This window comes from Pseudorca crassidens, chromosome X (assembly GCF_039906515.1).
Source record: "Pseudorca crassidens isolate mPseCra1 chromosome X, mPseCra1.hap1, whole genome shotgun sequence".
In the NCBI taxonomy this organism is placed as follows: Eukaryota; Metazoa; Chordata; class Mammalia; order Artiodactyla; family Delphinidae; genus Pseudorca; species Pseudorca crassidens.
The window spans coordinates 17234301-17293522 of NC_090317.1; the positions used below are offsets into that span (position 1 = coordinate 17234301).

General features: G+C 39.6%; 1 protein-coding gene across 3 annotated transcripts; it reads right to left on the reverse strand.

Moving 5' to 3' along the window:
* Positions 1–12985: 12985 nt before the first annotated feature.
* On the reverse strand, positions 12986–45098 carry HPRT1 (hypoxanthine phosphoribosyltransferase 1). 3 transcript variants are annotated; one of them, XR_010939715.1, is made up of 10 exons: positions 44899–45098; positions 35505–35611; positions 33904–34087; positions 23514–23579; positions 20183–20200; positions 18025–18107; positions 17411–17516; positions 14437–14483; positions 14214–14290; positions 13637–13697 (listed from the first exon to the last, which is right to left on the reverse strand). XR_010939715.1 is itself a non-coding variant. In XM_067722302.1 (9 exons), exons 1-9 carry the CDS (start codon positions 44923–44925, stop codon positions 13650–13652), a joined length of 657 nt encoding a protein of 218 aa, XP_067578403.1. In that variant the 5' UTR covers positions 44926–45097; the 3' UTR covers positions 12986–13649. The 3 variants fall into 3 exon arrangements, 1 of the variants encoding a protein (XP_067578403.1); XR_010939716.1 differs by having other exon boundaries at positions 12986–13697; positions 14214–14483; XM_067722302.1 differs by lacking the exon at positions 17411–17516 and having other exon boundaries at positions 12986–13697; positions 44899–45097.
* Between the last annotated feature and the right edge of the window lie 14124 nt (positions 45099–59222).

The following is a 59222-nucleotide window of genomic DNA, read 5'->3' on the forward strand; positions in this document are numbered from 1 at the left end:
TAATAATAATAGAAATAAAGTGCACAATAAATGTAATGTGCTTGCAGGGAGATCAGCTCGGTGCTTTGTGACCACCTAGAGGGGTGGGATAGGGAAGGTGGGAGGGAGATGCAAGAGGGAGGGGATACAGGGATATATGTATATGTATAGCTGATTCACTTTGTTATAAAGCAGAAAGTAACACACCATTGTAAAGCAATTGTACTCCAATAAAGATGTTTAAAAAAATGTAATGTTCTTGAATCAGCCTGAAACCATTCCCCCCGCCCCCATCCCCCCCCCACCACCACCCCCGCCCCGGTCCATGGAAAAATTGTCTTCCACGAAACCGGTCCCTGGTGCCAAAAAGGTTGGGGACCACTGCTATACGGTATGTTCTCATTAGTTATCTATTTTATACATAGTATCAATAGTGTATATGTGTCAATCCCAATCTCCCAATTCCTCCCACCCCATCCCCCCTAATTTCCACATTTTAAAAAATCAGCATTAAAAACCATAGGAGCACAGATTGAGGTTTTCTTCTTGATGTAATCAGAATGATTGAAAAATAATTGAAAAGAGGAAAAAAGTCACAGAGCACTAGCTTCATTTAAAAATTATTTTCTTCTTCCTCTATTTTAGCTACAATAAAAAGTTTCATTTTTCCTGATTATATACATTTAGATATATACATAAAAGTTCAAAAACCAAACAAACAACCTGAGTTAAAAATGGGCAAAGGACTTGAATAGACATTTCTCCAAAGAAGATATACAAATAGCTAATAAGCAGATGAAAAGATGCTCAACATCACTAATCATTAGGGAAATGCAAATCAAAACCACAATGTGATGCTACTTCATACCCATGAGGATGGCCATTATCAAGAAAACAGACAATAATAAGTGTTGACAAGGATGTGGAAAGATTGGAACCCTTGTGCATTGTTGGTGGGAATGTAAAATGTTGGAGTCACTGTGTAAAGCAGTATGGCAGTTCTTCAAAAAAGTTAACAGAATATCCAGTAAACAGCAATTCCACTTCTGAATATATACCCAAAAGAATTGAAAGCAGACACAAACAGATATTTGTATACCCATGTTCATAGAAGCCTTATTCACAATAGCCAAAATGTAAAAGCAAACCCAAGTGTACTAATTTGCTAGGGCTGCCATAACAAAATACTACAGACTGGGTAACTTAAATAACAGAAATTAATTTTCTCCGTTTTGGAGGCTGGAAGTCTAAGATCAAGCTGCCAACAGGGTTGGTTTCTCCTGAGACCTCTCTCCTTGGCTTATAGATGGCCGCCTTCTTGCTGTGTCCTCACATAGCCTTTTTGCATTCTTGGTATCTTGGACTAGGGCCCCATCCTTATGACTTTATTAACTTCATTACCACTTCCAAGCCCTATCTCAAATACGGTCACATTAGGGGTTATGGATTTTGGGGGGACACAATTCAGTCCATGGCACCAAATGTCCATCAATGGATAAATGGATAAACAAAAGGTTATATATACATGCAATGGAATATTATTCAGCCTTAAAAAGGAAATACTGACACATGCTACATGGATGAACCTTGCAGACATTATGCTAACAGAAATAAGCGAATCTCAAAAGGACAAATACTGTACGATTCCACTTATATGAACTATCTAGAGGAGTCAAATTCATAGAGACAGAAAGTAAAATGCTGGCTGCCAGGGGCTGGGGGGAGGAGAGACTGGGGAATTATTGTTTCATGGGTACAGAGTTTCAGTTTTGGAAGATGAAAAAGTCCTGGAGATGGATGGTGATGGTTGCACGACAATGTGAATGTGCTTCATGCCACTGAATTCTACACTTAAACATGGTTATCATGGTACATTTTAGGTTGTGTATATACTACCACAATAAAAAAAAGTGCAAGAACTTCCCTGAGGTAATAATCATTAAAACTTGGGGAACTCATCTTTTCATGCATCTTTCTCTACACTTATGTATATACATATTATGTGTTTTTTGTCCTTGTAGAAATCCTATTAAGTTCAAAATATTATCGTAAGAGATTTCAGATGTATAGAGAATCATAATGCAGCTGCCCATGTACCCACCACTCAGTTTTAATAAATTTTAGTATTTTCCCATTCTTGCTTGAGACCTTTTATAAAATTCTTTTATCATGTAATATTCGGTACCTACAATATTATGTGTGTAATGTGCATATAAAATTAAAATGCACACTTGCGAACCCACTACAATACCCAATCTCAGAACTAGGTCCTGTGGATACCTTTGAATCCACCTGTGTCCATCCCCATGTCATCCCCCCATCCCCCTACCTCTTCCTACCTGCATCTCCCCCCCACCACCCACCCCCAAGAAACACTATCCTGACTTTTGTATTTGTTATTCCCTGCTTAAACAGCTTGTCACATATGTATACAGCTCTATTCTGGCCACCTCTTGCTGCCTGAAAAACTATCTCAGAATTCAGTGACTTAAAGCAGCAAGCATTTAATTGTGTCTCATGATTCTATGGGTCAGGAATTCAGGCAGGGTTCAGCTAGGAGATTCTTTATTTCACAGAGCAGATGGGCTGGGCTGGAAGGTCCACATGGGCTCCGCATAAGTTTGGAGCCTTGGTGGGGATGGATGGGTAGAAGGCTGGGTTCAGCTGGGACTGTTTACTGGAGTCTAGCCTCCTGAATGACTGACTCTGGGTAGTCAGACTTCTCCTAGGGTAGCTCAGGACTTTCAGTGTTCCAAGCAAGCCAAACAAAGCTATAAGACTTCTTATGACTTTGTGTAGAAGTCTGGAATGTCACTTCTGCTGTAGTCTACTGCTCAAGCAAGTCTCCAAGGCCAGCCCAGATTCAAGGGGAGGGGAATTTTCTCTGCCTCTTAATAGAAGGATTAGAAAAGAATTTTTGGCCATCTTTATCACAACAGCCCCTAAACAGTATGTTTTTAGTATTTTTAATGCCAGGTGGTGGCAGGGGCCCTGTACATGTGGAGCATTCCACAGCAAATGTCACCTTCTCAATTAGGCTTATCCTGATACCTTGTTTTACCTCCTTTCTTTTTTTTGCCTTGATTTATTTTATTTTTTATACAGCAGGTTCTTATTAGTTATCTATTTTGTACATATGAGTGTATATATGTCAATCCCAATCTCCCTTTTATTATGGAAATTTTCAAACGTATAAAAAGGTACAGTAGGATCATGAACTCCACACAGACCGATCATCCAGCTTCAGTGATTATGCGCTCATGGCCAATCTTGCTGCCACACCCCACCTATTTCCCCCGACTCCAATCAAGCCATTTCCATCCATGAATAACTGAATATGTATTTCTAAAAGACAGGACTCTTTAAAACACATAACCACAATATATTATTCCATATTTTAAAAACCACAACAATTCCTTGATATCAATGTATATTCAAGTCTGTTCCAATTTCCAATTGTCTCATAAGTGTCATAAAATGTGTGTGTATTTTAAAGTTTGTTTACTTGAATTGGGATCCAAATAAGGTCCATACATCACTATTGATTGATATATATATTTTTTTTTAACAGTCTTTTTCTTTTTTCTTGGCTGCGCTGCACAGCTTGCGGGATCTTAGTTCTCCGACCAGAGATTGAACCTAAGCCCTTGGCAGTGAAAGCGCCGAGTCCTAACCACTTGACCACCAGGGAATCCCTGGTTGATATTTTTTTTTATAAATTTATTTATTTTATTTATTTTTGGCTGAATTGGGTCTTCGTTGCTGCGCGTGTGCTTTCTCTAGTTGTGGCGAGTGGGGGCTACTCTTTGCTGCAGTGTGTGGGCTTCTCACTGCAGTGGCTTCTCTTGTTGCAGAGCACGGGCTCTAGGCTCTCTAGTTGTGGTGTGTGGGCTTCGTAGTTGTGGCACACGGGCTTAGTTGCTCCGCGGCATGTGGGATCTTCCTGGACCAAGGATCGAACCCGTGTCCCCTGCGCTGGCAGGCAGATTCTTAACCACTGCGCCACCAGGGAAGTCTCCCTGATTAATATTTCTTTAAGTCTCTTTATCTATAGATTTCTCCTTCATGTCTTTTTTCCTTGCAACGTATTTGTTAAAGAAACCAGGTTGTTTATCCTGTAGACAAACAACTGATAGCATCTTAGACTGAATGAAATACAGGAATATTTTTGGCTTGTCAAACCTAGAAACTTTTCCACGTTCTCCAATTTTTCACTTAACAAGCACAATACTCCACTTTCTTGGCACTTGAGACCACAGAGGTTTTGGTTGCCTCCCCAGCACCAATTTCAGACTTCTTCCTGTTTCATTGAATCTTGATCTTGTTCAACATATTCCAAGGGAAATGAACTATAATCTTAGCTCTAAAAGTGGGCTTGATTGGGCAAAAGGCAATCCCACCCCCAATTTCCAGTTACCGGTTAAGAAATGGGACATTTGAGCCCATTCTGGCTAGTGAGACTTGAGAGATTTTTCACAGCTTTTAAGAGAGTTGCACAGAAAGCCTTTCTTGAGGAAGCCTGCACTCAGATGACTGTTGGCAGCCCCTCTCCTGACCACAAGAAGGCCCGGACTTAGGATGAAGCTGGCACTACGGACAGCAGAGTAGACCAGTGGAAACCCCATGGGTTCTTGGCATCCTAGTGGAGCAGTGGATCAAACTGGTCAGGCCTGAGCTACCTCTGGACTTCCCAGTTATGTAGCCAATAAACCTTATTGTTTAAGCCAGTTTGATCTAGGCAATATGACTGGAAGCCTAGAACATGCTAACTGATACAAAAGCCATTAAGATGACTCCAGTCTGGCTTCCTCTCTGCTGCAACCAAAATAGACTACTCACCATTTCCCACACTCCCCTGCAATTTTTTTCCCTACGCCTCTACCCAAGTAGACCTTTTGTCTGAAACCTTTTCCCCCAGCCTTCTTTCCTCTATATCTACCTGTCCAAAGCTTTCTCATTCTCCCAAGCCCCATTTCAAATATCGCTTCTCCCTGAAGCTTCCCCCAGAATGCCCTCCTGCCTCCCCCTCCCCGTTCTGAGTTTCCTCTTTGAATTTCCTCACATCAGGTGTGCCCCCTCTTCTAGCACTGAACAAAGACTTGCCTTGCATTAGAATTGCTTGTATACTTGATCCCTCTCCCCTACTAGACTTTAAGCCCCTCAAGGCGGGGGGACAATTTGCATTCACCTCTATCCCCAAAGCACCTAGCACAGAGCCTGAGACACAGGAAGGCCCCATAATAATCTACACTAAGTCCCCTACATACGAACCTTCAAGTTGCAAACTTTCAAAGATGCGAACATGCATTCGCATGTCCAATCACGTAAGTTATTTCACGTGTCTGGTGTACACTGTCACGCGCATGCATCCTCTACAAGTGGTTGTGATTTTGCGTACTTTACTGTACACTACTGTATAGAGTACGGTAGTACAGTGTCTTTATTTCAAGCCCAGGATGTCTGGAAGCAAGGATAAAAGCAGCGGTGATGTAGCTGGTACTGCTAAGAGGCGCCAGCTGCTGTACTGAACTACTGTACTTTTCAAGGTACTGTAAGATTTAAAATGTTTTTTAAATTTTTTGTTTGTTTTTTATGTATTATTTGCATGAAAAGCATTATAAACCTATTACAGTACAGTACCATATAGCCGATTGTGTTAGTTGGGTACCTAGGCTAACTCTGTTGGACTTGGGAACAAATTGGACTTACGAACGTGCTCTTGGAACAGAACTTATTTGTATGTAGGGGACTTACTGTACTGAGTTGAACAGCAACAATGCGGAATGTGGTTGCTCCTTTAACCTACGTGACCCCAGACAGTTGTTATCTATGAAGGCTTAGTGACCTTTTAAAGAAATTGTTGTGTCTCCAAATTTACAAGTAACGTATGTAAACACATTTTGAAAAAGGGGAGGGCAGATTCAACTGAAGGCAGCATCTTCCCCTAAGTTCCAACCAAAGGCCAGGTGGCCCCTTGTGGACCTTGTTTAACCACACCTGACCAACTAGAGCAAGGGTTGCAATCATTAACGGAATGTCTTCAGAAAGGCGACTTCGGAAGTGATGAGCTTCAGGAAGACCCACACTGAGGAGGGACCAGACAATTTTAAGAAAGGGGTGGTTTGGAGACCTCCCTGGTGGTCCAGTGATTAAGACTCCACACTTCCAATGCAGGGGGTGCAGGTTCGATCCCTGGTCAGGGAGGTAAGATCCCACAAGCTGTGTGGCAGGGAGGGAGGGAGGGAGGAAGGAAGGGAGGGAGGGAAGGAGGGAGGGAGGGAGGGAGGGAGGGAGGGAGGGAGGGAGGAAGGAAGGAAGGAAGGAAGGAAGGAAGGGGTGGTCTGGACACCAGCCCTGGTGTCAGACAGATCCCTGTTTCATACTGGTTATGTTCCAGATAAGTCACCTTGGACAAGTTCCTTCCACTCTCTGGGGGCTCAGCTCCCTCATCTAAGAAAATGGGGGGAATAAGAGTACCTACTACCTCAGGGGGAATGAAGCAATGCGTGAAAAGTGCCTACACGTAGTAAGCGCTCGGTAAACATGCAACTGCCATTAACAACAAGGAGGATGACCCTCACAGGGTGGGAGGGAAAAGCAGTGGAAAGTAGGGGTAACGGGGACAGGACAGCAGGAATGAGGAGGGAACAATCTCTCTCTGAGCAGACTTTTTTGTATAGCTCTGACTCTCATTATGTTTCGCCATAATAAGTAATTACAACTAGGATATGGGAGCCAGGGGCCTACATGAAATATAAACACTAACAAATGAATCAAATTGCTTTACAGGTGAATAACACAAAGTAATTTTGGAAAACAGCATTTTGATTGGCTACTGTAAGGCTTACGACAAAGATCTGTCCACAAATACTGGACTCTAGTTAATAAATCTGTTACAGACATATGTAACTACTTTATGATACTAGGGTCAAACAAACTAGTGAATCAAGCCACATTCTCACTGTCAAAGAAAAAATGTTTAAGAATAAGGAAAAGGGGAAGGCTAGGGGATTCCTGTGGTGGGGATGAGAATGGAGACAATAGCCTTATGGAAATAAACATACGGATGTCTCCACTCTCATCCATACCACAGGATTCATTCTAGCCCAGATACAGAAGTAGATATAGATGTGTGTGTACACGGGTTAGTATGCATGCTTATATTTCCTAGCTCTGTCCACTGGGAGGACCTAGAAGCAAAGACACACCAACAGTCATAAGCACACCTAGCACTCAGATCTTTGTTTCTAACACCATTGTCCAATAAAGGAATCCTTGAAGTAATGGCTGATTCCAGAGCGGGGCAGGGCAAACCCAAGGTGAACCCGTAATGTCCTATGGTGCCAGGAAATAGGAAAGTGCTTGAAAAGGGGTGGGGCTAATGGGAAGATGCATGGCAAATGTTCTGGGGGAAACATGTGCAATATAAATGAACCTGAGATTTATGTTCAAAGCTCTCAAATACTGTCATAATGAAAGAAAAAAAAATGTTAGGAAAAGAAGTTCTACTGAAAAGCTACCAAGTTTGAAAGTCACTTCAGTCATGAATCATAACGGGGAAGCTCATTATGAAGCACACTCATGCTGTATAAAGAGAAAACTTGAAACTTAATTTGGCAGTTTTTATCGGTAATGCTTGAAGTTACAAATAATAATGAAAAAACAATTAAAAAATCATTACTCTTTCAAGTGAAGTATCTATAAAATTCACATTTAAAAATGGCAAAGAGCACACACAACCCTTCATGCCAGAAAGTTATTTTGTCTGAAGCTGCCCACAGGATCATAAAATAAGCCGGCAGAAAAACTTGAAGATCACATTAGAGGAACTCTGTAATCATCTTTGAAAATGCTTCCCAGTGCCAGAGGAAGTCAGTTTACATTCTTAAAGATCAGTTATGACCTCGAAAAAGCTCTTTAATGTACAAGTCATTTGGAATTATTACCTTCAATGAGCTTAATATTTTCCTCTATGCTACCGGTGTATTAGTTTCCACATAAGAGGTGGGCGCCAAGGTTAAGTGCCAAAGAACTAAGAGCCAGGTTCTGGAATAAGATTGCCTGGGTTCGAATTCCTCATCTGCCACTTCTAGCTGTGTGATCCTGGGCAAATTATGCAACCTCTCCAGGCTTGCATTTCTTCATATGTAAAATTCGGATGATTAAAAAAATCCACTTCACCTCATAGGGGTTATCATAAGGATTCAGAAGTGCTTAGTATGGTTCCATTGCATATGGTGATAATTCAATTAATGATTAATAATAAATAGGGTTTTGGGGTTTTTTGTTTGTTTTGTTCAACCTGAAAATAGGTCTTGCTTCTCATTCTAGGTAATTCAGATACAATTTTTAAATATTTTATTTGCTTTTTAACATTCTGTCATTTATTCAACAAATACTTATCGAGCACTGTAATTTGCCAGGCATTCTCGTAGGTGTCTGGGATATAGCAGTGAACGAGACTGTCCCAGTCCTGCCCTCATGGAGCTGATGGTCTACTAAGGGGAGACAGCTGATAAGTAGAGAAATAAAGGAAAAGCTCCATTTGGCAGGTGCTTGTCAGGGAACAGCTCTGCCATGGACGTCCCCACATAGGCCATGAGGACAAGGTCAACTGCAGTCTGCCCCAAGTCTCAGACGAATGCCCTGTGACCCTCCCAGGAACATGGTAAACAGCCACGTGAGGAGCTGTCGGGAGGCCATTGGTCATCCACCTCCCGATCTTGCAGCGGCTGCCATGAGGCAGTTTCTGGTCCGCCTCCTTGGTTTTCAAAAGGCGTGGGACTTCCAACCTTGCCGCCCCACTGAGGGTACAGCTGCAGGCTATACAGTCACTTAGTTGGAGTATGGAGCCGACTCCTCCACGACAGGGCAATCCACCACTTGTGTCATCTGTCCTCCCTGTTTTGGTATCATCCTGCGGGACTGGGGATGCAACAAGTGGACATAATGCTGATCTTGCCTACGCTGCTAAGTAATAAACTCTGCATCAGCCTTGGGCTTTGTTTCCTCTGCACCTGAATTGATGGCAGAGTTGCAAGTCCAACCTAGCAGCTGTGGCAGTAGTTGCCATTTAGGGACTGCCTGACCACCTGACAGAGCTAAGGACCACAAGGAAACTAAAACAGAGGTAATGTAATGGAGAGTGACTTTGAGGCTGTTAGGGAGAGCAGGGAAGTGTTCACCAAGGTGACACGTGAGCCAGACAGGCTGATCTGGGGGAACCGAGTGATAGGCGGAAGGAACACCATGTGTGAAATGAACTGAGACAGGAGGCAGAGGATAAATGAAGTTAGACCAGCGGGCAGAGGCTAGTTTACACATGGGCTTGCAGGCCTGAGGACAGCTTGAGTTTTCAAGTGTTAAGGAGGCAAGTGATATACAGTTGACCCTTGAACAACACGGGGGTCAGGGGAGTAGTCCAAAATCTGTGTAGAACTTGTTAGTTCCAAGTGCGCAGATTCAACCCACGGCAGAGCATGTAGGGCTGTGGGTATTTATTGTAATATTCAATACATCTGTGTATAAGTGGCCCGTGCAGGTCAACATCATGTTATTCAAGGGTCAACTGTAATCCGATTTATATTTTTTTAAAGATCATCATGCAAAGAAAGAAAGTAAAAACAAAACACACACACAAGAATGAAAAAAAGATGACCCAAACTGCAGTGCAGGGGCTGACCAAGAGGGGCGAGCGCGGAAGTAGGGGGCAGCGGTGTCCGAGCACTCTGGTGAAGGATGCTTGTGATGCAGCCAGGTGCTTGGAGCAGCGAGGTGGGGAAGAGTAGATTATCCACCCCTGTAGGAGTTTGGATTTTACTCGGAAACTGGGAGCCACAAGAAGGATTTGAGCCCAAGAGTGACTCAACCTAATATTTTAATTAGGATCACTTAGGCTGCTGCGTTGAGAGACTGTGTGTGTGTCGGTCAGGGGGAAGGGGGACAAGAATGGAAGCTGCTATTGCCATAATCCAAGGAAGAAATGATGACCAATTTGTCCACGGCAGCCTTCCCTCCACGAATTTGGCAACTGAACCTCTGAGATTGTCTCTTCTGTGAAATGTGCTTACAATAGATAAAAATAATGTATATAAAGCACTGTAGCACAGCATCGGACACATGTTAAACCTATTAAATAGTAGGTATTATACTGGCTTTGCCAGTTTTATTCCTGAATCCTCTGCACCCACTTTCAGAACAGGTCCTAGAGGTTCTTGTACCTTTAAAAATGCAAATAAAACCTTATCACTCTCTACTTAAAAACCCTGAAGTTCCTTCCGTCTGTGGAATGCAGAAAATCCACCCTCCTGGTCACCGCCTACCAGGTAGGTGGTCCAGGGTCTGGCCCAGGCCTTCCTCTCCAGTCTCAGGGCCTGCCCCTTTCCTTGCTGGCTGACACTCTGGCCTTCCTTCTCTCCCTTCAACATCTCAGATGGCTTGTCACCATCTCAGTGCCTTTTGCATTTGCTGTTCCTACCATGAGAACTTTCTACTCCAGTGCTTCATGCGGCTGGTTTCTCTCCCATTCAATCGCAGCTCAACCATGAGCTTCCCTGGCCGCCTTATCTAACATATGACACCTACCCCTCATCCTCCAGTCCCCAGCACATTGCTGTTTTAGGTCCTTTACAACCTGCCACTATTGGAAATTATTTTGTTTACTGTCCCTTTCCCCAACTAGAATGAAATCTTCACGAAATCAGGAACCTTGCCCATCTTCCCCAGCACCTAGCACAGAGCGGATGCTCAGTGTATTTCTAGGATCTCAAATGCAGGGAAGGACATTAATTGATTAACTTTCCAAGCTAAAGAATTAAGGCAGTAGCCCAGGTTATCTATAAATCTTTTATACATGGAATTAAAATGGGGACCTAACTATATTTACAGGTATAATACATACAATATTCTAAGCATTCACAAAATGGGAACATATGAAGGGTTTGACACATGAATGTTCCAGGTTGCTAAGGTGTGCTTCTTCTTTAAGCATCAACATTCCCCTGGGTGGTAATACTCCTAAAACAGGGTCCACGTTGTCCTAGCTCCTAAAATCAAGCAAATGAAATTTCATTTTCCTTTCTTATGAACATCCCTATTTTAAGGGGTTGTAATGAAAGAGCAGCCCTGAGGGATTACTGGAGTGTGACATTTATGACCATTTGCACCAATCCTCAATGACTACAGGGCCCCAGAAGGCTACAGCTTTTTTCTTTTGAATACTTTTCCTCCACCTTGACAGACTGCTACCCTACAAATTACTGCTATTCCTGTCAGTATCTCCCCTCCCCTACCTTATAAACGGACTATATCTGATCTGTTGAAAATTGGTTAAAGAAATAAAATTGTTAGAACTGTATGCCCCAAAAGCAGGTTAAGTCAAGTCTGTCTGCACAATATTCTTAAAAGTGTGTGAGCTTCAGCAGGCCTTTCCTTCCTGGCTGTTACCTGGGTTTCTTGCTGGGTTTGTCAACCAGCTAAAACAGAACCACAAACTAAAGAGTCTGCACAAGTCAGAAGGGGAAATAGTTCAGCTTCTTCATGATATTGTACCAACAATCAGACCGATCTTGGTTTAATCCCTGACACTTACTAGCCATGTACCTATCTTCTCGAAACATTCATTTTTCTCAGCAGCGACTTACGTTTATGGAGCACTTGCTAAGCCCCAGGCCGCTGTCGTGTTGCACCTGTACTCTCCCATATAATGAATCCTTACAGTAAGCCTGTGAAGGAGACAGCATTATCCCCATGAATCAGTTGAGAAAACAGGTTCCAAAGTTAAGTAACTCAGTGTCACATAGCTAATAAGCAATGGTCAGGACAGTCTAACCCAGAACTCTTAGCTATTCATTCATTCAACAACCATCATCTGAGCTGCTACCACCTTTGAGGCACTAGGTATACACCTCAGTGAACAAGACAGATAAAAATTCTTGCCCTCCTTTATTTTATACATAGTAGCTTGAACCTCTTAATCTCCTCCCCTTATCATGCCCCTCCTCCCTTCCCTCTATACTACAATGAAATGAAGCAAGTCTTGCCCTCCTTATATGGAGCGTACATTCTAGAGGACATGAAAAGAAAAGACAAACAGTGAGCAACAAATACAAATGTAAATTATACTGCATGTTATTAGATTATACCACTCAAAATTGCCAACTGCCAACTATTTTGACCTACAAAAATGGTAATTTCATACGGTTCGACCTAAGAGAAGGTGGTAAGTGCAACTGAGAAGAGGGTGAGGAGGGTCCGCAGTCAGAGGCGGGGTGCAGTGGTGAGTAGGGTGGCCCGGGAGAGCCCAGTGAGGTGGCGTGCTGAGGAGAGGAAGCGGAGTTACCCTGGATGCTACACTCACACGGGGTAACGCCCACCTCAGCCTCAGAGGGCACCAAGATCAAATGAGATAACAAAAGGGAAAACTTTTTGTAAACTAGGAAGTTCTAGGACTATAGCAAATTATTATTTAGTATCATTTAAAGTTCCCTGTTTTGCTGCTGGGAATTACAGCAGACTTTGTAAGGCATAAATATAGCTGGATGGCCTGCAAGGTTACTAGTTCATACCTTACCTGGAGCAGAGAAGCAATGAAGAGTTTTGGCTTAAAACTTTTCTGCCTGCTCCCAGAAAACAAAAGGTTTTGTTGTTGTTCTTTAGTCGATAGAGTATTCTCTACCCAAAGAAGGTAACAGTGTATGTCTGAAAAACTGTTGAACTGCAGGTGAGGTTGCAATGGAAGCAATTTAACAGAATTCCAAGAGAGAGCCATGTTATTTTAGCATCAGAAAATGTAATAAACTATATATCATGTGTCTAAAATCTGAGGTCTCTGAAGTAGGTAAGAATCTCACTAGCTCCACCAACCCATTCTACCAGATAATCATTATTTGCTCTGCTTGGTAAAGATTACAATTAAACTAGCTACTGAAATTTAACAGACAAGGAAAAGGCAACCAACAGAAAACTACACTAGGTTAATTTGTAGAGAAATAACAGGTATGCATAGTTTCTTTTAAAGAGACAGCCTTTATTTTAAGGATTTTTACATTGAAGACTTCAAAAAGTGGTAGGTTTTTAGAACGTATTGACCTGTATTTAAAAGGAACTGTTGACAAAGATTCTCCAGAAATAATCTGAACAAGCGGGAAAATACAGTTAATACTACTGAAACCTACTAAAATAACTCCAGGACATATGGTTTATCCGACATAACAATACCTCTAAATGCTGTCACTGATATGAAACTGACTGCTGCTTTTCTAAACACACAGTGGTATAATTAACAATATTCAATCACTTCTGTTCTTTCCTGAATATATAAAAATTAAAATACCAATTAAAAAACTAATATATTCTCCTCTTTCAATGTTTCTTACAGATACAATTTCAATATTTTCATTCATTAGTGGTGTGGTTTAAGAGATTTTTCATTCACAAATCAAACAACAATCCATCCAAAGGGAACTGATACTCTATAGGCTCATAGTGCAAATAAAGAGTTAGGGAATGCAGCAACTGACCTTTCTAAAATACAGAACGGATAAAATTCTTAGAAGATACATGCAATAAGCTCTACTAAGCAGCTGGCCACAGAACTAGAACATCTGATAATTTTCCTGGTGACTTCAAGGGGACTCCAGATGTTTCCAAACTCAACTTGAACTCTCATCTTAGGCTTTGTATTTTGCTTTTCCAGTTTCGCTAATGACACAAACATGCTATAAAATAAAAATCCAGAGATTCACATTAGAAAAGTATACTGTGAAGTGAAAGGCGAGAACAGTACTTGGCATGTCTTCTATGAACAGTATTCTGCTGCAGGGGTTTTTACAAAACAAACGGCCTTCCTCATCTTCCTCACCCGCGTTCACAAACGCGTTCTCGGCACTCCTGCTTCCAGAGGAGGTGGTGGGTATTTGAAGGAGAGTGAATTAAAAGACTTAAACTAGTTCATTTCTCGCTTACTTATGATCACATCTATCATCTGAAATAATAATGGGACAGTTACTGTATATTAAACCTGTTCAACTGTTTAGCCAGCAAGATGTGTTACCCTAGCCTGGCCAAGTTACAGCTTTAAGGACGTCTGTACTTGACTACAGCTTTATGTGACTAATGGGAACCATCAGTCTGTTCAAATTATGAGGTGCTGGAAAGAGAAAACAATTCTTCCCTCTTATAAATTTTTATATGGGTTCTGAAAAATGAGAATGAGGAAAAGAAGCATTACTTACATTCAAATCCCTGAAGTATTCATTATAGTCAAGGGCATATCCTACAACAAACTTGTCTGGAATTTCAAATCCAACAACTAAAAAGAATCACATCATTTAGATACAGAAAACATCACTTTCAAATCTAATACGTGCAAACATTCTCTAAAGTGACTCTAAACCATTTCATATAAAACTTGTTGGGTTAAAGCTGGTTAAATGATTGACAAAGTATTTCACTTACAGTCTGGTCTATATCCAACACTTCGCGGGGTCCTTTTCACCAGCAAGCTGTTAATTATAAAATGTGACATGTGACACACGGAGACACTGCAGGGCATTACAAAAGAGAATATTCATGGTTTGCAACACGGTTTCATCTGCAGTTTAGAATACTATGGTCAGTTTTAACAAACCCAAAGAAACACTCTGAAATGGAGAGAGCTAAATCACAGGGCTCCCTGGGCAGGGGCAGCAATGAGTTCACACTATAGATGAGGCCCTCGACTGATCTTCACCTGGAACACGATGGACTGTTCTGAGAGCTGCCCCCTGACTACCCACATGCCCATCAAAGGGCAGCTACTTGGGGAGGATGAACGGGTGGGGAATGCCAACGAGCAAAGATGACAAGTAAAGGCTTTCAGTCCAAAATCCCTGGAAAACAATCCCTAAGCCACAAATGGTGTGGGAGAGGTGAGCATCACCTTTCAAGACTTCTAGTAAATAGCTTACAAAGAGGAATGTTAGCTTAAAAAAGAAGTAGCATGCTAAAGGAGCTAGTATTTGTTTTTGAGAGCAGAAACTGCAGGTAGGATGTGTCAACTCTAACGAAAGCTAATTTCATAATCCAAGTGCTGCCTGCTGAAATTTTTCAGCCATTAAAAAACCTGTAATGGTGCTCTGAAAGCCTTTACATATGATAAGGGCAGTCCCAATAAAACAAGATTTCATAACTTCCTAGATAAGTATATTAAAAGGACTGGAAAGGACCTAAAGTGATTCTCAACCTTCGCTGCACATTGGAATCATGTGGGAACATTAAAAAACTATATAAAACTCAGATACCCAGGCCATACCCCTCACCAATTACATCAGAATCGCTGGGGGTGGGACACAGATGTAGGTTATGTTTTGTTTTTTAAACTCTCAGATGATACCAATGTGCAGCCAAAGTTGAGAAGCACTGGCCTAAGCCTTATCCTCCAAGGGATCGTAGTCCAGGCAAGTCCCTTGAGATTCTCCTTCCAGTAATTAGAGGACACACTTAGACTCGGGTTCCATTTAGAAAGAAAATAACAAACCAATCACAGCAAAACCCCTTCCATCTACCTGAACTCATTCAGGAACAATCCAAAAAAGGTATCATTAAACTCAGTGCAAGCTGTACTAAGAGTTCAGGGGAACTCGGCACCTCATATTCCTATAGATCTCAATGAATTATTTTGAAATAATTGCAGATTCATAGGAAGTAGCCAAGAAAAAAGCACAGGGAGCACCTGTGTGCCCTCTCTCCAGTTTCCTCCAGTGAACATGTCACATAACTGTAGTAGATTACCACAACCAGGACATGGACATTGGTGGACTGACCTTATCCAAATGTCATCAGCTTTCTGTGCTCATACTTATGTGTGTGTAATTCTACGCAATCGTATCACACGTGTGGATTCGTGTAACCACCACCACAATCAGGATACAGAACTTTCCATCACACATGGCTTTCTCTTGCTACCTCTTTATTTATAGTCACAGCCACCCACCACGCCCTAACCCCTGGCAACCACTAATCTGTTCTCCATTTCTATCATTCTGTCACTTTAAGAAGGTTGTATAGGGGCTTCCCTGGTGGCGCAGTGGTTGAGAGTCTGCCTGTCGATGCAGGGGACACGGGTTCGTGCCCTGGTCCGGGAAGATCCCACATGCCGCAGAGCGGCTGGGCCCGTGAGCCATGGCCGCTGAGCCTGCGCATCTGGAGCCTGTGCTCTGCAACGGGAGAGGCCACAGCGGTGAGAGGCCCGTGCACCGCAAAAAAAAAAAAAAAAAAAAGGTTGTATAAATGGGATCATACAGTATTTGCCCTTTTGAGATTGGCACAGTTCCGTTGAGTTCCTCCAGGTCGTGTGCATCAGCAGTTTGTTCCTTTTTAGTGCTGAGTAGGATTCCATGGTAGGGTGGACCACAGTTTGTTTAACCAGTCACCTACCAAAGGACATTTTGGCTCCTTCCAGTTTGGGGCTATTGCAAATGAAGCTGCCATGAACATTCACACACGGGTTTTTGAGCGGATGTAAGTTCTCATTTCTCTGGGAGAAATGCCCAGAGTGCAGCTGCTGGAGTTGTATGGCAGTTACAGGTTTAGTTTCTTAAGAAACTGCCAAACTGTTTTCCAAAGTGGCTGCAGCACTTGACATGCCTGTCAGTTAATGGTTTTTTAATTTTTAATTTAACTTTTAAGTTAAAAAGCTTTCTAGTCATTCTTAACCCTGCTTTGTACTTAATCTTTTTAGGTATAAAGCACAGATACACATACATTGCATAAATAGATACACAATATATCTGTGATATTAAATTTAATGGCAAGGAAGAGATTAGGAAAAGAAGGTTGAGAAACAACCCACTTGGGCCACAGCCCCATCACTAATGACCCTCACACCTCCAGCTACAGGAAGTATCTCTCTCATGAGGCAGTCTATCTCAGTTTCACAGCATACTCCAGGAAAGAGGCACACAAGAATACCTGGAGGAGTATATGCCACAGTAGGTTGACATTTAAAACCCTGAAAGCATGTAGAGAAATGAGCAAATGCACTGACTGGTCTGCAGGAAACTGCTTAGTGCCCTAGAATGCATCATTTCTACACTCTCATCATGCCTGTCCCAAATCCATTTAAAGTAAAAACTCACTGATGATACACTGGCACCAGCTATCAGAAAAGCCCCAAAGGACAAACTGCTGACACACGACTCAGTAGAAGGCTTACTCTGATTCAAAGATGTTCGACAAATACTTTGATCCTTTAAAAGGGGTTTATAAAAACCAGTTAATCGTTTAGGAAATAAAAGTTAGATCACTATCTGACCCCTACATAAAATTGCAGATTGGTCAAAAATTTAAAAAAAAAAAGGAAAAAAAACCCCAAAACATCCAGGGACGTCACCTGACAAAAAAAATAGTAAGGCATGAACTCTGAGCCAGGTTGCCTGGGTTCAAATTTTACCTCTATAGTGATCCAGCTCTGTGCCTCTGGATAATTCCCTATGCCTTGGTATCCCCATCTGTGAAGTGGGAATAATAGTCTACCTCTGAGTTGTTGGCGAGTGAAACTATAATTAGGGATAAACACAGGTAGAACTAATAAGCCAAACAGCACAGGTAGGACCAGGAAGTGAGGCTGGCTTAGAAGAAAGGAAGCAGATATTGTACATTTTCAACGTGGCTACAAAACAAGATGCATCACACAGGACCATTACATCACTCAATTCCAGGAGCTCAGGATCTCCAGGGCCCACTCCTTCCTACCACCTCCTAACCCGTCTTTGGGATCCTTGGTCTCAGTTTTGCAAAGAGGCCCCAAATCCTCTGCCATGCTACCCAGGACAACTTTGATATCATTATTAGATTGGGGAAAAACCAAAGAGTAATAACATTGGGCAATAAGGTGACTGCACTGAAAGGCTTTAACACACGACAAATTATTTACAAAGGACACTTACTGAGTCTTACTTGAGATTATATTACTTTTTGGAGATAAGAAAATTTACCCTTACAAAGAAGCAATTAATCTTTTTTCAAATGAAGAAAGTATCCTATGTCAAAATGTTATTTACATACCTTGCAACCTTGACCATCTTTGGATTATGCTGCTTGACCAAGGAAAGCAGGGTCTGCATTGTTTTGCCAGTGTCAATTATATCCTTTAAAAAAAGAAAAGACATTTAAATGGTAAATAAAACTATCGTACCTTTAAATTCAGTCATCATATAAACACAAAAAAACAAAATCCCACGTATAACTGGAATAATGCCATTTTTTTTTCGGTGCAGTGATTCTCACAATTCATACTGAGATATTCTGGAATCTGTAAGTCATCTGGCTCTCAGCAAGAAGTAGGAATGCCAGTCCTCAGGGCTGGATTTTATAGGCACCAAGAGATCAATGACAGCTAATTTAAGTATATATATGCAAGTATGTACACACATATTTTATTAGAGAGTTGTGGTGCTGCCCTTCATTATAAAAGATATTAGATTTTTTTTTATAAACTCAAGATCAGGATGCTCCAACTCTCGGATGCAGGTGGTTAAGAGACCACACCAAGAAACACTGCTTTATACCATCTTAAAAGTATCCAAAGTATTAAAGTTTTACCATATAGAATTACTTTACATGAAAGTGAATCTTAGCTATTTAGTCAAAAGTAAGACATTATTCAAAACAAACCTATCTCTAATTGGGAAAACATTTCTTAAACCATAACCCTAATGCTCTTCAATGAAAATATTCTCTACAGATGGTATAAAGCAGCGTTCACAAAGTGGGGCTGTAAGTCATCAGAAACATCAGGGCTGGGGATTTGTGAAAAATGCAGATTTCTGGGCTGTGGTAGACAGAATTCTGTTGGCCCCCAGGACTCCTGCCCCCTGGTGTACACACTCAGAATCATCCCCCACTCCCTGAGTGTGAGTGGGACTTGCGAAATGATGGGGTTGTCAGTAGGTTGTGTTACACAAGACAGCTGTAGCAGCCTGCAGAGAGATTCTGCTGGTTTTGAAGAAGTCAGCTGTCATATGAGAGGGCCATGTGCTAGGACATGAGGACAGCCTAGCAAGAAAATGGGGCCCTCAGTCCTGCAACCACAGGAACTCAGTTCTGCCAACAACCTGAATGAATTTGGAAGAGTACCATGAGTCACAGGTGAGATAGGAACCCCAGCCTTGATTCAGCCTGATGAGAGCTGGGGCAGAGGACCCGGTTACCCTGTATTCGAGTCCTGACACCTGAAAACTGAGATAATCAGTGTGTGTTGTTTTAAGCGGCTTAGTCTGTGGTAATTTGTTAGGCGGCATTACTGCAGACAAAATGAAGCAATCTGAAGTGGAATTAGTGAATCTGTATTTTAAAAAAAGCAACCAGTTCCCAGGGATACTCATGTACACAAACCCTGTGAAAAGAGTGTTATTTGTTTATTTTTTAATCTATGAGCTAAAGTTCCTAAAAACCTTGGTAACAACAAAAAATGAATCAGGGGTTACTGTTGCTCTTAAGCCTTACACCATTTTACATAAAAGAGTAAGAACTCATTCTACCTGTGGGAATATAAAGTACTTTGATGAGTAATTTGGCAACAATAGTAAAATTGAAAACGTACAAATTCGAAAACCCAGTCATTCCACTTCTAAGTGCCTGTATCCAGAGGGAACTCACACACATGCACACAGGACAACGCAAAAGGATGCTCTTAGCAGCCCTGTTGTAGTAAGAAAAATTGGAAGCAAACTCCCTATTTGTAGGGCAATAAATAGGTTGATTTGTACACTGAAATGCTATGAAGGATTTTAAGGTCAACTAACTCTATATGTTTCAACATGAATAACCTCAAAACCAATTTTAAGTGAGAATAACAAGCTGCAAGAGAGAATATATACAGTGTAGCACTATATAAATTATCAAAAAATATATTTTGTATATGGTTATATATATGCAATAGAAGCATAAAAAGCATGGATGGGAATGATATGTGTAACTTTAAAAGGAACAAAAAAATTTCAAGCCAAAAAGAGAGGGGTAAGAAATATGCCAAAATGTTTCCACTATCCGGTAAAAGTAAATTACTAAATATTTCTTAGAAAAAAAACAATCTCACTCCCTTATAACACAAGCCCACCATTAAAACTGATGAAAAGGAATTTCTTTCCCTGGGTTACCTTTAGGACTGTGCATACCAAGTTAGAAAATCATAAACACTATATTAAAAGTATGTAAAACTTACTTCAACAATCAAGACATTCTGGAAGAAAAAGAGAAATGAAAATCAGTACAATGAATCAGACAGTGTTTCCAATTATAATTCAAGTCACATCATAACAAACTCTAAGGATTTATCCAAATTCTTGCTTTAAGCTACTTTACTATATCGAACTCTGATTTAAACAAATGGGCCATCTGTTGGGATTTGGAACTCTTTAATATAAAATTTTCACTGCAATGGAATTTTTAAAAATAAAATTTGACCCATATGTTCATTTTTTAAGAGTTTTCATTACTTAAACGGAGGTCTAATCTTGGGAAAGTCACGAAATTTCTCTGGGCCTCAGTTTCCCATGTGGAAAATGAGGGACTTCAACTAATATGTGTATTCCAACTCTAACATTCAAAACTATAATTTGTACAATAACTCCAAAATCATGCATTTAACTTACCATATGGAATCCAATTCAAAATGCATTTTCTCAGTAGGTTGAAATTGATCTGCATTTTCTGGATGTGTTCATATTCTTGGACTAAACTAAAAGATACCAATGCTTCCTCCCACCATAAACCCTTACCCCAATTTCTACCTCTCAGAATTTTATAGCTGTTAGAACGCTTAGAGAAAATACCATCTAACAATTACCTCCGAGGTAGAGAAGAGTCCTATATCTATTCCTGGGAATGAGGCAGCATTTCACATACTGGTTATAATCATTGTCACAAGAAGATTCATGTTATATTCCTTATTTGTAGTTCTCATTTCTCTATCACATACCTACAAGCATCAGAATTTTAATGTTCTATATACTCTTCTAAGTCAGTGGTTATCAAGGTAGGGCACACAAGATCCACTGGGTTGAAAGAAAAGAACTTTTTTTAAACCTCACCTTATGTAATCTATAATTTTATAACTGCATGCATTTTATAATGTACATTATATTACTACCATAGTTCATATGCAATTTACTCCTTTCCTCATATCACAACTAATTTCTCTCTTTTCAAAAGATATTGTAACCTAAATCTTTAGGAAAATTGAATATACAGTTGATGCTTGAACAACAAGGGGACTAGGGATACTGACCCTCCACACAGTTGAAAATCCACATATAACTTTACAGTCAGCCCTCCATATCCACAGTTCCTCCGTATTCACAGATACAACCAGCCACAGATCGTGTAGTAAGGATTTATTGAAAAAAATTTGGATATAAGTGGACCCACATAGGTCAAACCCATGTTGTTCAAGGGCCAACTGTAATCAATTAATGGACCAAATAATTGTTTCACTACCTACCATGTGGTTCTTTCTCAGCATTTTCTCTAACCCAGCTAGCACATCTGAAGGACATTTTCCCATCAGTGACTTTGGCTCACTGATGCAGCAATTTGCACCATGGGATGGAATTATAGTTTGAAAAGAGCACTGAATTATGAGACAAAGAAACTGGATTCTAGTCTTGCCTATAATACTAAGTAGCTGCAAAACCTTGTCTAAATCATAATCAAAGACTTTTACTACTATGAGGCTGAGAGATTAAATATTTGCCACACAAAATTATAGTATCCAGAGTATGATGTCATTAATGTTTAAAAAATAAAAGAATGAGAATTGCTACCATTACCGAGAGCTTATTTTACATCAAATAGCTACATCCTTACTTAATAAATGAAAAATATGAGGTTCAGAGGTCAAATGACTTGCCTAAAGTCATAAAAATAGTCAAGTGGTAGAGAATAGATTTGAAGAGGGGTTTTCAGGGTCCAAAGCCCATATTCTCAACCATAACTGGAAAAAAGGGGAAAACTATTCATATATATATGTATCTGCACACACACAGTATCCGCCAGAGATAAACTGAAATAGAACGTCTAAATAATCCATAATCTCACCACCAAGAAACAACTTCACCCAACTTCTGCATCTTGTTTTTTTCCCACAATAAATGTGCTTACTGTGACTATCATGAAAAGAAAGTTATTTTAGAAGCAGAGACCTTTTAAGATCACAGAGCTATGTAGTGGGACAGAGCCATTAGGTGGGAAAGGCAAGGTCAAATGGAATCACAGAGAGCTTTGAAGGCTAGGTCCCTTCCAGCACTAAAAACTGATTATAGGAGTAAGGGCTTTAAATGACTTCTAAATATGGGCAAAGCACGCTGAAAGGGAAGGAGGATAGGTCTGGCAGGAAGGGAAAAGAGTCAACAGATTATAATTTCTCCTTTGAAGTTTTCAAAAGATGTTGAGGAAGACAACATTAGTTTGGCACGACCCTGATATGGGACCATAGAATTTGACACAAGTGTTGCATGTTAAAGTCGCCTTACAGATACTCAGTGAAGTAAGCTATAAACATTAAAATCTAAAAACCAGAGGAAGAAAAGAGCTTTGGAGCCAGATAGACCTGCATTTAAATTCAAGCTCTACCACTTAACTGGCAGTGTGACTTTGGACAAGTCTTTCAACCTTGCTGAGTCTTAGTCTCCTGATCTGTAAAATGGGGATGATAATATCTACCTCAAGAGGATTCTTGTGAAGCTTTTATGAGATTATGCCTTTATATCTGGCACTGTGTCTATAAGCAAAAAAGTAACTGGCAGCTGCAAAAAAAAAGCATTCCATCATTTATCATTGGTTACTCAAAAATCATTTCAGTGTATCTGAAGAATAATATTGTAAATATTCAGGTATTTTAATAGCTCTATTATCTCAGCGAAATGTCTATGCTGGAAGAATTTTGATGTATTTTAAACTCTTTTTTGGGATTCCTTAAAATAACAGTATGTTATAACATACTAAGTGTTCTAACTACCAGAAACTGTTTTAAGAGCTCTACATGCATTATATCACTCAATCCTCTTAACTCACTGAGATGACTGCCAGTAGCATCATATGGGAGACGAGAGGTTAAATAACCTGCCCAAGATCACATAGCTACGAGGTACTGAGCCAGGCTTTGAATCAAAGCTCTCCAGCTCTAGAACCCACACTTTCAGTCACTACACTATACTGTTTCTCTATCTTTTAAGAAACTATGTGCTGTCTATTTTTAAAAAGAAGACTGTCTTTTCCCCCATATATTCCTTTGAAGGATCCCAAATTAGATTCCCAGAGAAGCATACCAGCAGTACTTGGCAACATAGACTTGACGTTTAATGTTGGATTTTGCTGCCTCTTTGCTATATGACCTAGAGAAAGATATCTAACTTAGGTTGTTTCCAAGGGTTAAATAACCCTTGTTTGAGTGCATAAATAACTATCTAAACTGTCTCTTGGTGATGGATTGAAAGCACAGTGTTACTAATTGACTTGGTATGGAATGTTTTTTTCTTCCCCTTCAAGATACATACCTTTCCAGTTAAAGTTGAGAGATCATCTCCACCAATTACTTTTATGTCACCTGTTGACTGGTCATTCTAGTTAAAAAAAAAAAGATAAATATATATGTATATCTTTCCATGTATACACACACATTTCAAATTATCAAACGCGAACTAGAAGATTTAAGAAGTTAGCTATCTAATGTCATAGCATTATGATAGTCTAAATGATACAAACTGTAAGAATTATGTCTCTAGAAATGAATGACTAGGTAACTTTCAACTAGAGATTAGTAAAAATTAAGAAGTTCTAATTGGTCATTACTGATTTGATGCTTCAAAGAGTCCTAAAAATGGGGTACACCCATTTTTGAGTGGGCAGTATTACAGAGGCCACCCATCTTCAGTCTCAGTAATTTCTGAACCACGAAAGAAGTTATTAGCATGACAGGTGTCTGGTTCTGGCCCTGGACCATTCCCATGAGTCAATCAAGTTGTAGGGTCTCGTCTATATCACACTTGACTCCAAAGATATTTCCCTCAAAAGTCTAGCTCAGGCCCAGGTCATCTTCAGCACAGTCTGGGAAATCGGGTCTGATCAGTAGTCCTTTAAAGCATACCTCTTAGGCTCCCAGTTTTATGCTATCACAGAATCTAGTAGAAACCCTTAAAAGAGTTTCAAAAGGGAATGCTCCACACCCACTGTAGTTGGTGGTGATAATGATCATAATTTGCTGTGCTGGATTCAAGACAGAAAACTGGAGTGAAAGAGCAGGTGAATGAAACAGCTTAGACTTGCCCTACCAGAGAGCAAACCATACCAAAGCTGTGGCAATTACAATGGTGCTGTACCAGCACAGTAACAGACAAAGAGATCAAGGAACAGAATAGAGCCCAGAAACAGACCCAGAAATATATGAGGATTTAGTATATGATAAAGATGGTATTTCAGGTCAGTAGGAAAAAGATGAATTATTCAATAAATGGTGTTTCATCAACTAGTAATCCATTTGGGAAAAAAATAAAGTATGATCCCTACCTCACAGCATACACAAAAATAAATTCCAGATGGATTAAAATCTAAACGTAAAAAATAAAGCCATAAGCAAACCAGAAGAAAACGTACAATATTTTCACATTCTCAGAAAGGTAAAAACTTAGGCATGACATGAACCTAAACTGAAAGAAAAGATCTGTAACGAGTATTTCTAGTATACATTGGGCTCCAACAATAAGAATCCAATAGAGAAATGGAGAATGAACACGAGTAGGTAATTCACAGAAAAGAATGTCATAACATATAAAATGATATCTGAGAAACAAATAAAAAACATGATTCTACTGTTCACTCATTCACACTGGCAAAACTTAAGTCTGATGATATATATTTTGGCAAGAGTGACAGGAAACAAGCACCCTTGTTGGTGGTGAGAGTATAAATCAGTACACTGTCCTTTGAAAAATATATAGCCATACCTATTAAAATTGTAAACACGCATGCCATTTGCCCCAGCAATCCCACTTCCAGGAATCAAAGCTACAAAAACACAAGTGTGCAAAGGTACATACAAGGATGTTCACTGTATCAACTGTTATAAAAAACAAAAATTGGAGACAACCAGCATGTTTATTAACAGGGAGCTATTTAAATTAAGTTCATCCACACAATGTAATACTGTGGAGCTATTAAAAAGAATCTGATAGGGCTTCCCTGATGGCGCAGTGGTTGGGAGTCCGCCTGCCGATGCAGGGGACGTGGGTTTGTGCCCCACTCTGGGAGGATCCTGCGTGCGGTGGAGCGGCTGGGCCCGTGAGCCGTGGCCGCTAAGCCTGCGTGTCCGGAGCCTGTGCTCCGCGGCGGGAGGCGCCACGGCAATGAGAGGCCCGCGTATCGCAAAAAAAAAAAAAAAAAAAAAAGAATCTGATAATCTATACACACTGACATGAACAATGGTAACTAAAAACACCAAGTTACAGAGCAATGTGTTGCCTACGGAACCATTTCTGTTCAGCATTTTTAAAAAGTTTCTAACTGCAATTACCTCTGAGTAGTGAGAAGGGATAAGAAGATTTTCTACTTTTATATATAGGCATACCTCAGATATTTCGGGTTTGGTTGCAGATCATCACAATAAAGTGAGTGTCACAATACAGCAAGTCACAGGAATTTTTTGGTTTCCCAGTGGACATAAAAGTTATGTTTGCACTGTACTGTAGTCTATTAAGTGTGCAACAGCATTATGTCTAAAAAAACAATGTACAATACCTTAATTTAAAAATACTTTATTGCTAAAAAGTGCTATTGTTTATATGTGTAATCTAAAAAAATGGTTCAAACGAACCTACTTACAAAACAGAAATAGAGTTACAGATGTAGAAAACAAACATGGTTACCAGGGGGAAAGGGGCGGGGATAAATTGGGAGATTGGGATTGACATACACACACTACTATATATAAAATAGATAACTAATAAGGACGTACTGTATGGCACAAAGAACTCTACTCAATATTCTGTAATAGCCTATATGGGAAAAGAATCTAAAAAAGAGTGGATATATGTATATGTAGGACTGATTCTCTTTGTTGTACAGCAAAAACTAACGCAACATTGTAAATCAACTATACTCCAATAAAAATTAATTTAAAATAAAATAAAATAGTGACGTCAAATACTGTGGAGGATGCAGAGAAACTGGATCACTTATACTTTGTTTATGTGAATGTAGAATGGTACAGCCACTCTGGAAAACATTTCAGCAGTTTCTTTAAAAATAAAACATGAAACTATGGTAAAACCCCACCCCACCCCAAATAAATAAATAAATAGATAAAAAATAAAAATGCTAACCATCGGGCTTCCCTGGTGGCGCAGTGGTTGAGAGTCCGCCTGCCGATGCAGGGGACACGGGTTCGTGCCCCGGTCCGGGAAGATCCCACATGCCGCGGAGCTGTTGGGCCCGTAAGCCATGGCCGCTGAGCCTGTGCGCCCGGCGCCTGTGCTCCGCAACGGGAGAGGCCACAACAGTGAGAGGCCCGCGTACCGCAAAAACAAAAAAAACCAAAAAACAAAAAAAATGCTAACCATCATGTGAGCCTTCAGTGAGTCTTAATCTTTTTGTAATGGTAACATCAAAGATCACTAATCACAGATCACCATAACAAATATAATAATAATGAAAAAGTTTGACCTATTGCGAGAATTACCAAAATGTGACACAGAGACATAAAGAGAGCAAGTGCTGCTGGAAAAATGGCATCAATAGACTTGCTTGACCCAAAACTGCCACAAACCTTCAATTTATAAAAAATGCAGTATCTGCAAAGCACAATAAAGTGAAGTGCAATAGGGACTCCCCTGGTGGTCCAGTGGTTAAGAATCCATCTTGCCATGCAGAGGACACCTAGTTCGATCCCTGGTTGGGGAGCTAAGTTCCCACATGCCGCAGGGCAACTAAGCCCGTGTGCCACAACTACAGCGCCCATGCAGTGTGAAAGATCCTGCATGCCACAACTAAGACCTGACACAGCCAAAAAATAAATATTAAAAAAAATTACTTAAAAAAACGTGAAGCGCAATAAAACGTGGTGCGCCTGTACTTCTAATTTTGTCATACACTTCTATATATGTGTCCGTATTTTATGGAGTGTTATTTTTGAAAATCACAAATGGGCCAACAGTATACAGTGTTGCAAACTAAACGTAAGATACGTAAGTATGACTACCAGTATCAAAAAACTCTTGCATATTACTTCTCATCTTAAGGAAATTTCAGACACCTCTTATTCTAACTAACTTAAAACCTAGAGTTTCAAAGACAGAGAATTAATAGCAAAAAAAAAACAAAAAGAAACAACTGTATGAAACCTGAAGCTTTCAATGAGAGCGAATCACAGTAGTAAACGATTTACACAGTAAATCAAGTTAAATAGCGACATCTTCTGTATAAATTTGGTATTACAGTCGACTTCAATTGACCCTTTTTTACAGAGAAAAGGAGTAAAGATCTGAGAACTGAAAAGTATGGAAAAAACCCTGTGATCCAAAGGCGATGGTGATAGGGTAAGAGACAAGAGAACTCCAAGCACGCAAGACACTGCTGCTGCACTAGATCTAAAACTCCATATTTCCGTTCGCCCCAAGGGTTTTAGCTTCGAGGTTCCTTTTTCTGGAAACACAGCCACCTTTTAAATGAAGGGTAATACAGAAGATTCAGTTAAGAAAAATGTTACAGTCCACTGTGCTAGAATACAGGTATAAGTGCCCAAATTGCATACAAATGGCACCCATGAATTAATTACCCCACCAGAGGATTTTCCCTTGCTCCCTCCCTTCCTGTCTATGACAAGCTTCCCACTGTATCCCTGCTGCATTTCATTACTGAGTGACTTTTATGTGCTTCATCTTTAAGGAGATGATGGGACTGGCATGGGAGAGCCCGATATGTCCTTAACTCAGAATGTCACTGTCAACTACATAAAATCCCCAGAGAAGCTCTTTGGGTCTACCAAATACATACCCTCCGTGTCTGTGTTTCCATTTTATCTACCTTTTCTCGAGTCTACGTAAAAAAAAGAGAAAGGAAATAGGAAGGAACTTTCTTATTTGTCTATCCCTAAAAATTGTGCAAACCTCCAGGTAGCAACAAGAACTGAAGCTTGGTATAGGAAAAGAGGAGAGAAAGCTGTGTGAAAACACGTTAATGAGTGGGCTGCAAAAGAACGGCTTGGAACAAACAGGTTGAGACCATAAGAAGAGAATGCAGAGAGGTTAATCACCAAAACTGGGCTCCCAAGAGGGTGAGACTAGGAGTATTACTGACGTAGGAAGTCCAGCCTTAGCACTTAGTGGCTTAGCGATATGTGCCTTCCTTTTTGCAGTGAACTTCAGATCATTCTTTAGGACCCTAGAATGGAGTTATGGGGAAACAACTGTTCCTTCTACATCCAGCTAGGTCCCAAGTCCACCACACTCAATCATATTTTCTCTTCACGTCATAATTTCAACCATCCTCTGTGTCCTTTAACTGGTCTCCTGTACCCTGATCAAATATCAACAAAAGTGAGAATATTAGAATCATGAACTTTTAGAGGTAGACTGCACCTCAGATGAAAAACGGCAGATATCCAATTTTCTAAAAATATATGCAGAAAATAATAAGTCTGGAAGGATATATGCCCAGGTAATAAGTCAATTTATTTACCTGTTATTTTAAACTTAAAATGTTGCTTTAAAGGAAAAAGAAGCTATTATCAGTTTTAAAAATGATGCTGATGAAGCAGGGCCCTTATAGATCATCTAATCCTGCACTATCCAATATAATAACCACTAACCACATTATTTAAAATTAAATAAAACTAAAAATTCAGGGACTTCCCTGGGGGTCCAGTGGTTACGAATCCGCTTCCACTGCAGAGGGCACGGGTTCAATCCCTGGTCAGGAAACTAAGATTCAACATGCTGCGCAGTGTGGCCCCAAAAAAAAACCCAGAGCCTCTGTTGCATGAGATATATTTCACAGCCTCACAGTCACATGTGGCTAGTGGCTCCGTACTAGACAACACAGACACAGAACATTTCCATCATCACAGAAAGTTCTGTTGGTCAGCATTGCTCTACACACATCAAAGATATCATTTAGTACAACAGGGTACCAGAAAAGATTGAAGTGTTAGTGCTGATATTTAATATCTGGTATTTTCAAGTACACTGTTTTCAAACCTTCAGAAGTTATTGCAACCTGTCTTCTTGTTTTTCATTCCATGTCTGGTTTGGGACTAGGATCTGATAAACATGTTCTATAGAACCACTCTTCATGGCCTAAAAGATAGTACCTTGCATACAACAGGTGGTAATATGTTTGCTGAGTGAATTAATCAATTTCCTTAATTTTAAAAAATTTGTTTATTTATTTATTTATTTATGGCTGTGTTGGGTCTTCGTTGCTGTGCGCGGGCTTTCTCTAGTTGTGGTGAGCAGGGGCTACTCTTCGTTGTGGTGCACGGGCCTCTCATTGTGTGGCTTCTCTTGTTGCGGAGCACGGGCTCTAGGCACACGGGCTTCAGTAGTTGTGGCACGCAGGCTTAGTAGTTGTGGCTCGCGGGCTCTAGAGCACAGGCTCGGTAGTTGTGGCCCATGGGCTTAGTTGCTCCACGGCATGTGGGATCTTTCCAGACCAGGGCTCGAACCCATGTCTCCTGCATTGGCAGGTGGATCCTTAACCACTGCGCCACCAGGAAACTCCCTCCTTAATTTTTTTTAAAAATAGAAGTTGTGGTTTCATGGGGCCAAACCTGACCAGTACCTTCATGTTCTACTAATCAGGGTGCTTACATAAAACCTAAGTTGTCCGACAAGGACTACATCACAGTGAAAATCCACAGGCAAGAGTTAGAAAGTATACTTTTGACTCTAGTTCTGTTAGTGTTTCCTTATACCATGGACAGTACACATCCCCATTCCTGCCAATTTAAACTGAACAAATTCTTTTCTCCATCCACGTCTATGGTCTTAGTTCAATAAGCAGGAGAAAGGCATAAATCACTTCACTTTCTTTATATAAATAGATAGATTTACAGAAGATAAGCTTTAGACTATCTAGTGTCAACATCAAAGTGGTACGTTTACATTTAACTTCAACTGTTCTGGAGAAAAAAGCATACCTTAAAGCCATTAACTAAATACATACAGAGAAAAGTGTCAGACCAAAAGCTACTGACCTCTTCTTAGACGAGACACTTTAAGAAACTACTCCAATATTTTCTGCATTTTTCTTCAACAAGCTCACTCAAAAAGTCAGTTTCTTACAAATAACAAATTGCTATAAAGTAATTTGTACCTTTGACATACTAAACAGATAGCCTAATCAAGCTACTAATCAAGTGACTTCCAAGATTAAGACTGAAACTTATAGCTTTCTGAACCTTGACCCTAACTGAGGAAAAATCCCATAACTGGCAAAATGAATTGTTTGCATGCAAAACTTCTGAAGAAATAATAGGAAGCCCATATTAGAGGATCCAAGTCAGTTAAAAGTTTTCCCAAATAAGACTCTCAGTTCTGCACAGAATTAAAGGCCTGTGTTCAAATTGAAGACCTGTATGATCCTGGGCAAGTCACTTAATCCCTCTGCCCCTCATTGTTCTCAAATGTACATGGAGATAATAATTCATAACTCAAAAGTTTTCTGCAAGATTTAAAATCCTAAGAAGAGGGACTTGCCTGGTGGTGCAGTGGTTAAGACTCTACACTCCCAATGCAGGGGGCCTGGGTTCGATCCCTGGACCAGGAACTAGATCCCACATGCATGCTGCAACTAAGGAGCCTGCCTGCTGCAACTAAAACCCGACACAACCAAATAAATAAATAAATAAATATTTTTAAAATAATAATAATGAAAAATAAATAAAATAAAATTCTAAGAAGAATTTCATTTTAACGTAAGCCATTTAGTCTGGACACACCATAAATCAGGTTAATTTCTCCTTTGCTTAGGGCCCACAAAAAATATTCCCACAAAAAATTTACTTGTTGGACAACGTTCCCTCTCGAGACTTCCTCATTTTTTTTTTAAATTAAACTATTTTAGTAAAAAAAAAAATTCACTGCAAAATTGAACTCACAACAGAGAAAATACATTTGCACACTTATCAACTGTGTCTTTTTTTAATATCACAGAGCCTTAGGGATAGAAAAGTCATTGAATATATAGTACTACATTTTATTGTTCTAAGATGTACATTCACATTTTAATACCCCTGAAACTGACATATTACAATCAACAGCAACTTACAACAATAACTGACAGCGTCTTCTTTCTTAGCAGTACAAAAAATAGTGGTAAATCTTAAAATCAGTGCTAAGATTTAATGAAACATGGTATTTGGAATCCCCAGGCAACCTGTCAACTAGGCACTAAGCAAATAAAATTCTGCCTAGCTACTCTAAGTATGTAAACTATAATGTGAGTGTATATACACAGAGAGAAAATTCTTCAAAATATTAGAAATAAAAGTGGTAGTGGAATTTAGGGTGACTTAATTCCTTTATAACTTTCCATGGTTGTATGTTCTTTATAATAAACATGTATTTTTTAATCGGAAAAATACAATTTTCATTCTGAAGAAAAACTAGATGGGGTGTGTTAATATTATTATGGCTCTTTATATATTCTGGGAACATTTAATAGTTCATGGAGCATTTCTTTAGGATAAGTACAGAACAGTTAATGTTTAATTCACTGTTTCAAACTGGTCAAGATCAACATGTAAAACTGCATTAACATCAATGTTACTGATGCTGCAATTTTAAATTCCCATTTTATGATTATATCAAATTAAATTGCCTGTTTTTTTATAGGCACATGTGAATATCTTCCACAACAAGCTGATGAATTATTAAATAGGGTAGAAATGTTACTTCAAATCAACAGAAAGTATATGGTTTTCCTAATTTCTATTGTTTAGTAGTAAATCTACACAGAATTTCACATAAAACAGAACAGATATTTTTTTCTCTATGTGAAAATTTACCTAAATGTTTGCTTTAATCATGTTGAATGTTCCAACGCTTTTTATCAGTTGAGGAGTTCAGCTTAACAATCCTCTAACATCTGAAACTAATAGGAAAAAAACTAGGACTTCCCTGGTGGTCCACTGATTAAGACTCCAAGCTTCCACTGCAGGGGGCACAGGTTCGATCCCTGGTTGGGGAACTAAGATCCTGCATGCCACGCAGCGTGGCCAAAAACAAACAAACAAAAAAATAAAAATAAAAAACAACAAACAGGAAAAAAACTAAAAGTAGAAAATGGAATTAAAATGTCAAAGTGTTTCTACCGCTTCAAAATTGCTCTATAACTATAAAATACTCTTAAAAATATTAAACTCCTCTCAGTTTTTAAATGAGCTTTCTTTTCAAAGAAAGAACATTCTGCACAAGTCCCCAGAGCAATGAAGTATAAGTCATAAAGTAACAAAATTGATTTTTATGTGCACATGTGGGGGGCGGGGGGGCGGTGCTTAAGAAGACCAAACAGAGAAATCAAGCCCTGGACTGTAAGCCCATGTTTTGCCTCTAAGCAACAACATATTAAAGCCTGGGCAGCTATACTGCCTAGAATTAAATCTTAGTGTAAATCAGCAAAATAAATAACTTCTGTTGAGTAAAAATCCAAATTTTGTATTTAAGCAAGTCTTTAATTCAAGTGAGACTCTGACACGTTAAAAGGAGCTTATGAGTATGAAGTAATGTCATGATATATGAGCACAAAGGGTTTTAACAGGATAGGGAAAATGTCTATGATAATGCTTAAATGGCTGTCCAATCACCCACAGGACTGATGAAAATGGAGAAAAGGTCAAAGACTTGGGTCAAATAGATGATTAACGAAGAGAATGGAGGCTGAAAGTTAAATGTAGATAAGTGGTCTTATGCTCAATGAAAATGTAAACATAAGCCAAGTTTCTACAAAGATGCACTACAATACTGATTCATGAAAGAGCAAAGATCAGACATTTATTCTAATCCTTGAAGAAGCTAGGAAAAATCCTATTTTTAAGGAAAGGAGTAACTCTCAGGAACTACAATGACAACATACAACCAGAAAAAAAGCAACAGTATGAAGTAATAAAAATCAAACATTCACACGATCAAAGAAATTGTGGATGATGAAATTCACGAGTAAAGATGACTTGGATTTTGATTCACCACAAAGTGTCAATATTCTGAAGCATTTGAGATTGTGTGACACAGACAAAGCGACTGTGACTCAAAAGTGGTCTTTTCAATGTGCTAATGCTCTCGCTCCATACGCACTTTCTAAGAGACAACTGTTGACCCACCTTATTACTCACACCTAACTCCAAATACGACTCCCCCTCAAGTCAATCTAGCTCCAGAGAGGACATCTGCCACCAGTAAGTACAGTCAAAAGAGTATATCCCCCAAGTCCCAAGAGCAATTCCGAAAACGGGTTTTTCAAAATCCAAAACAAAACAAAACAAAAGTAAACCAAAGAACCTTTAAAATAAGTATAGGCGACTAGTTTGAAAAAGACAATATTTACTTGGATATACAGTACTAGGGAATATATTAGAAAATCTCACTCTAACCAAGTAAAATGAACATGTAAGTATAGTTCGCAGAGCTTCAAAAACATACAGGAAAACCTACAGTTGCCATGGGTTTTTTTGTTTTGTTTTGTTTTTATTTCAGCAAAACATAGTCCTTCACATCAAATTAATGTTAATTTGAATTCATATGGTTTTGTTTTTATCTATTATGTAGATCAATTTTGGTTCTTTAGTTGTATAAGTTATAAGCTAATGGAATTTATATATAACCAGCTAAAGCTCATACATATAGGATACATATAATAAAAATGCCACGTTTATTTTAAACATGCATTAAATATACTTACACAGTAGCTCTTCAGTCTGATAAAATCTACAGTCATAGGTATAGATCTATCACTATTTCTGTTCAGTGCTTTGATGTAATCCAGCAGGTCAGCAAAGAATTTATAGCCCCCCTTGAGCACACAGAGGGCCACGATGTGATGGCCTCCCATCTCCTTCATCACATCTCGAGCCAGCCGTTCAGTCCTACAGAAATAAAATCAAGAATTTAATAGAAATTAAATTATATTATAAAAGGAACATTTAAACTTTACAACAAACATCCCTTAAAGATTAAACTTCGAATTCCCTGGCAGTCCAGTCGTTAGGACTCGGCACTTTGAGTGCCGTGGCCCTAGGTTCGATCCCTGGTCTGGGAAACTCAGATCCCGAAAGCTGCGAGGCTCAGCCAAGCATTAAAAAAAAAAAAAAAAAAAAAAAAAGATTAAACTTCAACAAAACACATCCTTTGCCCCCATGAAGTATAATATCCTTGCTCATAAAGTGAAGATAAAAATTTCAAAAACCTTCCAAATCCAAGTGTACTGTTACATCTATCATAAATTTTAAAAACGCAAATTAAAATAAGATACAATTTTCACCTATCAAACCAGCAAATTCCAATAATACAATATTAGAAGAGATTGTAAGGAAAGAGCACTCTCATATACCATTGGGAGTATAAATTAATATAAACTTTTTGGAGGATAATTTGGCAGTATCAAAACATTCAATAAACACCTTCCCCTTGTCACAAAATTTCCCCGTGGATAAATTTGAGCAACTGCCCAAACATCTATAAAACGATGTTCCCTTCTAGTATGATCTGCAAAAGCAAAATAATGGAGACATCTTGCACCTAATCAATAAGGAACTGGTTATATCAATTATGGTACAGCCAGAAAATGGAATGCCATGCAACCTTTAAAATATATGAGATAGTTCTGGATGTATTAATATGAAAAAATGCCCAATAAATTTTAGACCTATATGATAGTAATACCCATGTGTTAAAATATATAGTATATGTACATGGCCAATGTATAGGGAGGAAATGTGTACAGCAGGCTGAGAGAACTTCACTCTTCTTGTTTAAGCCTCTATAGTTAGAATATTTTAGAATTCTAGAATATAGCTATATTAGAATAGAGTTATAATATTGATATTATAATTTTAAAATAAAAAACAACAGCCAGACACACAAGGCAAGCATTTAAATAACAAGTAAAGTTTTTCACTGCAATTCATTTAACAGGAAATTTTCAAGCTAGACGTGCATAATCATCAAAATCTGACCTTGTCTTCCCGTGATTCAGCCCCAGTCCATTACCCTGTTCAGGGTTGAGAAATCAGACTTTGTGCCTAGAGTTCATTCTTCCAATCTCCCTTCAATATTTACTTTATTCTACTCCCTACAGATTCCCAGTATACCATGACTTATACTGGGTAATTAGTAAGCTCTCCCTTCCTCCCTTTTTTGTCAAGAGGGCTTTTAAAACAGAAAGCATCTATTATGTGACAAGCTGGTCTAGTTCATGTTCAAACATCAACTACTTAAAACAGTTGCTGACACTTGAAATTAATATAAGAAAAAAACAAAATTTCAATTTAAGATCGTACTAACCTGTCCATAATTAGTCCATGAGGAATAAACACCTTTTCCAAATCCTCAGCATAATGATTAGGTATACAAAATAAATCTAGGTCATAACCTGGTTCATCATCACTAATCTGAAAGAGAAATATGGCTGTTTTCAGTGAGAGCATTTCATGATACAAACACTTGATTGGATTTAGACGTTTAGAACCCTTAGCCTATCACAGAAATTTAGGTATGATATCAAGAACTTTCTGTAATTTCGTAGGTATGATAATGAATTACAGTTATATAAGAAATCAACCACATGTTTTAGAGATGAATAGTTAAGATTACAGAAGTAAAATGACATGAAATTTTCTTTAGTTCAGCAGAGTAAAAGAAAAACTTTAAAGAGCTAAGACAAATGTGGCAAAATCTTGACAATATTATAAACGCGTGATGAGTATATGGGGATCCATTACATTATTCTCCCGACTTTTGCAAATGTTTGAAAATTTAGTAAAAAATGCTTAATACAGTATAGTCTAGCAAGTTAAAATATTACAGTGAGCAAGAAAAACTGCTGTTCCCCACCTCAAACCCAAAGAGTCTCTCTCATCTCACAGTAGGAAAAAAGAATCACCAAAAAAGCTAAGTGATTCCTTAAAAATCCAAACTTCTAGAAGTCTGAGATTGTTATAATCAACTCATGAGGTGCCTTCATAATAGATACTCTAAGATTGTTTGAGTAGGACCACATATTGGTCGTCTTGATATGTCCAGTCCTTATAATGCAAAATGTTTAATAACACTGATGATGAGGTACCTGTGGTGGTAAAATGTACTATGATTACAGTTTTATAATTATATAATGGGCCTGTAAACACAGAAAAATGTAACAAAATCATAAAAAACTTTTGTCTTGCGGAGGGGAGTTACAGCGATTTTATTTAACTCTTTATACTATATATCCCAAATTTTCTTCAGTGAGTACATATTGCTTTTTAAAAATATCAAGTCTTTCTTATAAATTATTTGTGGTAGTATGTGTTTTTATATACATATGTGAAAAGTATGGGGAAATTTTATGATATATTAAAACCAAATCTACAAACAAAAAAATTTTAATACAAAAAGTTAAAAAAAGAGGAGAGAGAGGGAGAGAGGAAGAAAGAAAGGGTGGGTATGGAAGAATATACCAAACAATAGTCAACTGTAAGAAGTGGGGACCTGCCACTTTCTACACTTTGACTTCTTTTTTTTCCCCACTGCCAATTTCACTTTTTAAAAAAATTATAGTTGATTTATAATTCCCACTCAGCATTATATTTAAAGCTTATTCAAAGACACAAACCACAATTATAATACTGTCTCACATGACATTCAAGACTAAGTATCTTCCAAATCACATTCAAGAAGCTGATGACATGAACTCTGGCAGTTTGCAAGAAATACTGGTCAAACCATAATTAAATCTCACTGCATCAGTTAATATCTATTGAGTACCTCCTCCTTCAGTCAGCACTGTATTAGGTGCTTAAGGACAAGTAGCTTGGTTTTCAATAAATTTCTAAAATATATACTTAAGATACATTTATTATTCACAGAATTGATAATTATATTTTAAGAAATTTGAGGTTCACATCATCTCTCTTTCAGTCCCAAGAGCTCTGAGTTTTCCAGACTTCGGTGGAATTTCAAGTACCGTCATGTCAGACTGGTAGTAGCTGTGCACCGCTTCTGCTTGGAGCACGTGGCCAGGAGCCTGGCAGTGACTCAGGCAGGTGGACTGGGACATGCCCACAGGTAAGCTCCAGCAGCACATAGTGCACAGGCACTCGCTCGGCACGAGGTGTGAAGTCAATATTGATTTGTTTTTTTAAAAACATGTATTACTTTCATATGCAGGAAAAAAATCCTATTTTGAGGGGCAAAAGATTATGCCAGGTCCTCTAAGGTGAAGTACTAATGTATCTGCTAAACATTGTCATCAGGCTTATTTCAGAAGACATTTACTATAAAAAGAATGGGAGTATGGAGGTTCCTTAAAAAACTAAAATAGAGCTATCATACAACCCAGCAATCCCACTACTGGGCATATACCCTGAGAAAACCATAATTCAAAAAGAGTCATGTACCACAATGTTCACTGCAGCTCTATTTACAATAGCCAGGACATGGAAGCAACTTAAGTGTGCATCGACAGATGAATGGATAAAGAAGATGTGGCACATATATACAATGGAATATTACTCAGCCATAAAAGAAATGAAATTGAGTTATTTGTAGTGAGGTGGATGGACCTAGAGACTGTCATACAGAGTAAAGTAAGTCAGAAAGAGAAAGACAAATACCGTATACTAACCCATATATATGGAATCTAAAAAAAAAAAATGGTTCTGAACCTAAGGGCAGGACAGGAATAAAGACACAAATGTAGAGAATGGACTTGAGGACACAGGTGGGGGAAGGGTAAGCTGGGACGAAGTGAGAGAGTGGCATGGACATATCTACACTACCAAATGTAAAATAGATAGCTAGTGGGAAGCAGCCGCATAGCACAGGGAGATCAGCTCGGTACTTTGCGACCACCTAGAGGGGTGGGATGGGGGGGTGGGAGGGAGGCGCAAGAGGGAGGAGATATGGGGATATATGTATACGTATAGCTGATTCACTTTGTTATAAAGCAGAAACTAACACACTACTGTAAAGCAATTATACTCCAATAAAGATGTTAAAAAAAAAGAATGGGACTAGGACATTTGTGTCATCTACAAGAGTATTTCAAGCAAGCATTACTTTTATAATGCTTCATAACAAGCAAGCATTACTTTTCTAAATTTTATAAACTGAAATTTAGTTAAAAGTTCTGGGAAAAGAAGAGCTAGACCTTGCTAGATGCTACAAGAGGACAAACATTGATATCAGGCTCATCAGAACAGATCTGCTATTACCTGACAAGAATGAAAACGTACCATTTCATAGTGCTTTTAAAGTCAAGATCCGGAGCACCAAAATGGCTTCCCTGAGACTTACTCACCCCTTCCTCCCAGTTACTCACTGCTTCTGCCATAAGCATAAACCAGGACCCACCCAGGACTCTTTGAAACATGCAACACTTATAAAGCCTACTGGTTCTGTGAAAATGGCTCAGTGCCTGGCTATGGGTTTTGCAGGCAGCCTAAGAACTTCAAGAGTCTTGTTTGTCTCAATCAAAGCCAATGTGAATTCTGCCCAGAGTTCATCCCAAACATGCAGTTTAACACAGACAGACCAGCACAGATGTACCCCCCCCAAATAGGAATTCTCTCTCTGTCAACACGCCAAATTAATTTCCAATTCAGGGACTTCCCTGGCGGTCCAGTGGTTAGGACTCTGCGCTTTCACTGCTGAGGGCCCCGGTTGGGGAACTAAGATTCCACAAGCTGTGTAGCGTGGCAAAAAAACGTTTTTTAATTAAAAAAATTCTTTTTTCCAATTCAAAAGGTTTTATTTTCAATCAATACTATTAGATTTACATATCACATTCAGTGTAAAAGGGTTGATATGTTATTTCAAGATTAAAAAAACATGTCAATATAACTCTTCCCAAAAGGCAAAAATAAGAATTCATAAAACCTGTATCACTTGAGGTACTTTAGGCATAAGTTCACAACTTTGTTATAATTCACTATAAATACATGGGGTGTATTTATGGGGGTCCTAATTTAAGAAACATATGATTTGGCCATGCGTAGATAATTGTCAGAACTGGGCAAGGACTACATGAGGGTTCATTATACTAATATGTGTACCTGTGTATGTTTCAAATAAAGTTAAACAGGAAGCAATTTATTTAAATGATAACAAGGTACCAACATCACTTTTTCTCAATTTTACATTAATGAAAAATCCAAGTTTTAAAAATTCATATTTAATGTTCAAATATGTATTAGAATAGTAATTTTTAAATGGTGAGGACCTTATTCAGGACCTGTAATTCTTATCACCAACACTCACTCAAATATTTATTGAGTACCTACTATGTTGTACATACTAGAGAGGATTAGATAAATTTGACACAACTACCCTCAAAGAGCTTACAGTGTAGTAGAAGATATGACATATACATGAAAAACCATAAGACAGTGTGAAACTATTTTAAAAATACAGAAAAAGTATTATGGGAGTTTAGGAGGGTACTCAAACTCTCAGAAGCCTTGCTTGCACCTAGACCACTGACAATAAGAAATAACAGAAGATATAATTCAATAGACAGGAATTTGTTTTAATCATCCCAAGCACCAAAGCTTCATATTAAACAGGGCTAATAATCTCAATCTCTAGAAGAGCTAGAGAGAAATATACTTGGTGGCCTTTAATCTTATCAGCCCTTATTTGTTCCATCTGATATTGGTTAATATCTGGTATTAATTAACCCCATCTAACATGGATTAGTTAACAATCCAGTGGGTACTCTGATAGGAAGGGATTGCAATATGTTTAATTATATAAAAATGCATCCAGCACCCACCTTGATTAAGGTACTATGCAATAGATTTTGTAGGGGGATACAAAGATGATTATAAATTTAGAGCCTTCAAAGAGCATATAATCTAATGGAAAAGACATATACACATATAACTAACTATACAGCACATTAAAGCTTATAATCTGTACCAAATCTAACTTCAGAAGCCCACAAACGTGTGATTATCAAAAGCGGTTATACACACTAAAGATAAACATGGAACCCAAGGTCAGCCAGCACCAATGACTCCCTCCTAAAGCAATATCAAGCTTAAAGTAGTCAATATATTCTGTTGCCTAGGATATAAACTGAGTAAATTAGACTGGTATGTCTCTGATACTGAATTAGCACAGCCTTCTAAATCAACTAGGCAATAGCAATGCCCAACTTTGTATATGAGTATAAATCACATCTGTTTTATTATTTGTGACTTGGTGTTGCATGTCTAAGCACGTGGTTATTACCAACACCTTCTAAAAGAACTGCATTAGTCTGCCACAACAAAATACTGTAGACCGGGTGGCTTAAACAACAGTAATTTATTCCCCACAGTTCTTTAGGCTGGGAAGTCCAAGACCAAGGGGCCAGCAAAGTAGGTTTCATTCTGACATCTCTTCTCTTGGCTTGTAGGCAGCCATCTTCTCCTAGCTATCTGTGTGCTGAGCGCTGGGGCTGGAAACTCTCCGGTGTCTTTCTTAAAAGACCAGGGCCCCACCCTCATGACCGTACCTAATCCTAATTACCTTCCAAAGGCCCCATCTCCAAATACCATCACATTGGGGGTTAGAGCTTCAACATATGAACTTAACATAAAATGGCTAAAGACCGCAAAGAAGGTCCTGGATGGCTTTGGGGAGGGCCCAACCCCAAAATATTTGGGGGAGAGCCCTGGAGGGGCTGGAAGTGGTAAACAAATGAAATGTGGTTTCTCTGCAGATCCACCTTTCCTACTCTGATTTCCAGTTCAGCCAGAAATGGCCAAAGGATAGGTTATTAATAGCTCTCAGTTACTTACCATTTACCCAGACAGTTCAGAAATCTGACTGCATCTCCTCAGAGCTTTAAAACATAGCTCTCAAATTCTAACCTATCTGTAATATACTTGTTAATGGTAAAATCTACAAGGCACTTTTATTAATATGAAAGATTATTGAAAATGTAACATTACTATCTTTTGTCTATTTGCTATCATAAATTACCAAAATAATTTTATTTTTCAGTAGAACTGAAGCCACAAATTCTTAATAATTATGTGTCACATCGATAATAATGGTTTCCATACATGAAAAATTTTGTGGTTTACACATGTCTAATTACAGAGATATACTATCTAAAATTACAGTAAGCATGGAAATTAACTCGAGCTAAGACAACACATGCAACATCAATTCATCATCTGTGAGCAGGATTGCTTAAGCCTGTTTGTGGTCAAAAAATGACAATGTTCCTGGGTCCAAACAAGACTAAATGGAAGTGAGGAAGCGAGTCTTTAAAAATATGAATTAAAAGATGTACAGTAATAGATAAAATACATTTTATTTTATTCCTAGTAACCAACAATAATTCCAAGCTTCTAGAATAGGCAGAAATGGCTAGGTGGCATATTTTTACCTTTTATATTCAGACACTTTAAAATTCTCAGAAAAACCCAAAGCAGATGTGTCATCCCCTTGGGATAATTTGTAATAACTCAGGATATCATAAGACCAAAATTATGAACTACTGATGCATTTATCCCTAAATGTGAAAAGAATTAAAAGGTTTACAAGAATCTAAGGGTTACAAGAATTAAAATCAGCATTCTATTCAACTCAGGGATAAATTATTACCTGCTTCTACGTAAGCGGGCCCATAACTACTATCTAATACTATCATCTTTCCTTTCCAGTGTGCACAGTGGAATAACAGGCATGTTAATTCTGGGCAAAACATAAATGCCTATCAATTATCAGAAGCACAGTGCTGAAGATAGTAGTTTCATAGCAATCTGAAGTGTTTGTTTGAATTCTTATTAGTAGCAAGTTATTCTAAATGTTTGTTAGTAATTTGGTAGCCACTGGTGGAAAATAACAATCCAGTCTCAATATTAACGATGGTGGTTGACACTTTTATAGCATATAAATCTTATCAATGCACACAATATACAATTACAGATAGGAAGAAGAGCACACTAGCACATCTTTATCATCTCTTCACAGGGGAAAAGAATGACATGGCCCAGTTACTGCCTCGTGAACTACAGAAATCTAAAAGAGAACTTCAAGACCCCTCTTCTCTGCTGATCTGGTTGGTCCTTTTGTCTTTTTCCTACCTCCTGCCTATGGACTTTCTGTGACACCTAGATACAAAAAATGGACAGAAAACAATTAAGATGAATCTACAGTATGCATGTCACGTTAATCAATTTGTAGAATGAAACCCCCAAACTCAACTGCTCCATTTTTTGGTGGTCACCAAGAATAATTTTGGTCTACATTGTCAGTCTAAACCCTGATAACAATGATAGGGTTGTGGACCAAAAAAATGCACTATTTTATCAATTCTGTGAAAATTATTAGCCGGGTAAGATTTAAGTCCAGTTAATAAGGGTTACATTTCTAGCACTACCATCCTGAAATTTAGAAGATATTTTATCCACATAATGTGTATCTGATGTTTCACAATAACTTGCAAACATTCAGAAGCTTGTTCTTTGTTCAAGTGTGTCCAAGTTTACCCTGGAAGTTTAGAGAGATAGTTACAAGTAGCATGGGTCATATCAGGCAGATCTGCAGGTCAATTTCATCTAAGTGATACTGGGCAAGTTATCAATAGTTCACCAATCTGTGCCTCCAAGGTCATCCTAGTGTTTATCTCTCTCCCTCCTATTATGTATTTTTAGGGCAGTTATATTAGATAATGTTGCAAAATATTTACTTCAATGCCTAAAGCATAATAAGTACTAAATAAATATCTACTACTGTCACTATGAACCTAAAAGTGGAGAGGTTAAGAGCAGACTCTGGGGCCAGATAGCTTAGATTCAAATCCTAGTATTGCTGGGTAATCTTGGGAAAGTTACTTAACCTCTCTGAGCCACATAAATTTTTTAAATAAATATCAAACCAGTTAATATGTGTAAAGGGCTTAGTAACCAGCATACAGTAAGCACTATTTAAGTGTCCGTCACTGCTAACATGAAGACAATTTCTGGGAAGGAAATTAAAAAAGGAACAGGAATTTGCAAACCGAAAACACAATCAATATCTTGATGCTCAAACAAAACTAACAGCCAGTTCTAGCAAAAATAATTCACTATATGCTGGTGCAGCCATTGGACCCCAAAGCTTAAAAGCATCTAACTTCCTCAGCAACTGAATAAAAACAGTTGAGTACCTACTATTAGCATAACATTTAAGTGTATGGGCCCTCCTTGAGAGAGACCTAGGTTTGAGTCTGAGCTCCTCTTAATAACTGTGTGACACTGGGTATGTTACGTTAAGAGGTTAAGTTACTTAACCTCTCACTGAGGCTTCAAGGATTCCTCATCTGTAAAACGATAATCATACTTTTGTTAGAGGGTTGTTTTGAGGACTAAACAGGACTATGTAGGTAAACACATCGATAGATATTATTACTATTCCCAGTCAGGAACCACGCAAAGGTTGTTCATTCACAAAGACCGGCTATCCTTTCAATAACACCATGAGGTAGTTAGCACCTCAGTTATACATAAGACACTTAAATCCAGAAAGCTAGTTACCCAAGGCTACACTGCTAGTAAATAACCCACGCAAGCAGGATCCCAGGCCAGACTCCATTAAGAGCACTACTCTTTACCTTAAGTCACAATGCCTAATATGAACTAGAACCCTTCCCTTTTTAGGGCTCAAGTGGTTAATTATTTAATGTATTCATCCAACAGACCATCACTGAGAATTTCTTGCATGCCAGGCACTGTACTACGCGCTGGGGTTACAGCGGTGCTTCCTGCCCTTATAAAGTTTATGTTTTTGTGGGAGAGACAATCAACAGGTAATAAGGTAACTGCTAAAATAATAATAATAATAGTAATAATGCAGACTAAGGCATTTAACTATTGAGAGAGGGTTGGCTATTTTAGCAAGCGTGATCAAAACGGGAGGGTAAGGGGAGGGAGCAGCTGGGCTTGTTCGAGAAACAAGGAAAAGAACCAATGAGGCTGGAGACAGGATACCAAAGACGGATTACGGTGCCAATGCCCTTGAAGGTAAGGACCAGATTCGCATTTTTTGTCCCCTGCAGCATCAAAGAGCATAGGATCCGGATTCAAGCAGATCTGATTACGAGGCCTGGCTACCTCTGGGCCGTGGGAAAGCTACCTAATATCGGCTAACTACTTTCTACGTGTGTAAAAAGGTAGGCATGGTTACCGCTGCCAAGGCTGCCGTGAGGATGCAATGAGGCAATGCGCATTCCCACAAATAATCATTACAATGTCTGCAAAACTAGATTAAAATACCAGTCCCCGCATGCCTCCCATGTGGTCGTTTCCGTGCTCCTGGTCCCTCTCATGGAGCTGCCCCGAGGACCTCACCCACACACCGCAAATCGACAGGGAAGAGCCCCTCCTAAGAAAGCTCCCACCCTCACCCCGCCAGATCATTCCCGAACTGGCCCACGGCCCCTCCCCATAGCACGCTCGCAAGCGGCACATGTCAACCAAAACGCCATTTCCACCCTCTCCTCCCACACGCAGCCCTCCTTCCCGGGGCTCTCCTGAGGCGGCCACCCCCACCTCACCGTTCCATCCCCCCAACCGCCCGGGTGTGACGCGCGGCCGAACCAGGAGGCTGCGGCCGCCCCCGCCCCCCGGCCCCGGGCCACGCCGACCCGAGCCCGCACTGCGGCCCCGCGTCTCAGGGAACGGCCGCCGCCGCCGCCACGGGCCTGGCGGGCCAGGCTGCTCACCACGACGCTGGGGCTGCGGGTCGCCATAACGGAGCCGGCTGGTGCGCGGGCTGAGGGCAGTCTGAGGAGGAGGAAGCCGGTGGCGGGGCCGAGAAGAAGGCGGAGGCGCGGCAGGAGGCGGCGCCGCGCGGGAAAGCAGAGTAGTCCGCCCGAGCGCTCCTCGCCGCCGCCGCCGCCGCCGCTAAGAGCTGAGGCGCAGCAGGCCCCGCCCCCGCTCCGCCCCGAGGCCCCGCCCATAACGGCCGCGCGCTCCCCGCGCCCCTCCGTGGGAGCCTGCGGCTTTCCACGCTCCCGAGGTGGCCGTGGGAATTTTCTTCCCAAAGAAGCGGAGACTCCCGCGCAGCCTCTCTTCCTCTTTCCCTCAGTCTCTCATCCAGAAGGCTCCCAAATTCCCAGACCTGCCACCGCCCTCCTTTCTTCCCAGTGGCCCTAAACTGGGCGCCGGCTCTTCAGGTTCCTTGGACTGCATTGCGGCTTCCATTTTTCCTGACTCGTAGCCGGATTCTAACAAAAATCTTTAACTGGATATAAGAGTTGAGACCTAGAGCCCTAGAGTCAGCCCGATAAGGGTACAAATGTGAGGGGAACCCTTAACTGTTCTGTGACCTTGTGCGAATCAGGCTCACTGAGCCTCTCTTTTTCGTCTCAGTAAAATGGGGATATTATTAACAAGGATCGTTGAGGATTAAGGAAGATGATGTGTACGTATATGGTGTGTGCATATGTATATCTATCTATCTATATATATATATATATATGGTACAGCACTTAGGACAGTGCACAATCAGTAAATGGGAACTATCACCTTTGCTGATCTATATTCTTTGCCACCACAATTCCCGATACGGAAATGGGTGAAAAAATCTTCCCCGACTCTCCAATAGGTCGAGTAAGCAAATAAGAGTTGTTCCATTCCTAACGTGCTCATCTGTGTAGCTCCAGCACCCACCCACCACAGTGCCCAGCACAAAGTTGGTGGCCTCCATTAAGGCCACTGAGGGAAATGTGATGGTAGGTGACTTGTGAAACGGGGTAAGTCATTGAACTCGGAGCTTCAGTCTCTTTCTCTAAAAAATAGTGCTGCTATGAACTTTTTTGTTTTTTTACGTATCTTTTGGTGAACATGAGTGTATTTCCATTGGGTATATAGACTTTGAAGTTCGTATTAGCACATTTTATTACTTATTCTTTTAACAGTCATTGTTTCACTGGGAAATTAATTCAGAGAACTTTCAGTTATACATTTGGCCCCTGACACAAATGGACTCAGCCACCCACACTGGTTTCTAAATTAGATACCAACACTTCAGAACCCTTCCAGCTTGCTTCTGGCTTGCAGTTTCTTTCTCCAGCCCCTATGGTACCACATACTCCTGTATTTTAACAGAGATTTGAAATAAATGGTGAAAGCCCAGTGACTTTAAAGACAAAGAAACAGTCATTATTTCAACCCTGTCATTCTAGGTGACAACTTGGAGCTTTTACTTGTGTTTAAAATTTAAAACAGCAAACAAAGTGCAGCCTACAAGACGTAATCCTTTTGTTTGGTAAGTGAAAATCTGGTTAATGTATGAAATATTTTACTGAATTTGGACAATGTATTTAAAATTGAAATGTATTCTTTTAAATTTTTAATTGTTTCAAAACTAAAGATGAAATCAAGAAAATAATGGTTTTTACTATTACAGAAAATAATTTTGTCAGACAAAATAATTTTCTCGTATAATTTTGTCATTCTGGGTGTCAAATATGCTATGTATGCCACCGATCTTTACTAGAATATCTGCATGAAGGAAGAAATAAGGAAAGCATGGGTATAACCCAAGATTCCCCTGCCCCACTCCTGACTTTCCAGAACAGTTTTGTAATCCACTTATGTGGACATAATGAGGAATTATTTCTGTACCACAACCAATTCTGAGTATATTTCTGCTCCACACATTACCATGGTGCTGTGGTCCACCAAAATTTGTATTTCTATTAAAAAAAATTATCACTGCAACAATACTTATCCTAGGGCTTCCCTGGTGGTGCCGTGGTTAAGAATCCACCTGCCAATGCAGGGGACACAGGTTTGATCCCTGATCCGGGAAGATCCCACATGCCACAGAGCAGCTAAGCCCGTGCACCACAACTACTGAGCCTGCGCTCTAGAGCCCATGGGCCACAACTACTGAAGCCTGTGCACCTAGAGCCCGTGCTCCACAAGGAGAAGCCACTGCAATGAGAAGCCCGCACGCCGCAACAAAGAGTAGCCCCCACTCACTGCAACTAGAGAAGGCCCGTGTACAGCAGTGAAGACCCAATGCAGCCAAAAATAAAAATAAATAAATTTATTAAAAAATACTTATCCTAAATGTTGAATTTTCAAACTGAATTTGCAATAGCTTTCTCAATGTCAGATGTTTCGCCTTCATCAGAATAAATTCCCATTAGCTTTACTTTGATTCCATGAATTGGATGACAAATTGAACCATTACTGGAATTAACCAATGTGATGGTTAATTTTTATGTTTCAACTTGGCTTGGCCATGGTGCCCAGATATTTGGTCAAACATTATTCTGGATGTTTCTGTGAAGGTGTTTTTTTGGATGAGATTAACATTTAAATCAGGGGACTCTGAGTAAAGCAGATTACGTTCCCTAATGTGGGTAGGCCTCATCCAATCATCTGAAGGCCTGAATAGAACAAAGGCTGACCTCCCCTGCAGGCAAGAAGGAATTCTGCCGCCTTTTTGGACTGGAACTGCACCTCTTCCCTGTGTCCAGCCTGTTGGCCTTCTCCATCAGATTTTGGACTCGCCAGGTCTCCACAACCGTGTGTGCCAATTCCTTAAAATCTCTCTCTCTCTCTCCCACACACACACACACACACACATATCCTGTTAGTTCTGTTTCTCTGGAGAACCCTGACTAATATAACTGATTTTCAATTTGAATCATCTCACGATATCAATATAAAACTGACATCATTTAACTGTGAAGTTCTCCTGCAAATAGAGCTACTTATTAAAAGGTATTGTTTCACTTTTCATCATGTACAAGGAAACCTGAAATCAAAAATGAGTAAATGAATTTTGAAGAAGTTATTTGATCTAAAAAGAGTCATTCACGAGCAATATGAAGATACCCTCTCTGCAGCTGCATCTTGTTAAATCACCTTTGCTGCACGGCCTTCTTAAAATAACTACAAACCTTTGAGGTAGATGATGATGCTGTCTCTGTAGACATGTCTTCTGGTTTTCATGTAGTCAGTGATAATAACTATCAAAAATGTTTTGTTCATGTTACACATTCATGATCAGTTTTCTGGAATAACAAATTTGGTATTTTTTTATCAGTTATGCACTTCAGTTTTTTGAACCCATGCTGAAAGGGTGGACTGCAAATTTAAAAAAAATAAGGGTTGTAGATTTGCAACATATAATGAATGACATAACCATTGTACCAAGAGCATTCAGATTACTCGCTGTATTATGTTCTATGGCAGGACATATTTCTGCCTCTATTTCCTGAATGTATTTTACATACACATAAATATGTAATTCCGTGTGTCCACTGGCCTACTGACTGGTGGCCTAGCAGCTTCTTGTAACTTGCAGGTTTTGGCACGGGCACACCCAGCTGGCACACCCAGTGTCCAGCAAGGGGCACAGTGGTGAATACTGCCCCCCCCAATCCCTACCCAGGACAAGAATGAGTCGGTTGTCTTTAACTCCTAGTGTCAGTGCACTTGCTTTGTTATCAGTGAACACCCAGCACACTGTCCTTGAGAGGGAGCTGTTAGTTACCTTGTATTTGGAAAAACTTAGGAAAAGGGAGAAGAGTTATCACTGGTTGTTGTTTAGGTTTAACTCTCTGTTAAAGTGAGAATTTGGTTCTCTGTACATGCATCTCACAAGCTAGTAGATGAGACCAAGGCAGAAGCTGGAATTAAAAAGTGGTGATGCAACAGACCCATCCTGGCTTATTTCAATTCAACTATTAATACACTTCGTGGGAAAATGAAAAATCTGGGACAAATGCTAAACTGGACAAGATGCCGGGATAACACATAAGCTGGGAATGTTTTGGGCAAACTGGAATGTATATACCTACAATGTATATACCTACAATGGTATAGGGCCAGCTGGGGGATGCTTTCCAATGCTGCTGATGGCAGCTCTTCAACTGAAGTCCCCCAATCTCTGAGAGTTTTCTCCCTCTCCAGTTCACTTTGGCCACCTGCCTAACGTTAAGCATGCTTCAGATCCACGGGAGACCTCCAATTCCACGGTCTATCACCCTGTTCTCGGCTTCCCTTACATCCCTGACTTCCCAGTTCAGTTTGCATCCCACATGAACCACTCTCTCACCACTGCCAGAAGTCCTTTGTGCCCTTCTAATTCTGCTCTGCCACAATGGCAAAGCCACACCCTGGATCAACCCACAGCCTGTTTTGTCTACCTGTTAGGCTGTGGAGGGCTGTAGGAGAAAACCCCGCAACCATGCGGGTTGGTTCCTCTACAGATTCACGGTCTCAAACCTCAACTGGGCCCTAAACACCCTTCCACAATCCTTCACAAGTGCTTGGTCAGCTCCCCGTCTTGTTCCCCTCAGTAATGCTCTTAACATTCATCCCTATTCAACCCCATCAAATTCACTCTAGAATGAAGACTCAACCCATTAACTTATGAAGAGAGGGAAGGAATCAGGCCTGAATCACATCAGTTCCTTCCACCCACATCTACACTGCTTCTTCCCCTTTATCCTCCAGGCCCAGAGGTGATGAGTCTCTCCATATTTGCTCTATCTACTTTCTCACTTCCCATCTCCCCTCAACAAACTTTCATTGTCTTCTGCATCCACCATTGGACTGAAACAGCTTTGACAAAGAACACCAGTGACTGCTATCTTGCCAAATCCGATGGACACTATCTTTGGCCTTGTATAACTGTCCTTCACATTGCATTTGATACTATTTATCACTTTGTTCTTGAATGTCTCTGCCATCTCTTTGGCTTCCGGAACACCACCTTCCTGATTCTCCTGCTGCCCTATTTCTTCTTGCTTTCTCTCTCAAAGTTTCCAGTATACCCTTCCCCAGTGTTAACATCCAATACAACCACACCCAGTACAATGATCAAAATCAGGAAACTCACATTGCTACAACAGTGTTAACTAATCTAGAACCCTTATTTAAATTTCACCAATTGTCTCGTTACTATCCCTTTCCTGGACCACACTGAATCCAGGAATGCATGTTGCATATCCTGAAGTCTCCATCATTCTGGAACAGTTCCTCACTCTTTGTGATCTTGACTTTTTTTTTTTAATTGGAGTATAGTTGCTTTACAATGTTGTGTTAGTTTCTACTGTACAGCAAAGTGAATCAACTATGCATATACATATATCCCCTCTTTTTTGGATTTCCTTCCCCTTTAGGTCACCGCAGACCATTGAGTAGAGTTCCCTGTGCTATACAGTAGATTCTCATTAGTTATCTATTTTATACATAGTATCAATAGTGTATATATGATCTTGACAATTTTGAAGGGCACTGGTGAGTTATTATTCTGTACAATTTCCCTCAATTTGGGTTTGTCCAATGGTACGGCCTCATTAAATTTCAGGCATTCCATTTTGGGTCAGAAATACAGCAGCTGTGATGGTGTGTCCTTCACAGTGCTTCGTATTTGGAGGCATATGCTACCAATCTGTCCCATTACTGATGTTCATTTGGATCACTCAGTTAAGGCAGTGTCTGCCAGGTTTCTTCACTATAAAGATACTATTTTCCCCTTTGTAACTAATAAAGGTTATGAGGAATGATACTAAGACTATGTAAATATTGTTCCTCATCAAACTTTCACCAATTTTAGCATCCACTGATGATTCTTGCCTGAAGTAATTATTACTGGGGTGTATGTCAAATGTTGATTTTCCTATTAACATCATTCCTTCTTAGTTTATTAGCCGAAATGCTATTATAATGGAGAGCGTTCCCTTCTCCCCAGTCATTATTTATTAAATTATTTATATCGTCATGGACTCACGGGTTCCAATTTTATCTTATAGGTAATGATCCATTAATAGCATTACTTTGTTGCCCAAATTGCCCAAGATTTGGCTGTTGGGAGTCCCTCTATGTTGGCTCCTGTGTCTTGATATTTCCCCACCATTCTTTGAGCACTTTTTTTTTTTTTTTTTTTTTGGCCGCGCCATGCAGCATGCGGGATCCTTAGTTCCCCCAACCAGGGGATCAAACCCGTGCCCCCTGCATTGGGAGCATGGAGTCTTAACCACTGGACTGCCAGGGAAGTCCTGGGCACTTTCTTAATTTCTGGCACCGCATGATATTCTAGGCTCATCTTGTACTTTCCCTGCCCTAGCCTTGGAATCAGCCATTTCCCCCAAAAGCCCTGGTTCCTTTCATTGGAGAGTGGCATTAGAAACCAAGCTCTGGGCACTAGGTTATAATTTAAATCATGATGATAAAAACCAAGAGTCTTATAATAAGCTTTTAAAGAGTAATTTATATTTATTTATTTGTTTGTTCGTTTTGGCCATGCCACGCGGCTCGCAGGGTCTTAGTTCCCCGACCTGTGATTGAATCCAGGCCCTCAGCAGTGAAAGCGTGGAGTCCTAACCACTGGACCTCCAGGGAAGTCCCAAGAGTAATTATATTTTAACAACTAAGGTTTAAAATGTAATGCCATCTATCAGTATTTAGTATGTGTATGTATACTTAAATTTGTATATTGAAATACGTACATTTTGAGGTATGTTAAATTCTTTTTTGAAAAGGGAACCTTATATAAAATAGAATTAGTAGCTCACAAAAATAAAAAGGACTACACATTAAGTACACAGTTTGTTCTCAAGGTGAGGCAATAAAAGAATTACTTTAAAAAAATTTATTTATTTGGCTGCACCAGGTCTTTAGTTGTGGCATGTGGAATCTAGTTCCCTGACCAGGGATCGAACCCAGGCCCCCTGCATTGGGAGCGTGGAGTCTTAACCACTGGACCACCAGGGAAGTCCCCAAAATTACTTTCTAAATGAAGGCAGAGTTGTTGCCTCACCCAACATAAATCTGTACTCTTAAAAGGCCGACCTTCATGCTTATGTGCTGCATTTGAGTGTTTCTGCTATAGACAATTGTAGAAAAATCAGCAAATAAGACAGAAAGAATAATAAAGGGTTCCTTACTTCTAGAGAAGTTAAAATCCCTAAGGTTATGTTACCTGCTATTGTGGTTTTCAGAAAGCACTGTTGCTCCGGTTATTAATACAGCTAAGGCTGTGGCTTCTTGGGGTTCTCAGGTTATCTGTATGCTGACATGACATCTCTTTCTAATGTTGCTCTTTTCCAGGACGGGGCCCAAAATTCAGAATACTAAAATGAACTGGGTATTTTACACCAAACCATCTTTAGCACCCTCCTAGGTGGCTGCTAGCACCAAAGGCTTACTCCCTCATCTGCTGACCCGTGGTATCAGGATGGAGGGGTGTGTGTTAGAAATAATGAGGTATAATAGATATGCTTCATATATTTTTAACGAGCTCAACAGTAAACTGTCTTATATAGTTCAGGCTTCCAACACAGGGAAAGTTTTAAGTCAAAGACAGAAGCTCAGGTTACTTTAGGTTAATTTTGTATAGGCCAAATACTACTATAGGAAATTGGTACCTTTTCAAGCTGGGTAGTAACAAGGTGACAGATAAATTGACTTCTAAAGAAGATTTTATGGCTGAGTTTAAAATAGCTCTGTTGTTTGAAAGTGATTATATAGCACACACTGTACTGGGACAGATTTTAACACCCTGAAGGTTTATTAAGGCTTTCTCTGTTCATAATATGTTTTTGCCTCAGGGTTATCATACACTAAGTTAATAAAAAGTTACAAGTAGGTCCATTCACTTGTAACTTTTTATTAACTTAGTGTATGTACAATTCTCTAATAAGGCATTCCATTTCCCTCCATTCTGATACTTTTGGTTACTCTAAAAAATGAAACAGAACCATTCCATCTTTCAGCACTTGGTTTCTGCTCTCCCTTCACACTTACTTAAAGGGCCCTGCTATAAATTCGATAGAGCTGTGCCATCTGATAGAGCAGCCACTAACCACACGTGGCTATTTAAATCTAAGTTTAAGTGAATTAAAATTAAATAAAGTAAAACACTTGGTTCCTCAGTCCTACTTAGCCACATTTCAAATGTTCAGCGGCCAGACACAGAACATTTCTACCACTGTAGAAAGTTCTGTAGGACAGCTCTGGGCTAGAGAGTCTTCTGGAAGGAATGGTAAAGAACAGTCTCAGAGCCTCGGGAGGAAGGAAGCAGGCTTTTCAGTGTAAGCTGATACTGCTACCAGGTGCATAAAACTGACAGACTGTTCCAGTGCACCTAAGACTCAGGATTCCCAGGACTATTTTGGTGCAGAGGCAGATGACTTCACAAAAGTAGACGACTACTCCAAGTGGAAATCGAAACAGGACTGAGTAAAACTGATGAGAAATCTAGTTGCGGTTGTCTTAGAATCTTATCAGAATTGCTTTTAATGCTCTATTTTCCGACAGGCATAGACAAAGGCCCCATTCTTTCTTTTCTGCTCCACTTCTAACCCTCAGTTTAGCAGGCTGTGTCAATGCCCTTGGAATGAATACATTTGCTTAAAAATTCACTATCAGTGGACTTGCAACTGAAACTTAAATTTCTAAAAGAAAAGCATAACTCTTTCCCTGACTGATACGTTATTTCAATTCTCTGATTTGTGGAGGGGGCGCTCTTAAAGAAAAACTCACAAGGGAGGAATCGAAGCAGGAGAGGGAGAGAGGTGAGCAAGGACACAGAGCCCTGGACTGACCCGCTGCAGCAGTCCTGCCTTCAGGCCCGGGGGACAAGGATTTTGTATCCTGGAATCATTGACTACCTTGGAAGAGGGTGAGTGTAGCCTCCCAGGCTCCCATCAGGCAAGGGCAAGAAACTAGAGGTCCCAGGTGTAAGGTGCACTCGAAGCTAATGTGGGATGGGGGCACAGCTGGTAAAGGGACCTGGCCAGGGCACCAACAGCAACTACCACATCTGGAGGAAAGAGTATAAACTGTATTTGGATCAGGTGGCCTAGAGAGGACCCCTCTCCTTTCCCATTCAGGAATCAGGGAATTGGGAATCAGGGTGATTCGCAACCTTTTCTACTGAAGTACACCCAAAATAGGGGAAATTGGTCTTTTGAGCTGTTTTCACCCTTTAGCTGGTCCACAGGCTATGCGAAATAACTACCAGTGGAAATGACGAATCATGGGATTTTCTTTGGAAACACCTTCCTAATACAGGAAACTAGTTTAAAGGAATAGTATCAGCATGGATAAAAAATAATGCTAATAATGACTTTGTTACTACATAATTAAGACTATGCCTAATTTCCACCATTTATTAGAAATTTAGAAAGCAACTGACTAGGCAACAAATTCACTGTTGCCTAATCAACTGCTTTTTAAATAACTCATTTTCACTGGCAGCTATTTCATAATAATTTCCTTAGCCGAATCCAGGTAAAATTCTGCAATTTACATGAATATATAAAACTGTTTCTACTCAACTTTGTGTGTGGACTTTTAAAGGCATGCTGTCCGACAAATGTTTGTAATAATTATTTAGCAATTGTATTTTGTCTGTATTATTTTGATCGTATATCCTAATAAAGTGTGTTTGGAGAGTTTAATTTAGCATTAAACTAGATTAATAAGCATCTGATTTTATACAGTCTACCAGAATTGCCTGTAATATATACCTGTATAACATATAATATAGAGATAATTATATATAAAGTGAATTATGACCTTTAAGATGATTTCAAACAAAACCTCAAGAACTTCTGTTTGCTTCTCCCTCCTCAAATCTGTGGAAATTTAGATGAGAATAACAAACACTTAGCACTTACCCCTGGAGAAACTTAAACACTGGAGGGGTTCAATAATAGTACTGTGATTGTTATTTCTTAAAAGTCTTTGTTTTTTAGAGAAATATATATATATTTCTGTGGGAGAGGAACAGGTAGGGGTGTATATGAAACAAGATTGGAAGTTAGTTAATAATTGTTGAAACTGGCTAATGTGTTCACAGTAAAAACTTTCTGCAGGGCATTTAGTAATATGAATTAATGGACTTTAAAAAATGTGCACAGAACTTTGACTTGGGAATTTGTTTAGAAATTTATCTTAAGGAGATAATCAGACAAGGGCAGAAAGCTATATGTTTAAGAATGTTCATCTCAGCATTATTTTTAAATATTTGTTACTTTGTATCCTATAAGAAAAAAAGAAATGTTACTTCAACAAAATGAAAAAGGAATCTAAGATAGATGAAGAAATGAGATACAAAGCATAACAGTGGCAGCTGAAGGGTGAAAACAGCTCAAAAGACCAATTTCCTCTATTTTGGGTGTACTTCAGTAGAAAAGGTTGGGAATCACCCTGATTCCCAATTCCCTGATTCCTGCATGGGAAAGGAGAGGGCTCCTCTCTAGGCCACCTGATCCGAATACAGTTTATACTCTTTCCTCCAGATGTGGTTCCCTAGTGAAATATCCTGATGGCTCACCAAGGCTTACTCCTATTTCCTTCTTCAGGCTCCCTTAACAAGAGCTGCTGTTTCTGCTGGTGTGTTTAACTTAACTTAGAAAAAAAATTCAAAATTACAGATAAGTTACAAGAATAATACAAAGAACTCCTGTATATCCTTCACCAAGATTTACCAACTTATGACATTTTACCCTATTTGCTTTATGTCTTTTTATACATACACATACATACACACACCCACATTATTTTTTTGAACCAGTTAAAATGCAGACATGACACACCTTTACTCCTAAGCATTTCAGTATGTATTTTCTAAGAACAAGGATATTCTTATATAACAACAATGATCACAAACAGGAAATTAACATTGATACAGTATCATCTAATATTCAGTCCATATTTACATTTAGTTAAAAGTCCCCAAAATGTCCTTCATAGCACGAATTCTTTTTCTGAACCAGGATCCAACTCAGGATCGCACGTTACTTTTAGTTGTCATGTCTCTTTGGTCACATTTAACTTGGAACAGTTCCTCTGCCTTTGTTTTTCAAGACGTTGACTTTTTTGAAGAGTATGGGCCAGCTGTTCTGTAGAACATTCTTCAATCTGGAGTTCTCTGCTGTTTCTTCATGATTAGATCAGCACTGTTTGCACTAGCAAAATAATGGCCACAAAAAAACCTGCAAACAACTTAACTCTCTGATGATAGGGAAATGGTTAAATAAGCTGTGATACAGCCACAAAATGTACTATTATGCAACCAGTAAGAATGATAGAGTGTATTTACTGACCTGTGAAGAAATTTCCAAGTTTTAAATGAAAATAGCAGAATACAACTCAGTAGGTATAATATGAGCCCATTTTATATGATTACATATATGCACAGAAACATTGAAGATTTTACAAAAAATATAATGGTGACCTATGGTCCACAAGATTATGAGGGATTAAAAAAATTTTTTTTAGTTATCTGTATTTTCTAAATTAGGTACGATGAGCATCAGGTCATCTGTGAATAGTGAAAATATTTTTTAAAAACTTTAAAAAGTAATGGGATAGCTTCACTTTTATATCTGAAGGATCACTGTGTGGAAAGGGAATAGCTATTACTTTTCTGTACTGTTATCTACCATGAATCGGCTGATTTCACTTAAAATAACTTTATCTTATTTGCTCTTTAAGACAACCCAGTGGTTTAAGGGATATATATATATATATATATATATATATATATATAAAACAGGGATACTATTTTGACAGATGGGGTGGGGCTGAGGCTGAGAGAAGGGGAGGTTACCTTGCTCAGAGTTACCACTTACTAGTGGTAAAACTAGGACTCAAACCCAGGTCTTCAGACCATAAAGCTCTTAATTTATCCACCTCCCTCTGCTCCTGTGTGGCCCCTTTTCAGGTGTCTGCTGCCTGATTCTATCTATCTGCATAACAGGCTTAGAATTTTTACAGTTCCCCAGCTTCTGTCTCACCATTGTACCTCTGGTGATTTTCATAGGTTTTATAAGTAGGCAAATACCTTAACTTTGATTTTTTCTACTAAGCAAGAATTATATATGTGTATCTATGAACATAAATGCATTTTGCTTTCTGATGTGCTTCAAGCTTTGAGTTGCCTTTACCACGTGGCATTTTTCACAAGCAAGTTGGCTAATCAACTTCACTACCTCTTGATACCCATGGCCTCAACATCTTCCTTCTCTCAACTTTCCCTTCTACCCTTTTACCTCCCAGGTGCCTACAGTTCACCCCACTCTGTATGTGTAGGTCCTTTGCCAAGGAAAGACCAGATTGTGATTTTGCATAGGTACCTATTAAATCTCTGCTAGTGGGGAGGGGCTAGGTAGATAGTCCATGTACAGTCCCAACCACTGGAAGGCCCTTTCAATCTTGCTCCTGTCACCTTATGAGTTACTCTTATCTTTGGGTCATCTGCAAAAGCAGGCTGGCAGAGAACCATATGATGGTGCTTGGACTGTCAGGGACATTAAACAGAGTCAAGAAGTCAAGTAAGGTAAGAACTCAAAAGCGCCCGCTGGCTTTAGCAACAGTCACTGGTGAACTCTGCTCGAGTGGTTTTAATGTAGTTGAGAGAAATGGAGACGTACAGACAGAAGCGAGTACAGTGCGCTAAGGAATGGATAATAAAGATATGTAAGTGGAGACATCAAGTGGGGACTTGACTTTCAAGAAAATTATATGAGAAGAGGAAAGAAATAGGGTAAAACTAGAAGGGAGCACAGGAACAAGGGACGGTGGATTAGGGGACGGAGATCTTCAGTCTGGGTTCCCTCCTTTAATCCTCACAGGTCTATGCATGGAGTAGTATTTTCACCTGCATTTAAAAGATGAGATAATGGAGGTACAGAGAGAGTCAGCAACCTAGTCAAGGTTACATGGGATCTGAGCCAAGGCCACCAAAATCTAGAGTCCATACGTAAGTAAAAAGGATTGCAGACTGATATGGAGAATTTGAGACTAAACACCAAAATTTTGGTGGCATCAGTCTGCATTGTGATGTCCTCTAGCAGGTCATCTTCCCCAGATGTAAGACTGGGGTGAACTCTAGGCAGAGGGGAGACAAAAAGGTGGAAGAGAATTACAAGAAGTGGGAAGTTGAGGCCAGTGGTGTCAAAGGGTAATGGAGGTGATTAACCATCTTATCCAAACTGAGTAGTTAAGGAAGCAAGACCAAAAACTGCCCAATAAAGAAAACGAAGGAACTAAGAGTCTGGTGAACACGGGCACAGAGTGGAAGAAGTTAGGAATCTTGGCAAAAAGTTAAAAAGAAAAACATACAAACAAAACCCAGTAGAATCCAAACTAGTTAATCAGCAGTAAGAATAGAGAGGATGGATCCAAAAGACAGAATGACAGACTCTAAGGAAGTAGATGTGGAAATCAAAGTAGATGAACTGTAGCACTATCAGGACAACTTGGTTTGAGACTCATGCTTGAGTAGCCAGCAGATTGAGTAAAAATGTCCAGGAGAATAGCACAGAGTCTCATTTGAGACTCAGCATGGAGCTTCAGCGGGTGGAGCCGACTGTGGGTAGGGACTGGAACTCATCAGCAGAACACACAGGTGACAGCTGGAGCAGTAGACTGTGGTGACAAGCGAGAACAGTACAAGAGGGCAAAGACCAGGACACCATGGAACACTTAGATCAGGGTAGGGAAAAGAGTCAGGAAAGGACTGGTCTCGAAGGGGTGGTATAGATCATGGAAATTAAGGTAAGAGAGTTTCCAGGAGGGCATCAAAGGAAAAAAAGAATAAAGATATGAATGTTCTAAATGTTTTGTGTCAATCTTTCTAGGAAGTGGCCTACAAATAGTTGGCTGCATTTCCAAGTTTCATGGAATGGAGTGACCTCAGTTATTAAATGCAGTAAAGGCTACCTAAATCTCCTACCTTGCCTCTTTCCCAGGGAGAAAGAACACCTGTCAAGTCTTTTCCCTAAGCGACATACATTTTCCTTAACCCCTCTTCCTGTACCCCCACCCCCAGCATACTGGATAGCTGCCCTAGGCTGTTTGGGCACATGGGATGAGCTGAAATGCTTAAGAACAACTCTTCTAAGGGAGGTCCGGAAAGACTGTTGTATTTGAGGATAATGCCAAAATTCCAGCTCTCTGATCTGCAAACTTTCAGACACTGCTTATCTTTTGTGCTTGCTCTCTAACCAAGAACATATGAGACCAGGGTCCAAAGAATTATTGCTTCCTGGTAATATTAAATCAATAC

Bases quoted from the DNA above. Each gene is read 5' to 3' on its own strand.
- HPRT1 (XM_067722302.1), bottom strand. From the start codon at position 44,925: ATGGCGACCCGCAGCCCCAGCGTCGTG. The intron at 23,580-33,903 runs GTAAGTATATTT...TTTTTTAACTAG, and splicing joins TCAGACTGAAGAGCTACTGT to AATGACCAGTCAACAGGTGA. The intron at 14,484-18,024 runs GTATGTAAATAA...TATAATTAACAG, and splicing joins AAGATGGTCAAGGTTGCAAG to CTTGCTGGTGAAAAGGACCC.